The sequence below is a fragment of the Arachis hypogaea genome, chromosome 13 (genome assembly GCF_003086295.3).
Source record: "Arachis hypogaea cultivar Tifrunner chromosome 13, arahy.Tifrunner.gnm2.J5K5, whole genome shotgun sequence".
Lineage (NCBI taxonomy): Eukaryota > Viridiplantae > Streptophyta > Magnoliopsida > Fabales > Fabaceae > Arachis > Arachis hypogaea.
The window spans coordinates 135,510,045-135,580,191 of record NC_092048.1 but is presented as its reverse complement, the minus strand read 5'-3'; the positions used below and the strand labels follow the sequence as shown (position 1 = coordinate 135,580,191).

General features: G+C 35.0%; 9 protein-coding genes and 2 long non-coding RNA genes across 33 annotated transcripts; 6 read left to right on the top strand and 5 right to left on the bottom strand.

The window, feature by feature from the left end:
- Positions 1-808: 808 nt before the first annotated feature.
- On the bottom strand, positions 809-4,628 carry LOC112733914 (uncharacterized protein At4g28440). Its single transcript, XM_025783027.3, has 3 exons — positions 4,244-4,628; positions 3,534-3,758; positions 809-1,342 (listed from the first exon to the last, which is right to left on the bottom strand). The coding sequence occupies exons 2-3, from the start codon at positions 3,754-3,756 to the stop codon at positions 1,155-1,157; spliced, it is 411 nt and encodes a 136-aa protein (XP_025638812.1). The 5' UTR covers positions 3,757-3,758; positions 4,244-4,628; the 3' UTR covers positions 809-1,154.
- LOC112733912 (2-methylene-furan-3-one reductase) lies at positions 4,600-8,638 on the top strand. The gene is made up of 5 exons (XM_025783023.3): positions 4,600-5,341; positions 5,931-6,254; positions 6,586-6,745; positions 7,216-7,495; positions 8,315-8,638. Exons 1-4 carry the CDS (start codon positions 4,934-4,936, stop codon positions 7,479-7,481), a joined length of 1,158 nt encoding a protein of 385 aa, XP_025638808.1. The 5' UTR covers positions 4,600-4,933; the 3' UTR covers positions 7,482-7,495; positions 8,315-8,638.
- Positions 8,027-18,694, bottom strand: LOC112733913 (carbonic anhydrase 2). 6 transcript variants are annotated; one of them, XM_072213214.1, is made up of 10 exons: positions 18,298-18,694; positions 17,460-17,572; positions 13,731-13,795; positions 13,328-13,468; positions 11,505-11,553; positions 10,504-10,620; positions 10,302-10,355; positions 9,105-9,190; positions 8,605-8,714; positions 8,027-8,469 (listed from the first exon to the last, which is right to left on the bottom strand). In XM_072213214.1, the coding sequence occupies exons 2-10, from the start codon at positions 17,514-17,516 to the stop codon at positions 8,306-8,308; spliced, it is 843 nt and encodes a 280-aa protein (XP_072069315.1). In that variant the 5' UTR covers positions 17,517-17,572; positions 18,298-18,694; the 3' UTR covers positions 8,027-8,305. The 6 variants fall into 6 exon arrangements, with proteins under 6 accessions (XP_072069315.1, XP_025638809.1, XP_072069316.1 ...); XM_025783024.3 differs by having other exon boundaries at positions 8,027-8,473; positions 8,609-8,714; XM_072213215.1 differs by having other exon boundaries at positions 18,310-18,629.
- Positions 18,695-25,904: 7,210 nt separating this feature from the next.
- LOC140177762 (uncharacterized) lies at positions 25,905-26,420 on the top strand. The gene has a single exon (XM_072210923.1). It carries the CDS (start codon positions 25,905-25,907, stop codon positions 26,418-26,420), a length of 516 nt encoding a protein of 171 aa, XP_072067024.1.
- A 9,012-nt stretch (positions 26,421-35,432) lies between these two features.
- LOC112733910 (uncharacterized) lies at positions 35,433-38,615 on the top strand. Its single transcript, XR_003168302.3, has 5 exons — positions 35,433-36,080; positions 36,155-36,293; positions 36,373-36,486; positions 36,567-36,684; positions 38,367-38,615. It is a non-coding gene; the product is annotated as an uncharacterized lncRNA (long non-coding RNA).
- A 3,866-nt stretch (positions 38,616-42,481) lies between these two features.
- LOC112733909 (uncharacterized) lies at positions 42,482-45,670 on the top strand. 17 transcript variants are annotated; one of them, XR_011870247.1, is made up of 5 exons: positions 42,482-43,135; positions 43,210-43,348; positions 43,428-43,532; positions 43,622-43,739; positions 45,422-45,670. XR_011870247.1 is itself a non-coding variant. In XM_072213210.1 (5 exons), the coding sequence occupies exons 1-4, from the start codon at positions 43,008-43,010 to the stop codon at positions 43,625-43,627; spliced, it is 345 nt and encodes a 114-aa protein (XP_072069311.1). In that variant the 5' UTR covers positions 42,486-43,007; the 3' UTR covers positions 43,628-43,739; positions 45,422-45,670. The 17 variants fall into 17 exon arrangements, 11 of the variants coding, with proteins under 11 accessions (XP_072069311.1, XP_072069313.1, XP_072069306.1 ...); XM_072213210.1 differs by having other exon boundaries at positions 42,486-43,135; positions 43,470-43,541; XR_003168299.3 differs by having other exon boundaries at positions 42,491-43,135; positions 43,428-43,541.
- Positions 45,671-49,644: 3,974 nt separating this feature from the next.
- Positions 49,645-50,645, top strand: LOC140178028 (uncharacterized). The gene is made up of 2 exons (XR_011870034.1): positions 49,645-50,265; positions 50,366-50,645. It is a non-coding gene; the product is annotated as an uncharacterized lncRNA (long non-coding RNA).
- Positions 50,646-50,965: 320 nt separating this feature from the next.
- On the bottom strand, positions 50,966-52,144 carry LOC112736063 (uncharacterized). The gene has a single exon (XM_025785420.2). It carries the CDS (start codon positions 52,112-52,114, stop codon positions 51,341-51,343), a length of 774 nt encoding a protein of 257 aa, XP_025641205.1. The 5' UTR covers positions 52,115-52,144; the 3' UTR covers positions 50,966-51,340.
- A 2,687-nt stretch (positions 52,145-54,831) lies between these two features.
- LOC112735520 (uncharacterized) lies at positions 54,832-57,335 on the bottom strand. Its single transcript, XM_025785054.1, has 2 exons — positions 56,723-57,335; positions 54,832-56,642 (listed from the first exon to the last, which is right to left on the bottom strand). The coding sequence occupies exons 1-2, from the start codon at positions 57,333-57,335 to the stop codon at positions 54,832-54,834; spliced, it is 2,424 nt and encodes an 807-aa protein (XP_025640839.1).
- A 1,226-nt stretch (positions 57,336-58,561) lies between these two features.
- LOC112733906 (proline-rich receptor-like protein kinase PERK12) lies at positions 58,562-62,700 on the top strand. The gene is made up of 8 exons (XM_025783016.3): positions 58,562-59,813; positions 59,959-60,408; positions 60,507-60,593; positions 60,892-60,962; positions 61,070-61,146; positions 61,335-61,482; positions 61,731-61,892; positions 62,037-62,700. Exons 1-8 carry the CDS (start codon positions 59,006-59,008, stop codon positions 62,325-62,327), a joined length of 2,094 nt encoding a protein of 697 aa, XP_025638801.1. The 5' UTR covers positions 58,562-59,005; the 3' UTR covers positions 62,328-62,700.
- Positions 62,701-62,725: 25 nt separating this feature from the next.
- Positions 62,726-65,777, bottom strand: LOC112733907 (transcription factor bHLH90). Of its 2 annotated transcripts, none has more exons than XM_025783018.3 (8): positions 65,644-65,777; positions 64,998-65,207; positions 64,830-64,884; positions 64,661-64,726; positions 64,025-64,576; positions 63,711-63,932; positions 63,457-63,633; positions 62,726-63,130 (listed from the first exon to the last, which is right to left on the bottom strand). In XM_025783018.3, the coding sequence occupies exons 2-8, from the start codon at positions 65,123-65,125 to the stop codon at positions 63,068-63,070; spliced, it is 1,263 nt and encodes a 420-aa protein (XP_025638803.1). In that variant the 5' UTR covers positions 65,126-65,207; positions 65,644-65,777; the 3' UTR covers positions 62,726-63,067. The 2 variants fall into 2 exon arrangements, with proteins under 2 accessions (XP_025638803.1, XP_025638802.1); XM_025783017.3 differs by lacking the exon at positions 65,644-65,777 and adding an exon at positions 65,333-65,595.
- Positions 65,778-70,147: the final 4,370 nt, after the last annotated feature.

Below are 70,147 nucleotides of genomic sequence, written 5' to 3'. Positions count from 1 at the left end.
CGACTATGTCAATACCAGTCAACCGTTTGATCAATCACACTGTCATCCATTTCTAAAATCTCTTCTTTTTCTTGCTTTCTTTATATATATATATATATATATATATTGGTTTCTACCGTATTCTCCAGCCCAGCAAGCTAATGACTAATCCGTTGTAGTACTGAATTTCATTTAAGGGTCAGTGGATTGCTGCTTGCACAAGACGGAATTCAAACCCTAACACTTATTTTAGTGAGCTAACCATTGTCATCCATACATATTATATATTACTTGGCTTCATTTGTGAATAGTATTTTTTATTTTGAAGGATGGAAAAGAGAAGATACTTTAGCTTAATTTCACGTTTAAAAAAAAATGGTAATTGAAGAACCATTCAAGCTCGTTAACTTTTTTTCCTTCTCAAAACCCTCAACTCACAAAGATTCCCAGGTGTGAATGGCAGCTAAAGGACATAAAGCACCGACATTATTGACATTCACATCTTGTGTATACTAATATTATAGTAGCTATGGATATTAGGAGTTTAGAACAATCCCCGGTGCAAAGTTATCAGTAGCATAAATTTGTAAGTTGACATTCAACCAGAACATTCTGCTAAAATTCGTGACAGAAATCATGGGTTGGTGAAATACAACACATTTACTCTTCCAAAGTATAAATAGCCTTTTAAGGGTGTGTCATTATTCTTTGAATATTTCCAACTCTCTAGTTTTAACCGTCCAATTGCAATTGGAAACTAATTGACGATTTCAGATTCCAAGTCTTTGATTTCCCTTTGTTCTACAGATTATGGTAACTGCGTATGATATGAAGGCAAAAAGGGACCAAGTATGAAGGCTACTCTTCCACATAATATTCTAATACATAGCAGTCGAACATACAGAAAATCCAGAGATAAATAGATAAGATAGCAAAACAAAAAGCAAGACTTGGAAGCCAATCACATTATATTCTTCTTCCGCTTTGATGCCATCTTCTGTTCAGTAGTTCAGCTTGCGAAAAACCACCGAGTCAGGTGTAAGAACTAAGAAGCAACATTGGACCATTGACTTCCAAAATCTCTATTCCTAAGTAGACTGCATTCCTGGATTTGTTTTATTCTCTGACCATTATGACACAGCAGAAGTTGCTAAGTTGTACCAGTATCGAGTCGCTCACTCCACAACGTTCACCAGTTCATATTCGATGAGGGACAAGTTATTGTCTTCCTTGACAGTGAAGCTAGCCGGTTCTGTGACTTCGACACGGCCCCACTTGTCAACAGCAAGTCTCATTGATCCTTTGAACATGTCAATTTTGGCATTGCGCAGGATCACAGTAGATCCCTCCTTCATCTCATCCACTGAACAAAAAAAAGGGAGGGGAGGGGAGGGGGGGGGGGGGTGGAATCAGATAATCAATACACCCTGGCATTTTTGTTAAAATTATGGAATAATGATCTTCATTCTAGTTGTGGACAACAGGTCAAAATGAGGCAACCAAGCTTATGTAAATAGATATTCTTTCAAACATATTTTCTTCAACAGCTACAGCTGAAACTATACTACTGAAATTTTATACTAAAAACATTGGTTTCATCTAAACTTCTATGGTGTATACAACATTTCAGGCATCAATATCTAATATCTAAACACAACACTGAACATTATTCATACGTTGCTCTAGTTATGCAATACTTACTTATCTTTAGCATGGAAGTTACAATCCACATCCATTTAAAAATTACTATGATATAAACTAACAGATTCAATTAACCCTCTGTTTCTATTATCATTAACATGAAAAAATAAGTTATAGTCAGCATAAATTCAGCATCCTTCACAACAAATGTGCATTGCTTCAATCTAATAGTCTAGATAAAACACAAGCAAAACATGGTATAAACTAACAAGGACAATATTCGATCTCAAGGCCTAAAGATGAGACAGAGAGGAAGAAGGAATATGTTATCTCATTCATACCCTGTTTCTATAATGTCATTATCCAATATCCATATATTTCACTAGTGGAATCCCTATGTCCACAAAACAAAGGCAAAAAACAAAATAGGTAGATCATTGAATTCTCACAACACATGAAATGATTTAGTGATTTACAGATAACAGCATTTGGCATTATTTCAATTCATTGGAAAAACTGAAATAGAAATGCTTAATATTCTTAGAAACTAAAATGCATTGATGAAGAAAATGCAGCTGATAAACTTTAATGCTTAGAGGCATAGTCACAATCAATTTCTTAGCCAAAGTCCATAGATGTTTACAATTGTGGCCAGATGGAAATACTACCTAAGATCAAAAGGGAGTAGAAGTACTGCAGTAGTAGAGATGTAACATGCATAATAGGAACCATAAGGATCAGGTCCTACGTAAAGTGCATAATATTCAAGCATAGATATCCTTAGGTGAAATGCCCTTAAAATCAAAACTAGCATTAATATAGCGCAGGTATGCGCAGAAAAATCACATAGAACCCTATAAGACACAGTCAGAACACATATCAAACAGAGCAATAGCCACCTTGATGAAGCACCACTTGAGCAGAGTATACACCCAAACAAATAAGATGCAGGGCAGCACCTTGATGAAAACAACGTAGCACCACCTAGTTAGTAGATAAAGCAACTCATATGACTAGAGGGGAAAAACTACAAGGTCTGGAGTCATTTGATCTTTGAAGGTGCGCTAGAGAAGTCTTAGAAATAAAGTATGGTTTGACTGTCACCAAAAAGATGGCTTGACCACCATATTGGAATCCTTCCATCCCAAAAGTTGTACAGGTAAACTCAAAAATCCAATCACAAACCCACATAACCATGTTCTGAGTTGGATAGTAGATCCTAGCAAATATTGTAGGATTGTTAATGTATTCAGAACATATCTTCTTCTGGCGATTCTTTGCAATTTATGATTAGTGCTTTGAGAATATTATGTTCCCATCCAAGGAGGTGGACTCAAAATCCCAACAAGTCTCCTTATCACACCAACCTATTACTACGTTTTCCTTATCTATCCATCCATCCATCCATCAATTCTGTACAAATCCATAATCTCATAATTAGAGTACTTTGATCTATCTCCGGGAGAAGCATAAAATTCATTGTCTGTTGTCCATGATTTGTTTTATGTCAAAATTTGGATGTGAGTGAACCAAAATACTTTGGTCTTTCAGACTTCTTTATTTTCTTCTAAAGCTAAATGTCGAAATCTTGTATTAGAGAACTTATCAGACGAGTTCAGATATTATCAAATTAATAGAAGACATGTCACTAGGAGAATACTTTATTCAAAAGTCATACAAATAAGAATGAAGTTAGCAAATTCTGTTTCATATGTCAGCTTAACATAGTTAAAATTGTGAACCTACCACTAGAAACAAATGAGTATCCCTTCACAATTAAATGAATCCACCAAAAACAACCAACCATATCAAAAGATATATAAAATATAGTGACAAAATCCAACAAGACGCAATGACACATCAAAAACCTTCTAAAGTAGTAACTCTGCAGGATCAAAGAAAATCATCTATACCTTGATCATTTCTGGCTGTAAAAATGATCATTCCGGTCTCATCCCCCACCAAACACTCAGCAATTCGCATTTGCCGAGGTTGAGGTCCATCAGGACGACCCTTCTGCATCACCAACTTGGTACTAACCACCTTCACAGTCAAAGTATGCCCACTGGTCCCGGGGCGAAGCTGATCAACCTTGGTAAACACAGGCTTCCTCAATCCTGGTTTTGATTCTGCCATATCTGCATTCCAACAAAGCCAAAGGTCAAATCAAGCTCGATGATAAAGCCCATCTCGTTCTCATCTAATAAGATATTAAAAACCAAAAGCCCAAAACAAAAAGTGGTAAATTAAACGATTCAGCTCACCCAACAATAATTTCCTTGAAAATTAACATCAATCACGGATAAAAACAGGTCATAAAAACTAATAATTGATCACTTTTTGATTTTCTATATCTAAATTACGAGCCAAGGAAAAACCCTTTGGCCAATGCAAAATTAATACAATTAAGCAAAGCATAAATTAACATCAATCAATTGCAAAGACACACACACATATATAGAAATCGAGCTACCATGGGCTTAAAGGGATGAAAAGTTTGAAGCTTTATAAGCTATCCTTAGTGTTGAAATCGGAGAAACAAAAGAAAGAAACAAACATGAAATAATAGAATTTGGAATCTATGTATGTTAGCGAAAAAGTAACAGAATTTATGGAATCTGACCTGAAAGTAGGAAGTGGAATAGAGAAGAAGGCGTGTATTAGATGCGAGGGAAGTGAGAAAAGAGAGATCTGAAACCAACACGAAACGCAGCTCAGCCGTCGAGGTCGGTTTATAAGGTAGAAGATATGTGCAACTGTTCCTGCTCACTTGTTTCGGGTCAATATTGACCCGATCTGGCCCCACATGTAAAATTTTCTCGGGTCAACCCAATATTTTTATGCAAGTTTCAAATTGGGCTAGCCCAAAATAAGTTTTACCAAAATTAGCCCAATCCTGACCAAAAAGAGAAATATTTAGACAGCGTAATGGATTCTTTAGCTAGCAATTTTTCTAGAGACTTCTCCTTCTCTGGACTCATGGAGACTTGGACTGATAATTTCTGAACTTCACAAGAGTCATAATCATTACACAGCCATGCTCCACGACGTCGTTTTGCGGCACTAAATCTACACCTCAATTCCAATTGTTGTACCGTACCATAAGTCCATAATCATATCTCAATGTAACAAGACATAATTTAGAATCATATACACTATACACACGAATTTATTATAATAAATAAATAAATTTAATTCAGACATTGGCACTCACCTGACTAGAAAATTTTCTGTTACAAAAACATGTAACATTCACATGGTTAGTTATAAAGTTAGTTGAGAGCAGAGATAAGTGATAAGCCGTTAGAAAACAATGTCCGTCTCAGCTGCACTCTCCTCCACACCTTCCCACCTCACCTCTCTCCCTTCCAGTTCTCCATTTTCTCTCAGATTTTCCCTTCCTTTCCGGGAAAATAACAGGGACCGGTTATTCTTCAGTCCTCAGAGTCGGAGACACTCAGGAGTTGTGGTGGTGAGGTCTCAGGCTACAACCACACCTGCTTCTTCTGAGGCAGTTAAAGCCACGGCTGTGCCGTCTGAGATGAAGGCATGGGTGTACGGTGAGTATGGCGGAGTTGACGTGTTGAAGTTTGATTCCAGTGTTGGTGTCCCTGATGTGAAGGAGGATCAGGTTCTTGTTAAGGTTGTTGCTGCTGCTCTTAACCCTGTTGATGCCAAGAGAAGGCAGGGAAAGTTCAAGGCCACTGATTCTCCTCTTCCGGTTATTCTCTCATCTTCCCTCACTTATCTTTTACTTATTTTCTGCTTTTTTTTTCTATATACTTAGTGTATTACATATTAGTATCTAGGTATATCTCGTATTATTTAGTTTGATATTGGGCTTATTTTATCATGATTAGATTTTATTCTTAATTCATAAATAGGCATTCCTTGTACACAGCTTATTCTTGAATTATCATAATGAATTCTGGCAATTGTAATGTAGAGGTATGGAACAGCATGATTTTAATTTTTAAATGCTTAATTAAATAGCATGTTTTGTTGTATTAGAATCTCATTAGTTAATTAAAGGGTACGGTAGCTTCATTAATTGAGGTGAGGACTGAGGAATATAAAAGTTGCTATATCCGAAGATGATTTCAATTACCATAGATTGATTTTGTTGGTAATGGAATGATTTTATATTTGATTTTTGTTTCATGTTAGAATGGTTCTATCATCATATTTATCTTTGCTTGTCAGATCAACAATCTGGCCATATTTTATCTTTGCTCAGCCATAGATCTTAATGACATTTTACATATTTTGCTTTCAAGTAATGAGATGAAATTTGGGTCTTTTGTGAATAGACTGTTCCGGGGTACGATGTTGCCGGAGTGGTGGTGAAGGTTGGTAGCAAAGTAAAGGATTTCAAGGTGGGTGATGAAGTATATGGTGATGTTAATGAGAAAGCACTTGAAGGGCCTAAGCAGTTTGGGTCTTTAGCTGAGTACACTGCTGTTGAGGAGAGATTGTTAGCACCAAAACCAAAGAACTTGAACTTTGCTGAGGCTGCTTCTCTTCCTCTTGCAATTGAGACTGCTTATGAGGGTTTGGAGAGGCTTGGATTCTCCCCTGGTAAATCCATTCTTGTTCTAAATGGTTCTGGTGGTGTTGGAACCCTAGTCATTCAGGTAAGCAGTTGCTCAGTATGATGTTGCATCAAGATTATGTTTGCATTATTTCTCAAGAGTATAAAAATGTTTGAGAGTCTATTTGCAGTAGTGATTGTTGGCAAGGAGTGAGATGCTGATGCTGCATTTTCTAATTCTGTGGTTTTTAGAATATCATCACTGCTAGTTTCATTGTCTCTAAATTACTCAACTAACTAGCTTGGGAGAAAATATGTTCATGGATTCAGATTTCTAGCATGAGAGAAAGTCATTAGAACTCTATATTAATGCTATAAGAAGGTTACACACTAACATGTTACACTTCATGTGTACCTTCAATGATTAATAATAGCTAGCTAAGAAAGTTTTTGGGGCTTCAAGAGTTGCTGCCACTTCAAGCACCAGAAATTTGGAGCTGTTGAAAAGCTTGGGAGCTGATTTGGCTATTGACTACACAAAGGAGAACTTTGAAGACTTGCCAGAAAAATTTGATGTTGTTTATGATGCCATTGGTAAGAAGAAAAAACTGTGTTCTCCTTGTATCATTCATGTTCTTCCAATCTTTGCATGCCTAAATTTTTCCGTGATGTATGCACGTAATCATTACTGTGTCAATAAGTAGAAGATTATGAACTGCATTTTCAAATTTTCACCGTTAAATTTGAGGCTAAAACCTGTTTAATCAAAACATAAGAAACCCTTTATCAGTATATGTACATAAGAAAGGAATCTCATAAGCTTATATTTTAGAGTTTTTCATATTGATCTCCACATGACATTCTTGAATTTGTAAATGATGCATTAACTTCCTCTGATATTTAAATTATGACATATGATAGCCTTATATTTTATAGAATGTCACACATACCTCTATTACTCAGGGAGATGAGTATAAACAACAAATCAAAAAGCGCCGCATATAATATCCCATATTTTAACATAATTCCAGAAGAATTGATCTTACATGATTAATGATATGCAGGGCAATGTGAGAAGGCAGTGAAGGCAGTGAAAGAAGGTGGGAGTGTGGTGGCACTAACAGGAGCAGTTACACCACCTGGGTTCAGATTTGTGGTTACTTCCAATGGAGCTGTTCTCAGGAAACTGAACCCTTACTTGGAGAGTGGACAAGTAAAGCCAGTTGTGGATCCCAAAGGTCCCTTCTCCTTTGCTCAGCTTGTTGAAGCCTTCACTTACCTTGAAACAAACCGTGCTACTGGAAAGGTCGTCATAAGTCCCATCCCATAAAGACAGAGAAAGGGGTAGGAAATTTTGCTGTCTATCTATTTACTAGAGATGTTCACTCTCGGTGTGAGTAAATCAGAGTTTTGATTTATACATAAAAAGCTTCACTGCTAAATGTTCCTTCAAACTATCCATGACTATTTTCCCAAGAAAAATGTCTGTTTTAAACTTAAGGGAACATGGACATGTCCAAATGAAACAAATTAATGAGAAACAGTCTTAACTCACACCTTTTTAACTACTATTCTTTATATGTTCACCGCTTAATTTTTAAGTTTGCATCCTATTTAATAATAGTTGAGGTGTGAATCAATATAGTGTGTCACATTTCATATGGATACATACTATATTTCATTGACAAGTTGTTCATATACTACGATTGAGGTCTCATGTCTCAAAGAAAACAAAGAACAATCAATGTTAATTTCACATAATAGAAAGTTTGGGTTTGTTTGAACACTAATTCCATTCTATTATCATCATTAGATTAAAAACACACATTTTTTGTCATCCAATTTAAAGAGTGTCTGAATAAATAAAACCCAAGCTTTTTAAAGTAAATACTTTATATTGAATGCAAAAAAGCATTACTTTGATTTAGGTGGATATATCAGTATCCTTATATTCAAAAGTTTGCTGGAACATAAAAGTACATAACAAAAATTAGGAGATTATCTAGGTCACAAGGAGCATTATTTTTGCCGAGTGTTTGCGTCTCTTTTTTCTGGGAATTACAAAGACAGAAGACTTGTAGAAAGAAGTAATATACATGAGATTTTGATTGAGAACTCTCCTTGAAGGTGATGTAGTAATATTATATCTCTCTCTTAAATCAGGGACACAGGGGGAGTGACTTTGAAGTCCAAATCCCACAACTCAAAGCTGCCTTTAACAAAATCATAATGTGCACCCTTCAATGCAAGCTTTTTACTCACTACTGCTTCTCTCACAAATGGATAAGTTAATAGGTTCCCAAGTGATACATTCACAGCTTCCTGCATTAGAAAAACATATATATAAGTAGTTCAAGACACTGATCTCCTTGTAATATGTGATATGAAGACCAAAAGTTAAGAAACACTGAATTCAATGTCAGGAAAGTTAATAAAGAGCAGTGCTTTTTAACTTGCCTTTTCACAATTGGCACATTGATCTGAAAAGCTTGAGTCACCAGCTCCTCCTTTAACCTTAGATCTTGCTGGGTTACAAATTTGGACCCATTGCTCTATGAAGTCACTGTGAATGATCAAATAAAAATATAAAATTATTTTACCTTAGTTTATTTAAGTTAAAAAATAAAAATAAAAGTGAGAGTTCATGGAGTAGCACTACAAAGTTTATTTTAAGTAAAATTAAAAAAATACTAATTCTTAAACTCTCTTTGTGATTGTGCATGGCATGTGAGTGAAAAGGAGATGTGTGTAAATTACCACAAGACCTAAAAAGCTACTAAAGAAGATTAAGATTTTCAATCGTGTGTGTGTTTGCTTCTTTTCCTTTCTATTTGTACTTACTTTAGGTATTTTATCTCTTTTTGACAAATTTATTAAATCATGTTTCTACTTTTGAATCTAACCCATAATTTACGATAGGAAATAGATTAATCCGTTAATTAAAATATTATACCTTGCAGTGGTCCCATCATCGGGGATAGACATGAGTCCCTTTATACCTCCACAGCAGCTATGTCCAATTACCACAATATTCTCCACCTGTATGACATTTCGCTTTAGAATAATAATAATAATAATAATAATAATAATAATAATAATAATAATAATAATAATAATAATAAAAGTAGAAGACTATTATATGTTATTTAAAATAAGAAATGATAATTTCCATATATTGTTTGTGTATTTTTTTCTTATAGAAATATTTTTTATACCCACCTTTTTTTATATACATTTTATTTGTTAATTTTTTTATTTTTATACCTAAAAAAGTATCAGAGTAATATTAGGGATTAATATTTTTTTACTAACGTCAACTAAATTTTTTAAATTATTTTATTTATCCTAAATTTTTAATTTTTAATCTTAAATCTTTTAACACTAACTTCTAAATTATAAATCATAAATCCTTAATTTTTAAAAAAATAAGAACTTAAAAAAAACTGACTAATATTAACTAACTAAAATTTAGTTCTCTATCAATGATATACACATTATAAGTCACAACTACATATCTAATTGTACGAGTGTTTTATTTTATTTTATTTTTATCGGAAAATGCTTTAATTTCTTTATTTGTTGTTCATGTTTTATGTCGAAATAAGTTTTTTTTAAGACATTATTTTCATCCACGCTGGCAGCCACCATTGATCTTTGCAGTTTCCACCATCTCCGTCTAATTTGTATACTAATACATCTTCTTTTCTTTTGATTCATGATTTATGATTATGAATGGAAGGTAGGTAGTGGAGGTGGTAGGTATTGGGTCATAAATCATAATTGAACAACAACAATTTTGAATTTACAACCTAATACAGAAAAAGTAGATACTTGAAACTAAAATATATAGTTGCCCTACATTTTTTGTTTGAGTAGTATTCAGCTACCTTATATAATTATATTCCCTTCTTAATATTGTATTCATTTATCCATAAATTGTTTATGAAATATTATATATTCTCCTAACTTAAAGGAGCCTTAACATAAAAGAATAGAGGTGAGATGCGTGTGGATCCCAACTAATAATGAGGGAAATTCTCCACCACAAAACTTTATTACTTGTTTCTTTTCTTTTCACATGCATGACCCACCCTTATCATGTTCTTGCAAGAAGATAGGAGCATCAATGGAATTGTTATGACATTCGTACCTTTAAATGTAAGACCGCATATTCAATGGCTGCCCCTGTTCCTGCGTACTTCGTCTGCCATTCAAAAAAAAAAAAAAAAAGTCAAATTTTGGTATTGAATTTTGAAGCACCAAATATTAGATAAATTTTTATGCACTAATATTATAGAATAACAACCTTATATTATATATTGTATTTGTATGATTTATGAAATTACTTAAACCTTTTCATATGGTGGAACCATGTTGGCAATGTTTCGGACCACAAAAGCTTCACCAGGTTGGAAATCCAAAACATGAGATGGGCAAACTCTTGAATCTGAGCAAGCAAAAACCATAAACTGCAAACAATGCAACATGTGAATCAAAATCAAGAACAACTCCAATGAAATATCTTTAATATTACTTTTGATTTTTACAATAATTAAACTGATTTGAGATTGAAGCTTACATTAGATATAATATTTGAAATAATACAATAAAGAGATATCGTATCATTTTAAAAAAATATTACTACAAATATTACTATTTCAATATCTACTAAATTTGCCAATGAATTATAGCTCAAATAGCATAATCTCCTCATATTCACTTAAAAAGTTACGAGTTCGAGTCTTACGAACTTTACATTAAATTTCAATCAATTTTTATAATATACGTTCTCATAAATATTTATATGATATTTTTTGGGACCCAAAATAAAATTAAACTAAAATCATTCGAGCCCGAAGATATTAGTATCTAACAAAACTTTCCATTAATTAAGATATTCAATAGGGTGATAAAACGTTAATGCTTATTAGTGGTGAGCAATAAATAATTACAAAACCTATATATTAAATTACTTCGAATTAATTTAATATAAATATCCCTAGTCTTAACTACATACATTGAACAGCAAAATGATTCGATAGATGCCGTTACTGAAAAAGACCATATTATAGAATAAAACGATTAGCAGGACCACTTATATGCTATCTGTAGTATGAACATATTGTGCACTTGGTGATAATAGTAGTTAATGCATGTGATCATAGAATAAGGCAAACTAAATTAAAAAAATGTCACTATTAAACTTGAAATATATAGGCGTCGACTTCATTTCATTAATACTATTACTACTACTTTTGTTTTTAGTTTCCCTTTTTGTTCGGAAATTAAAGAAAGTCAACATGACCCGATGGAGAGGCTAAAGGGCAAAATTGAGGAGGAGCAAATCACTTACCTTTGGGCTCTGTCCTTTAGCGAGTTCGCCAAACAAATCCGGATTCTTTCTGATAATAAAAAAGGGAATTAGACAGCTACTTAGTTAACATGGATAATCTGATTTTCACCATTAACATTGCAAAGTAAAAGTCATTATTACACTTGAATGCTATTGTACCATTACTTCCTTTAGCCCTCGGAGAAAAGGGCAACTTAATTCCTAAATATTTAAAAAAAAATCCATTTCAAATGGATCATCATCCCATTAATAATAATAATAATAATAATAAGTTTAACTCTGAATATTATTATATAAATCTCTTGCTATGTTTAATTATTATCTTTGTTCTCATTACAAAACAAAACTTTTTTTGAAAAAATAGATCACTAAATAAAATATAAGTTAGTATGATATTTTAAAAGTAACAGAAAAACGAATAAATAAAAATGTTTAACTATTGAATTACAATAATATATAATAAAGATAATCTATATATATATCAAAGGATAATTTATTGAATTAAATAAATTGGTCCTCAAAATTACCATATTATACATTTTGAAAAGTGGATACCGCAATGCATTTTTTTCATAAACTATATAAACTGCGACAGGAATATCGCAGTTTACAAATGCATGTAATCTATTGAAGAGTGTCGCAGATTACGTTCGAAGAAATTTATCATATAATCTACAATAGGGATGTCGCGAGTTGCGTGTGTTTTGAAAATCAATAAACAAGCAATTAAAAAGTTTGTTTATTTATATATTTTAAAGATATATATTATATTAATTTTTAAGTATATTAAAAATATAGCAAACAATTTTAGATACACGTAACTTTTATTATTTAGATCCAACTATTTAAAAAAAATGATTCCACTTATAACATTTATATAAGCAAGACAAACCTATGTCACAGTGAAAAACACAGGAGACAAAGCAAGTAACCTTTTTATGTCCGAAAAAATTATGAGATAGAAAGGCACTTTAAAGAATGCCCCATTTATTTTGGGTGAGATCCTAAATCTATTGCCATGTTACTACCACTACTACTCTATGATCCTATGTGTTCCCATTGCCATCTCCTCTCCAATGAATTCATTGTAATGTTAAGATAGTCAACTTATAATGTCGCTTATCACAAGTGCCAATAATGCGTGTCTGACGTTATTTTGAGGCTATAACCTTATTGGTCCCACTCTCATCAATAGTAGTAAATTCACAATTGTTACAGACTTACAGTCGCTATTTTTCTACTTTACATAAGTGGCCACGCTCATGATCCTCATAAATAAAACTCTTGAATTCATGTTACCACTACAAGAACACCTTTACTTTAGGGGCAGTTCCGTTATTTCACCAGCCACAAAGCAGTCAAGTACTACTAATGCCACAAAAAACAATCACATATTCCATCAACACAACCCACAAGGTTCGGTTCCTCTGCTGTCAGGTGCAGATGCGATGCCACTATTCAAGAATAGTCTCTTTAGCCGATCAACAAATTTTAGTTAAATATGTAATTAATATTATTTTTAAAAAATTAAATAAAATATTTTAAAAATAAAAAATATTATTTATATATTAAAATTAACTACTAAAATTTATGTATAATTTAATTAATGTGTTGATACCAAATTAATATACTGAGTTGGTCATATTCGACACGTCTAGGACAAAATTAGCTAAATTTGCTTAATTAGGAGTTGTGATTAAGTTTTTAATGACGGCAATAAAAAATTTGTAATTACTAGTGGTGCAACAAAACAGTGATTAAGTAATAAGTAGTAAGTAGCTAGGTAGATGAATAAGAGAAAGAGAGAGGAAGGGAAGTAGTACTCGAATTTCTCCTTCTTGAAGTGGTCAAAGCCGGTTCGGATCCTGTCATCCGGGTTGAATGGAGTGGAACCGGCGGCCTCCAGGTCCGCCGTGAGCTGCTTGATCTTTGCGGCGGCCAGGCTGCCGAGTATGGCTTTGTCCCTTCAATAATAATAACAAATAAAAAAAATTGAGAGAGATAATAGAATGCGTCAAAGGCGGTGCGGGTCCCACTGTGTGCCGAACAACACACATGAAAGATGAAACCACCGCGCCAAATTCATTAATTAATTAACTGAAAAAGAAGACAAAGCGATCGGAACGCGGTTTCGTCTGTTAAACCAAGGAAAACGCCGATGATGACGATCATAAATTTTCATAAAAATAAATCAGAAAGAGAGATAGAGAGATGAAGATCGAGTACTTGAGGAGGTCGGAGAGGGCTGCAATGGCGTCATCGTATGAGTCTCCAGCTGCCATGTCTTCCTTCTGTATGTTATTGTTCCAATCGCACAATTCAGTTTTATTATTCTTTTATTACAATCATCCAAATATATGATACATATGATAACAAAATAACTATCTATCTATTAATTAATATATATGGTATATACATGTGAATCTGGGAGAAAGGATGAAGCTAATTAAGAGAGATATCAGAGATGGCATGCAGACCTTAATTTGTGAGTGAGAGAGAAGAGATTATGACGAAAATGGTGAGATTTCTGAAGAAAATTGATGTATGTGTTGCGGTTTTTATATGTGAAGAGATGAGATCAGATGTTGAGTTTGGAACACCGTTGGGAATTAAAAAAATGAGAAAGTAGGACCACTCTATCAGTACTTTTATTAAAATTTAATCAATATTTAATTAATAAAAAAATTATATTATTAAATATAATTTTATATAATTACAATATTAAAAATATTAATAATAATTAATTAATAACTATAAATTATAAAATCTATTCGTTCCATAACATTTTGTTAAAAAATTACAAGTGAACCACATACATCATCTATTCTCTGCCTTAAGCCCCACCTCTCATATCTCATTTCATTTCAAACAAAAAATTTTAATTAAATAACCCATATTTTTTGTGGTTAATTTTTTTTGTATATTAAAAAAATTTTGGTATATTACTCAATCATTGAATTTTATGATAATTTTTAAAATGGTAGAAACAGTACAATACGTCTTTTTTGAATTGACAATACATCTTTTTGTATTGTATATTTTAAATTAAAATATACAATACAACAGACGTATTATCAATCCAAATAAAACGTATTGTATTATTTTTATTATTTTAAAAAATACCATAAAATTCAATAATTGAATATTACACCAAAATTATATCAATACGTAAAAAAATAAACCACTTTTGTTTCTAGATAATTTTTTACATAATTAGTGTATGTATAAAACTTAATACATAATAATTAAATTTTAATATTAATATTAACTAATGATGCACACTCCCTCAGCACCATGCATGCTGACCCACTTATATGGGTTATGTGAGTCACTAGTATATTAATTGATATATAGAAAAAGGGAAGAAAATAATGGATACATAGTTATAAGCTTTGTAAGGTGGTGTATATTTTGTGATTTTGCACATTTTAGTTATGAATATAAAATTGATAATCCAATAGCTACGCCGTGTGGCCTATGCTGGATACAGAGTTTGAAGTTTTTAACACACATCTCATCTCATAAATCCGTATATTTGTTGAGATTTGTCTCCCACTTAATCTTTCATTCTAAGCGAATCAAATTTTAGATTTCAGTTTTTCACAGTAATATCCTCTTATTAACGCGTCAACTTAATCATTGTTTTTAGTAAGTTGAATAAACAAATGCATTAGGTGAAAATTCAGGTGCATATAAAATTGATAGTTGATAGTCGTTAGATAATAATTTAATCAAATTTGTCAAATTATTTAATAATTCTTAACTATCAAAATTTACATAAAGTTAACTGCACTTGCGTTTTTATCAATGCATTAATACTAATTTTTTTTATATAATATGGCATCAGAAAATATTTTATGATGGTTATATATAACTGCCAAAATATAGGTAAAAGTTACGTAGAAAATTCAAAAAACCAAATTGAGTTATGTGAAACTAAAAACTAAGATATTTGTATCCGTGTTATCAAAGTAAGCCATATATAATTTTGCTTTAATCAATTCATTATGTGAAACGTCATTTATTTGATCCACGTATTTATTAAAATGAAATATTTTAAAATGATGAAAAAGTAAAAAACAAACAAGTAAAATGCTTTTTTTTTTTGTTAGATGTATACATGATAGCTCGCAAGAAGATGTTAAGTACGTTAATAACCTGGAAAAAAAATACTCAAGAAGCTAATTAAGGAATTAGATCAATCCCGTTATTATGATAAATGTGAATTGATGATTCCCGTGACAAATGGGTTGCTACCTATTAATTAGGTGTAGAAATGATTTAGATTGGAACTGATATATGGTTATCTTAATTAGTGTTTGAAATAGCAAAAATATTTGGTACGTAGTAGACAATAGAAAATTATTTTATTTTATATTTTTAATTATAATCTATTTTATTTTGTATTTTTTATTATCATTAACATAATTAAATAATATTAAATATAATAAATATATAATTATAAATATTAAATTAAATAAAATATTTTTAGAATTATTTTCTCCTTAGCATATATAACTTATCTAATAACATATTAGTTGTAGAAAGATCGTTAATTACATCAAAGATTGTTTCTTAGTTGCATTAATTTAATAATATAATAAATAATAATAATAATAATAATAATTTATTTGTGCAGAACAGACTTTAGATGAGGAGGTATCGAGATACAAGTTCACAAAGGAGATTTGAAAACGCCTATTTTTACCTCTGAGTGTAGTTATTTACTTAGTTTGTATTGGTAGACCGGGTCAATACAAAGAACTTGCTAAGTAGGTTGGAAATCCTACAACAGAATGATGGTTTGTATTGGTATGCCAGGTGTGGTGTGCTTGGATCTCAGCGTTTGGACAGATGTGGGTTGTCCCTGGTACCTTGAAAGAGCATTTTGACAGTTGGAGATCCACGCCGATGAGAAAAGAGAGGCACAAGTATTGGCTACTTAGATTTTTCTTAACCGTATAGATTATTTGGCTATGCCAAAATGATGCTATTTTTCACATTAAGATAACAGAAATTGACGACTGTGTGGAGCAATCATTTTCTTATGTTAAAGAGTGGTGTTTTAAATAACTCATATTGTTGATGGCTATGTCAAAAATGACATAGAAGTTGTTATGGCTTTATTATTATTATTATCTTAGTGTTACTTTACTCCACTTAAGTGTTGAACTCTTATTTTAAAATAATAATAATAATAATAATAATAATAATAATAATAATAATAATAATAATAATTGGATACTAAAAATGAGTTAGCTAGCTTTGTGAATAATGCGGTTTTTTTCTAATCTTAAATTCCAAAAAAATATATATAATTTTTTTATTTTGTTTGTTACCTTTTTTTTCTGAAACTCATATCCCAAGTCCCCTATTGAGATGGAGGATTTTTGGGAGTGAGGGTGCCCCTACCCATCCGTTATACAAATTCCGTTTAGGTTACGGAATAAGTTACGAAACGTCATTTTGACTTGCTTTTCTACCCATGTATGTGGATCATTTATTTATATCAAAAGTAGGGTTGAGAAATCAGAAACTTGATTAAAGCAATTATAGATAACCTTTCCATGTGAATATTAATAAAATGAATCCTACTATATATTGAATAATACAAAATAATTTAAATTGCATGCACACGTAGAATGCTGGGTTTGCATACATGCCATTTTATGTCAAAGTAAATGTTGGGGGTGACTAACATAAATAATTACATACTTAGTTTAATTGAACTTTATTATATCAATAGTGGGTTTAATATATATATATATATATATATATATATAGGCAGACTAGTTGAAACCCACCCTAGTTAGTTGTATTGTACTAAGCACAAGAAGGACCATTGTTTCAATCAATTAGTATATATTATGCAGAAGCTATGATAGTCTGATTTTGGAAGCTGAAAAATATATAGAACGTGTTCAAGATTTCAAGAGTAATAATTAAGTAGCATACCGAGGAAATCTTGCCGGTACAACAAAGCATCATGCACTTTTTAAATGACCTCGCCATCTTCTATCGCTTTGCACCAATGATCCTCTGATCTCTATAGATGACTATCACCCTATCTGTTAATTAAGCACACACAAACACTAGTCATCAACAACTACTCACATGCATGCACCTCGTTTATTATTCTTTATTATAATTAGGTTTAATTACTATATTAATTTTTATAATTTTATCAAAATTTTTAATTAAATTTTTATATATATTTTTTAATTAGGTCTTTATATTATTTTTAATTTTATAATTAAATCATTTTTTTTGTCAAAAATGTTAAAATTAATAAAATATTATTTCCAAAAACATGTAATAAAAAATTTAATTAAGTTTTAATTATGAATACCTTCTATTTGCAAAAAAATATTCAATTATTAATTCTAATATTTTTTACACTATAAAAATAAAAATAATATAAAATTCAATTGAAAAAAAATATAAAGACCTAATTATAAATTTAATAAAATTACAAGAATCAACAGAATAATTAAATTTTATAATTACTACTCTAATTAAGCCTAGCTATATATCTAGTCTCACACTATTGATGAAATGTTTTAGATAATGTAAAAAAATGAGACAAGAGTGTATAATAATAAGTGATAGAGGTGATGAGAGGTAAAACACTTTTCCTTTTTAATTCATATTATAGATACTAATTTACTTCATATGGGATGCCAAAAGGAGAAGAATTGCACAAATAATGAATAAATAAGTAGCAAATAATTGAAAGCCATTTCTTATGGATATAATAATAAAATTAAATCACACCATTAATTGGAGTGGTTACCAAAAATTAAACCTTTCTGCGAGAAATTTGACTTCTTTTTTCCACGTTGCCGTGTGAGTGAGGTAGATGGCAAAAAGGGTATAGGTTATTTGACTAAGAGAAGTGAGGAGGGTAGCTCAAAAAGCCATAGCCCTTAGGCACCGAAAATGGAGGGAGAATGATGAAGAATTTGAAGGGCCACATGAAAGGAAGCATCCACTATAAGATAAAGAAAGCGAAATGTCAACTAATTCTAACTCTATGTTTTGTAATATGGACAATGCTTCCTTATCTCTCATTTCTCAAACCCAATCAAATGTAGTGGACACAGTTAATTTAAGGTTCTTAATGTTAAGCCACAAATTGAGGCACATTGATTAATATTATGGATATTGGAGCATATATGTTCCATACTTCCATTTGTTTTCTAAAAAGATAATTCATTTCATGATGATAGAGATCTTATTTGTGACTTCTCCGTTTCAAAATTTTATTAGGCAAGTTAGGTTTCTTTTTTATTTTATTTTATTTTTTTAAAGAAAGAACTGAAAATAAATAAATTATAAATGAAGTTTTTATTACTATTGTTAATTTTTTTTACCAAAAAATTCTAAAATATAAAGGCAAAATATGAAAATAAAAAACAAATAGAACTATAATGAATAATGAGAGTGGTTGTTTCTTTTTTCTTTGAAATGTGACCGAGAAAATTACTATCACAATTTTATCGACATTCATCCTAGGATGAATTATTAATATGAATATTAACAAATCTTACATGAGTATCTATCCCTTTTAATTTGAGTACTCATAGTTGGAAATTAAAAAATGTTTTGTAGTATGTTTTTGAGTCTCACTCTACTTACTTCTTTTAATCTTTTCATTCTTTCAAGTGGCCGATTGTTGAATCCTCTTTAATTTGTTTTCAACTTGCTTGATGTGGGTTTATTCTTAGAGTACTAAAACTGATCAATCATTGTGAAAACAACTTTTAACTTATTCTATCAATTTTTCACTTTTTTGTGATTCTGTCCCTTTAATTTCAATTTCTAAATTTGTATACAGTTTGTTGATTATTATATGTTAAACTATTGATGTCATATACTTTCATTTATTTTTTAATTGCATACAATGTGAATGTAAATTTGCATAAAAATGTTGTAGTAGTTAATGTGACATGCAAGAAAGAAATCGATGACATAATATGTAAGTGTAGCATCTTCTATGGTCTTAATAATGATGATCATTTTTAGGTGTATACATGTACAATTTTTAATTACTACTGTGATTCCAGTTCCCAACAACAGTTGTCATAAATTGCAGATTTGCAGTGCTAATAAAATACAAAGTCATAGATAATATTTTAACCAATTCTGATATATATTATACACTTTGTTCTGCAATGATGCCATGCAACAGCTTCACTTAGGAGGAAATCAGCTTGGTTTCCGGAATAATTTATCTTTTTTTTTTTCTATTTATAGCTCATTTACAAGTTACAACCTTTGTTTTTGTGGATTTTAAATTAGGGTTTTTTAATTCAGAATATAGACACCATAGTCAGATTCAGACGCATGGCTAATTATTCACTATTTATTTCAAACTCAATATTATTATTGGAAGGAGTAAAATATCGTTTTTGTCCCCAACGTTTGGGGTAAGTCCTATTTGTATCCCTAACGTTTAAATCGTCATATTTATATTCTTAACGTTTATAAAAGTGATTCAATATTATTCTACTATCAATTATACTAACAAATTAGATTATATTTTTCAATTATTCTCACTTAAATGTATTCATTCTCAATTAGGTCTCACTTGAATGTGTTCGATTTTAATATTATACTCACTATTTGTGTTTAGATTCAATTATGTCCCTTAAAAAGTGAATTATGTAAATGTTGTAGGAATTAGTTCCAACATTTGATGAGCTATTTTTCGGAATAGATCATCGATTCTATCCCAGACATTTGTATTCTACCTTCAAGAAAAGATTTTTAAAACTCAAATTAAAGCGCTCATGATGTGTAATTGACGGCAGGATAATATTAAATCACTTTTACAAACGTTAAGAAAACAAATAGAATGATTTAAACGTTAGGAACACAAATAGGATTTACCCTAAATGTTGGGGACAAAAACGATAGTTTACTCTTATTGAAAGACTTTCTCTACTACATTGTTTGGATTGTTGTTTTTGGATGGGAAACTTTCTTGGGCTTGCTAACGAACGAAACACAGAAAATGCTTATTGGGCTGCATTTTAAATTTTCCTTGAAGCCCATCAAGTTCTTTTGAAATATAGGGCCGGCCCATAAAATAACGTTTTTCTTTTATAAATATTGTACAAAGTTCAGTTCACGGTGTGGGACTTGGCCACTTGGGGCTGGTACCTGGCAGGGTGTTGATTTGGAAGGAATGATAAAGGTTATGGTACAAGATCAAGACATGTGAGATGTGTCTGTCTCGAGCAGAATTAGTCAATCAGGTTTCATTTTAATTGGGTATTGAGTTTGTATAGTTAGTTAAAATAGGTTTAACAAATAGTGAGTTACTCGTTTCCGTTTTATAGTATCCAACAGGTATGGTTAATCAAAATGATTTTCGTACGCCAAAATCAGTTACTAAAATCAGTTATCAATATATTTATATATAAATATTTGTGTAGTTTAATTTATTTTTAATATATATTTATATTTTAATATGTATTTTATACTGGTGACTAATTTTAGCGTACATGTAGCATAATCGATATTTAATTGATTATCCATATTCTACTTATCTTATTGTTACGGCTTGGCCCAACATCGCTCGGACCGATCCGACCCGTAGGCCACCCGACTCGAACGGTCGGGTGTGAGGCGCCCAAGTGCCGACCCGGACACGCGTCCTTGACAGTTCTGCTACAGCTGTATGGGGAAGCTTTGAGGAAGGTGGGTCTGCCCTTGTGGGACCCACTTCTGACACGGTATATATGAGGAGGGTCCTACCCCTCCCCCAAGGTACGACACACATCATCTTATCCCTTTTTCGCCTGCACACTGAACTGACTAGAGCGTCGGAGTGTCTTTGTAGGTGACACCCTCCCTTTCCACACGAAGAACTCGGGACATCGGCTACTCCTCTTCCAACCTAGCAACCCGAAATCAGGCGACACCTCATTTCACCAACCGAAGCATCATCCCGACCCGTTCGGTACACGAGCTACCGAACATTGGCGCCGTCTGTGGGGACCGCTTGAATGGACGTTGTATTGGGTCCTGGAGAACCAGGCCGCGAGGCTGAGCACCGAGGGGAGGCCTCCGTGGCTTCCTCCCGAGAGCGGACGAGGTCCCCTCCACGACGAACCAAGCCATCTTCACGGTCTCAAGAAAGACGCCCATTTGGGGGAACAGGCAGCAACAGCGCCAGAATAATGCAGGAACTGCGTCACAGGATGCAAAACTTGGAGTGCCAGCTGGCAGATCAGGAACACCGCCAGCAAACTCCCGAATCAAGCTACTCCCGTTCCCCTTCGAGAAGTCACTCCTGGCGAACGCCTAGCCCACAATCTGAACCCGAGAGCTCCCGGGAGGAAGGACGCCCAAGAAGACGCCGCGACCCCATCATATACACCCGGCAGGAAGGGAGACGCGCCACTAGGCGAAACCGGGAAGACGGTCGTCGAGAAGGCGGCGAGGGAAGACCAAGGAGAACGCGGCGACCCGTGATAATGGGCACAACCCCGTTTCATCGTTCCATCCTCAAGGTCTGGCTACCAAGGCACTTTGATAAGCCGACGTACATGAGATACGACGGTACCCAAGACCCACAGGAGCACCTTACGGCCTTCGAGGCCAGGATGAACCTGGAGGGAGTGGGAGACGAGGTAAGGTGTCGCGCTTTCCCGATCACTCTGGCGGGACCTGTAATACGGTGGTTTAACAGCCTCCCGCAGGGCTCAGTGGCCAGGTTTTCGGACATTAGCCGCGCTTTCCTAGCCCAATTCACTACCAGAATCGCAAAGGCAAAGCATCCGATCAATCTGCTCGGGGTGACTCAGAGGTCCGGCGAGCCGACCAAAAAATATCTAGACTGGTTCAACGACGAGTGCTTGGAGATCGACGGGCTAACCGATTCGGTAGCTAGTCTGTGCTTGACAAATGGACTTCTGAACGAGGACTTCAGGAAGCATCTCACCACGAAGCTGGTGTGGACGATGCAGGAGATCCAGAGCGTAGCCAGGGAATATATCAACGATGAAGAAGTCAGTCAGGTCGTGGCCGCCAACAAACAGTAGCCCTCCTACAATCAATCTAGGCAGCACGGTGGCGGAGAAAGACAAAAGGAGCATGCCAGAGACGGCGGTCCGGGCAAGACGTCCAGGCAGTTTCCCCGGGTCGGAAAGTTCACCAATTGTACCCCACTCTCCGCCCCCATCCTAGAGGTTTATCAGCAGATAGCCGAGAAGGGAATTTTGTCGAAGCCCCGACCTTTGAATGACTGAACCAGAGGGAACAAGAGCCTCTATTGTGATTACCATAAGGGCTATGGACATAAGACACAGGATTGTTTCGACCTCAAGGATGCACTTGAACAAGCGATCCGAGATGGGAAACTGGTCGAATTCTCCCATCTCATCAGGGAGCCGAGAAGACGAGATCATGACCGCGAGGGAGAGAACAAGACCCGCGCGGTGAAGCGACGTCACGAGACGGAGGACAACGAACACGGCCTTACCGTACCATAGTGAACGTGGTAACAGCAAGAGACGCGGCCCCAAGGTCGAAGTCGGCACACAAGAAAGACGCCAAAGTCCTGGCGGTCTCCTCATCTTCTGCGCGAAGCTCCAAGAGGTTTCCACCCATCTCATTCGGTCCGGAAGACCAGTGGTTCGATGAGGCCGCGAAAAGCCCTCCCATGGTCATCACTGCCAGAGTGGCAACCGGCCTCATCAAGCAGATCCTCGTAGACACCGGGGCTGACTCGAATATCATGTTCTGCAATGTGTTCGATGCCATGGGTCTACAGGATGCCGACTTAAAGACCCACCAGCACGGTGTTGTAGGCTTAGGCGACCACTTCATCAAACCAGATAGGATAATCTCCCTGTCGATATCCGTAGGACTTGGACAAGGGCGAAGATTGGTAATGGCTGAGTTCGTGGTTCTGCGAGACTCCACGGCCTACATCATCCTAGGGAGAAAGACCATCAACGATCTCGGGGCAGTGATCAGTACGAAGATGTTGGTAATGAAGTTCATTGCTGATGACGGATCCGTGGGATCCATAAAAGGGGACTTGGAAACGGCAGTCGCTTGCGATAATGCCAGTCTCTCATTAAGGAAGAAGTCCAATGAAGCATCGGGAGTATTCCTTGGCGACCTAGACGCTAGAGTCGAAGACAAACCCAGACCCGAGCCGGAAGGGAACTTAGAGAAATTTAGAGTCGGCGACACAGAGGAGAAGTTCACCTTCGTGAACAGAAACCTCCCACACGACCTGAAGGAACCCCTAATAGAAATGATCAGGGCTAACGGCGACCTGTTTGCTTGGACGCCAGCCGACATGTAGGGGATAGACCCCCAACTCATGTCACACCACTTGGCCGTCAAGGCAGAGACCAAACCGGTGGCTCAGAGGAGAAGGAAGATGTTACAAGAAATAGCAGAGGAGGTGGCCAGGCAGACGGCCAGCCTCCTCAAAGCGGGATTTATATGGGAGCTCGACTACTCGACCTGGCTATCGAATGTAGTTCTGGTGAGAAAGCACAATGAAAAATGGAGGAAGTGTGTGGATTACTCCGATCTCAACAAAGCATGCCCTAAGGATTGCTACCCCTACCCAACATTGATGCGCTCGTCGACGCGGCGGTGGGATATCGGTATCTGAGCTTTATGGATGCTTATTCTGGCTACAATCAGATACCGATGCACCGGCCAGACGAGGAGAAGACAGCATTCATAACGCCCGAGGGAACCTACTGCTACAGGGTAATGTCGTTCGGACTGAAGAATGCAGGGGCCACCTACCAAAGGTTGATAAATAAGATATTCAGCGACCTCATGGGAAAAACGGTGGAAGTATACGTCGATGACATCTTAGTAAAAACCACCCGACCTAACGACCTCGTAGGAGATCTGGAAAACGTATTCGCCTCCCTCCGACAACACGGCATGAGGCTCAACCCACTTAAATGTGCCTTCGCCATGGAAGCAGGAAAGTTCTTGGGGTTCATGATAACCCAAAGAGGGGTAGAGGCCAATCCAGAAAAATGTGAAGCGATACTCCAGATGAAGAGCCCGGGATGCATTAAAGACGTCCAAAGGCTGACTGGGAGGCTCACAACGCTATCGCGGTTCCTCGGAGCGTCGGCTGCTAGGGCGCTACCCTTTTTCAACCTTATGAAAAAGGGGATAGCATTTGAATGGACCCCGGCATGTGAGGAAGCATTCAAGCATTTTAAAGAGATCCTCGCAACACCCCTCGTTCTCGGGAAGCCCAAGGTCGGAGAGCCACTCTACCTATATCTAGCCATAACGAATGAAGCGATGGCAGCAGTTTTGGTGCGAGAAGAAGGGAAGGTTCAGCAACCAATCCACTTCGTGAGTAAGGCACTGCAAGGAGCAGAGTTGAGATACAGCAAATTAGAGAAGTTGGCACTTGCACTCCTAACCTCTTCTCGTAGATTACGACAGTACTTCCAAGGTCATCAAGTAGTCGTGAGGACGGATCAGGGAAGCCGCCAGATACTCCAGAAACCCGACCTGGCGGGAAGAATGATGACTTGGGCCATCGAGTTGTCCCAATATGACTTCCAATATGAGCCCAGGCACGCGATTAAGGCGCAGGCCATGGCCGATTTCTTGGTGGAAGTAACAGGGGACCCAGCCGAGGCAACGGGCATACGGTAGAGGCTCCACGTAGACGAGGCCTCCAACCAGACGTTCGGTGGTGCCGGGATCATCCTGGAGAGTCCTAGTGGAGTCATATATGAACAGTCAATCAAGTTCGAGTTCCCGGTATTAAACAATCAAGCGAAGTATGAGGCCCTTCTGGGCGGCTTAATCTTAGCACGGGAAATCGGCGCTAGCGGGCTAGAAGTATACAGCCACTCGCAGGTTGTCACTTCTCAAGTCAACGGGACCTACCAGGCTAGAGACTCCTTGTTACAGAAGTATCTAGAGAAGGTTAAAGATTTGAGCAAACAATTCGATGAAGTCACGATCCAACACGTTCCGAGAGAAAGGAACACACGGGCGGACCTCTTGTCCAAGCTAGCGAGCACAAAACCAGGGACTGGCAACCGGTCTCTTATTCAGGGTTTGGTAAAGGAACCAGCAGTCACCCTCCACTTGACAAAGATAAATCCTTCCTGGATGGACCCGATAACCGACTTTCTAAAAAGTGGCAAGCTCCCTGACGACGAAAAGGCGGCCAAAGCGTTGAGAAGGGAGGCGGCCAAATACTCAACCATACAAGGACAGTTGTTTAAAAAGGGACCGAGTCAACCTTTGTTGAAATGTTTACACCCTGACCAAACGGACTATGTGCTGAGAGAGGTCCATGAGGGGTGCTGTGGTCATCACATCGGGGGCAAAGCCCTAGCAAGAAAGCTCATCAGAGCTGGTTATTACTAGCCATCAATGATGAAGGATTCCAAAGAATTCGTAACGAAATGCGTCAAGTGCCAGGAAAACGTCAACTTCCATAAGGCACCGGCTTCCGAGCTGAGCCTGTTGACGTCCTCCCGACCTTTCTCACAGTGGGGAGTCGACCTCTTGGGGCTTTTCTCGGTTGGTCTGGGCCAAGTCAAGTATCTCGTTGTTGCTATCGACTACTACACCAATTGTCAAAAGTTTATGTGGAGACAGGTGATAACCCGATTCGGCATCCCAGAAGTCGTTATCTCTGATAAGAGGACGCAGTTCACCGACAAGAATTTCGTGGAGTTTCTCGCCAGTTTGGGAATAAAGCAAAAGTTCTTGACTGTAGAGCATCCCCAGACGAATGGCCAAGTTGAAGCCGTGAACAAGGTCATCTTTATAGGCCTCAAGAAGCGGCTTGACAATAAAAGGGCGCATGGGCTGACAAACTTGCCTCAGTTCTCTCGTCTTACCGAACGATTGAGTAATCGTCCAAAGGAGAAACCCCTTTCTGCCTGACATACGGGGTGGATGCTATGATACCCGTGGAGGTCGGCGAGCCGAGCCCACGATTACTTCTGCAGGGAGCGGAGGAAGCCGTAGAGAAGGACCTAGTAGATGAGGCTAGGGAGATGACCCATTTGTCAGAGGTGGCACTAAAGCAAAGAATGGCCCTGCGCTACAACGCCAAAGTACTCATGAGAGAATTTGAACAAAATGACCTCGTCCTACGGCGCAACGACATCGTGCTACCGACTCAAGGGGAAGGCAAGCTGGCGGCAAACTGGGAAGGTCCCTACAGGGTCAAAGAAGTGATTGGCAAGGGCGCATATAAATTGGAGAGGCTCGATGGCAAGGAAGTCCTAAGAACCTGGAATGCAGGTAACTTAAGAAGATTTTATTCTTAGCTCAAACAGGACGAGCAGGCGATTTGACGAGGTCAACAAGATCCAGATTCCCTCCCCTTTGCCATCAAATAATTTACTTTTATTAAGAACTTATCATTGCAATAGACTTGTTCAACTGCCGACTAATGCTCACTTATTAAATTAACTTTTCCCCTCTTATGCGCCTCGTGACAACGAAATTTTCATGGACACGGTACCTCGGGACTGATCACCCTGAGAACCAACCAAACCAACACGATAACAAACGGCTATAGCAATAGTAAAGCCACGACTTGGCTTCGTCAAAGTTACCAATGTAACGGTAAACAAACGCAAGCGACAAGCCAGTACCAACAAAACGGTAACAAAATAAAACGAGAATGCGCTACCAAGTAAGCGGAAAAAAGACGGTAACTATAAGCCGATCAAGCAGCTATCAAAGTAGTTTAAATGCAAGTTCTACAAAGTTCATCAAACTGCGCGACAAGTTCTACAACAAAACTACAAGACATATGCAAAGGTACAAGAGATCATTTCTTCGGCATGTCGACAATCTTGCCATCTTTGATTGTTTTAAAAACCCTGATCGCCGATGTGTCGAAGTCAGGAGCCACAATTTTCACTTGAGCCTTGAGGGCCTCTTCAGTCATTAGGATCGCGCTCTTCCCCTGCTTCACGGTCTCTTTATGTTTCTTCTTAAACTCTTCAGCTTCGGCTTGAGCGGTCTTAGCCGACGAGATGGCCACATCGCGTTCCTTCTCTAAAGCAACCACCCGACCTTGCACAGCATTGAGCTGGCTCTCCAAAGTCATCTCCCGCTCGGTTAGCCGAGAAACGGTGGCATCAGAGACCTTCAACTTTTCCTCAGCGGATGTGGCCTTCTCCTTGGCAGCCTTAAGCTTCTCCTCCGCTTTGGATAGCTGCTCCCAAAGTGTTTCAACTTGAGTTTTGAATTGATTGTTAGCCTGAACAGCAGATTCGAGCTTCCTATGCATCGAATGCATCCCCGACAGCTCAAACTCGGCCTTCCGAGCTATGGCGGCGCCGCGGAGGAGGGTACGATACATCCACCTCGACTGCCCCGCAAGGTCGGTGCCATGGAAATGTTCCTCCATGTCGGGAAGCAGCTGGGAGTCTATGAAGTTCCCGGCATCAAAGTTCCTCTCCATGACGGTGAGGTCCCCTTCAGGGCTGGAAGACGAACTCTACCTCTTGGGATTGTGGATAACCTTCAAGTCATCCTCCTCGACTTTTGGATTGGAGGCCGAACCCCCAGAACCGACCACCTCCTCACGAATAGGAGAGACGCGCGCCCCTTCAGCATTGCGGTCTATCATCTTGGTATCATGGGGGTGGAGACACCGCTTGGATCTTACCTTCAAGAGGGGCCTCCAGCTTCCTGCTGACCGTCTCTTCGTCGCTTTCATCGGCCAGGAAGGTGTTATACAAATTCTCAAGACCTGTGAGCTCGGCAGACATTCCCACTACAAAAGTAAAATGGGTTAGTCATGAAATCGACATAACAAATCAAAGCAACAGTAACGCAAGAAATACAAGTTAAAGCTACTCACAAATATAATTTCTAGCGACCTCCCGGTCACCCATAAGAAGGTGGGGGTTCACGTGGTTTCTCCCAAAGACGGCCAACAACATGTCGGCAATCTTTTTGTCCACAACGGACATTCCCTTATAGGTCACCTTAATAAAGGTGTTGGACCCCGCCCCGAAACTCCAATACGTCGGGATGAGGCATTGCCCTTCTAACGACAACCAGAAGGGGTGGCGACCTTTGACTGGGCGCACCTTGAAGTACTTGTCCTTGAACCCATGGTAAGAGTCCTCGAACAAGCCAAAAATCCTCCGACCCTGGGCAGATCGGAAGGACATGAATCCTTTCCTTGCTTTCTCTTCTTTGGAAGGATTCGTAAGGTTGAAGAGAAAAAGAAAAACGTCGACAGACACCGGCAGCTCTAAATATTCACACACCATCTCGAAACAACGGATGGAAGCCCAACTGTTCGAATGCAGCTGCGACGGTGCCACGAAGATCCGGTTAAGGAGCGCCATTTGAAAGGAAGAGAAAGGAATGCGAACTCCCAATTGGATGAACATTGCCTTGTAGAACCAAATCTAGTTGGCAACTCGGGGGGAGTGGAGGTTGATTTCGTATAACCGTTCGTTGGGGCGGGAACGAAAACATCGTAATTGGCCTCCTCGTCAGTCCCGCCGCACAAGTACTCGGCCTGACGGAACTCTGTAAGCTCTTCCTCACCCATCTGGTTCGGGGAGTCCTTCACGTCGGAGGTCACCCAAGCGTACCGGTCGTAACCCGCGCTTGAGGTGGAAGCTCATGAGACGATACGAGGCATACCTACAGTGGGGGCACCACTCGGTTAGTCTACGAGGTCGGGAGCTCGAAAAAGGCCCAGAAACTACCTTTAGCCTATCCAACAACTGAAATCAAGCATGGTTGAGGCAAATCTTAAGTAAAAGCCTAAAGCTAAATCCCTAGAATGGTAACCCCCTAATGTACCTATCTAACACTAATGTCACCTAACATACGAGCGAAATCAGAAATACAGCATGCATACAAAACACAGACAGTAAAGATAAAACAAATATGGAACAAAAAGTGGAAAATGAGTGCTTACCAGGATAATTGCAGAGATTCGAAAGGAAGCAAGAGGGGGCGAACGCACAAGGACGCATGAATGGCAGTAGAAAATTCAGAGAGAAGAAGACAGAAATGGGAAGAACAAGGGAGTGAAATGGAAGCAAAATGTAAAACTGAGAGGAGGATTAAGAAACTAACTCAAGAAGTGCGAAAGGCAAAGGGCAAAATAGTCTTTGCACGTAGGGTTTTGAAATAACCCATTATGAACATTAAATGCCTGACGCGAAGAACGAGGCAACAAAAGGTTATCCCCAGCAATGAACGGACACGCGCACAAGAGGCACGTTCTCTCTACGAGCGGCCGACCTGGCGACAACACACGAAAGAAGACATAACGCGCCACCAACGGCGCTCACGACCATTGCTGACGCGTTGGGGGCACTGTTACGGCCTGGCCCAACATTGCTCGGGCCGACCCGACCCGTAGGCCACCCGACCCGAATGGTCGGGTGCGAGGCGCCCAACCGCCGACCTGGACACGCGTCCTTGACAGCTCTGCTACAGCTGTATGGGGAAGCTTCGAGGAAGGTGGGTCTGCCCTTGTGGGACCCACTTCTGACACGGTATGTATGGAGAGGGTCCTACCCCTCCACAAGGTACGACACACATCATCTTATCCCTTTTTCGCCTGCACACTGAACTGACTAGAGCGTTAGAGTGTTTTTGCAGGTGACACCCCCCTCTCCACACGAAAAACTCGGGACGTCGGCTACTCTTCCTCCAACCTAGCAACCCGAAATCAGGCGACATCTCATTTCACCAACCGAAGCATCATCCCGACCCGTCCGATACACGAGCTACCGAATACTTATTATTCTACATTGTACTATAATATTTATTGTATTTTCTACCTTTGACCTTTATTATTAAATGAAATCAAGAATTTTTGAAAAAAAAATTAATAGAAAGAAGCAAATAGTATATAAAAAAGGGATGATCTCAACTGAAATTTGAAATAATATATAAATGAGTCAATGATAGTTCATACCAACTCTACAGCTATAAGCCTATAACTTACATAAATTTATGTTTTATTTTTTTTTTGGTTTGTATAGCATTTTCCATAGAAACAAGGGTCACATTTTCGACAAAATGCTAGAAGAAGAGATGATATCAAAATTTATTTTTGTATTAAAAAATTATTTTTAAATAAATTGATAGAATAATATATTTTATTTAATTTTTAATATATTATTTTAAATAATTATTTATTAAAATATAAAAAATAATTATTTTTGCTAAGCAGAAGAGAGGACATGACTACATTTGTGTGTGTAAACTATTTTTGGAAAAAAACATGAAGCCAATACTTTGGCACAACCGCACAAGTCACTCTATTTAGTGTTTCTCTGCTATCTCATGTGAATACTATACTCCAAACTCCAAAGTCCGAACATGTGATTGTGGAGTCTATGCATTCTGCTTAAATTCTGACTAATGAGTTTTTTTTTTTTTTTTTTTTTTTTTTTTTTTTTTTTTCAGATAGATTAGACATTTTCAATCTTAAAGTATTACATCATAAACTTATAAAAAAAACTTTTAAGTGGACACTAATATTTTAATAATTTTTAATCGTTAATTTTAATTATAAAAATATATTATAATATATATAATTAAGATCAACGGTTAAAAATTATTGAAATATTGGTATATTGGTATATTTAAAAATTTTTTAAACTTATTTATACCACACATTTACATATCTAATTTTTTTAAGAATTTATATTCACTAGCTACTTAACCTTATCAAATTCTAACTTGGATATAGTCAATGGCAAAACCAAAATTCAGATATTAAGGGGACAAATTTTTATAATTAATTTTAATTTTTAAAAATTTATAATATTTTTTATTTTAATTTTTTACTACAATTAACTTATTAATATATTTATAAAATTATTGTTTGAAAATAGATAAATTTATAATAAAATTACATACTTATCTTCAATAATCAAGAAAAAACATAAAAATAAATAACAACTATATATATTATATAAATTGAATTTATATCACTCATATAATTGTGATAAATTACAATTAAATTGGTTATATATAAAAAGACATTTAAAAATAAAATAAAATATTTTAATATTATCAAAATATCAATTTTCAAAAGAGTAAATTTGATACGGAACGTAATTAAGAGTAAGATAGAAAATCAAAGAAAGTGACTTCTCTACCTCAATTTGATTTTTTGATGCAATAATTAAAGGAATCACTCTACTTCTCTTGTTCACACCCAAATTTTTCAAAAAAAAATTCATTCATAAAAAAGTAAGGAAGAAAAATGGCTACTAGGTTTTAGAGGATTTTTATACCTCTTAAATTTAAAATCCTAACTTATAAGTTCACTAAAATAAAAATGGGCCAAATCATAACTAAACCTAAAACAAACAAATACTACAAGAAAATGGAACATTTATAACAAAAAATTTGTATCAAATTTAAAATTGTTACAAAAAATAGTATTTTGTAACAATAATTAGTGATTGTTACAAAAGGATAATGTTTTGTAACAAAGGAAACAAGTTGTTACAAAACATGATAATATTTTGTAACAACCTGTTTTATTTTGTTACAAATAATGTTAGTTTTTGTAACGAGATGGTGTTTTGTTACAAAATATAGTAATATTTTGTAACAAAAAAAATAAGTTACAAAAATTCAGAATATTTTGTAACAAAACAACTTTCTGTTTCAAAAACTCTAATTGTTTTGTAACAAAAATTAATTTGTCACAAAATTTAATATTGTTTGTAATAAGTTAATTATTTGTCACAAAATATAAATATATTTTACAACAAATTTTTTTAAAATGTTAAACACTTTAAGAATAAAAAAAATTGTGTATATATTTTTTTCAAAATAATTTCATTTTGTTTCAAAAAATAAAATTTTAAAAATTATAAATATTATTTTAGATTCTTCTAAAAAATTAATATACAATTTTTATTAATAATCAAATTTTAAAATTAATTAAAATTTAATTCATGGAACTTAAAGAAATTTTAAGTTAAATTATAAATATAAAAGAAAAAAAAACTACAATACTAAATGCTGAAAGTAAAAAGAAGCTTAGTAGTGCAGTACTCAGATTTTGAAAAATTAATAATAAATTATTTATGATTTATTTTATTTATTTGAGAACATATTTTTAAATCTATTATATATCTCTAATTTTAAGGCTAAAATGTGCCACATGTCACTCTCTCATTGTAATTGAAATCAAATCTTTCCCTCCAAAATTAAAGAACTCTCCTCTCTTCTCTCTTACTTTCTTTATCTCTCTCGTTTCTTCACTCACTCTATCTCTCTTATATATCATTATCAATGACTAATTACGAATTTGACAATCAAAATATACAACATAACACTCTCTAATTGTATTTAAATTAAATTAAAATTAAAATTGAAATACTAAAATTAAAATATAGCTATATTATATATTATATTTATATATCTATTATCTATTATATATTACTAATTTTAAGACCAAAATGTGCCACATGTCACTCCTTCATTGTAATTGAAATCAAATCTTTCCCTTCAAAATTAAAAAACTCTCCCCTTCTTCTCTCTCTCATTCCTTCACTCACTCTATCTCTCTTATATATCATTATCATTATTAATGACTAATTATAAATTTGACAATCAAAATATACAATATAACATTCTCTAATTGTATTTAAATTAAATTAAAATACTAAAATTGAAATATAGCTATATTTTATATTATATTTATATATTACTAACTAATTTAATAACTAAAATGTGTCATACGACACTCTCTTATTAAAATTTAGAGAAAATATTTTTCTCTAAAATTAGTAAACATCCTTCTTATATTTTCTTATCTACCTCTCTTTTTTTCTATTTCTCTCTATATACTTTCAAATTTTCTAAAATGCTTTCTAGGTGGTTCGAACCCTTACCCCAAGGGATACAGAAAAGATAATTATACCACTAGACTAAAATACTTCTTAGTAATATATATACAAATTATAATATATATATATATATATATATATATATATATATTTAATTTATTTTAATTTTAAAGTCATCCATTTTAAAATTAATTATATTTTATTTAACTATAAATTTTATTAAATATATACAAATTAAAAAGATAAACAAAAAAATTTATTAATCATAATTTATTTTTTTCTTTTATAATTATATGATATCTATTAATATTATTTTTTTAATAAATACTTGTAGTATATAATAATAGGTAAAGACTCACATGCAATTGTATTCATATGAAATTAATAGTTGAAAAATTTTAGATGATATGTAGTCAAATTTGTCAAATCATCTAACGGTTCTTAAATATCAACTTCACATGAAAACAACTGTACGTGAGTTTTCACCTATAATAATATAATAATACAATAAATATAAACTAATTAATAAGGTATTAAAATTTGAAAATGATAATTATTTTTATAAAATAAAATAAAAGTACTTATAATAAAAAAATAATTAAATTTTATATAATTGTTTCGGTTCGACCAATGACTCACTGATTGAACCAATGACCCAATAACCTTACACCGATTCAGTTCTGACGTCCATTAAGTTGATGTGGATTTCTTTTGATTTTCGAAAAAAAAATTGGTTTTCTAAAAATTTTAAGTTTAGTCCTTTTCATGTTCTTGAGTTCTTTGAGTCTTTAAATTTTATTCTTTGTGTTCTTGTAATGCAAGGTAGACTTGTAATTACGTTGCTCAAAAGATATTTTTTTATGTTTGGACCTTACAAGTAAGTGGACAAACTTTAATAAATTATTATAGTTTCTATTTTTTTTCCTAATACTAGTCCAATATAAATGATTATAAATTTGTGAAACAAAACTTCTTCTCCATTTACTAAAATTAGCTATCTTTTGTGGAAAAAATAATCTATTTAAAAAAAATTTATAATTTAATTCTAATAAATAAAAAATCATTTTTAAATTAGAACTCTTCCACGAAACACAATATAATATTAGAAGGGTTCTTGGATGATCATCCTTCTCGATACAAAGTTAGTCATTCTCTTTTTTTTGTGTGTTAAAATACACAATCAATCAGAAGATTATATAGTGGAGAATTATGTTTTAGAAGATGCACTTTCAAAAGCATAAAAATTTTATTGAAATAAAAAATTCGAATTCTAATTTATAAAAAGAAAAATTAGAATTATATTATTTTAAACAATTATATTAAGTATATACTAAAATCATTTATTAATATAAAATATATATTAAAAATAAATTAAATAATATTATGTTTATATATAAATAGTAATGTGCAAAAATTTTTATTTTATTTTTATAAAAATAATTATCATTTTCAAATTTTAATATTTTATTAATTAGTTTATATTTATTATATTATTATATTATTATAGGTGAAAACTCACGTACAGTTGTTTTTGTAAGACCCAAGACTTTTGAAAAGTCCTATTTTGAACTAATCTCAAATTATATATATTTATTTATAGTTTTAATTTCAGAAATTATTTTTATTAAAAACTAATTAAAGGCAATTAATTGGATTTGAAATAAATTAAGGTTTTTATTTAAACTATATTCCTAAGTATTATTTTCCTATTTATGATTTAAAGTTCTAGAAATTTAAAAATAATGGGATTTTGGCTATTTAAATTAGAATTTTGTCTAATTTTATAATTATTGATATAAAATTAGTGGTTATGAAATAATAAGAATTTTATATGATTAGATTTTAGATAATTTAATTTATATTATTTAATACTTTAAGTTAAAGATAAAGAAAATTAATTATATTACCATGAATTTTCAATTAGAATAATTTATTGAGAAAATCAATTAGTATTTTTATACCACAAATAATATTTTAAAATAATTTTAGAGATTTAATTAAATTTCAAAATTTATACTCCATGCCTCAATTTTATTGAAATTACTTTACTATAATTAAATTCAAAATCTTAATTTTATACATACCCTAATCCTAATTAAATTACAATTTTTCCCTTACTCCTAATGAAACCCTAGCCGCCATTAGCCTTCACCAACAGCAGCTGAAACCCCCCTTTTTGTCTAACCAAAACCCATCAGGAAAAAAAAGAGAGAAAGGGGAAGAAGGAAGGGGACCGAGGAAGGAAGGAGAGGGGGAAGAAGAGTGAGGCGGCGCGGTGGGTGTCACTGCCACCGTCGCCGCCGCTGCTGACAGAAGAGAGAAGAGATCTGAGAGAGAAGGAGAGTACCGCGAGGAAGCCGCCGCGCAGCTCAGGACCGCCGTCGCGTCGCGTCGCGTCGCTGTTGGCGCCAGCGTCGAGGAGACCACGCGGGGAGGAGAGACGCGCGAGGGAGAGAGAGCAGAATCTCAAGCCGAGCTGAGGTCCAACCACCGTGTTAGAACCCTTTTCGCGTCGCCAGCGTTGCCCACACCGTGAAGCCGTCGCCGCCGCTACTGTACCCGCGTCGTCGCCGTCCTCGTCTTGGAGTCGGTTGCCGCCACTTATGGAGGAGCCAGAGAGAGCGAGAGAGAGCGAGCTCGGGAGCAGAGGAGAGAAAAGAGAGACCCGCGTCAGCCACCGCCGCTTCTGCCGCTCGAAATCCTGCTGCCGCCGCCGGAGAACGCACTGTCGGTAAGGGTTTTAAAGTTTGGTTTCTGTTCTTTTGGATTCTGGGAACCTTTATCGTCACCGCATGTCTATTTCAGCTCTCCGCCACCGCTGCTTGTTGTTCTGAACTGCTGCACCGTCGTTGCCGCCGTTCGGGTCACTGGGAACATGGCAGTGATCACCGGAACCACCATCGGAGTTACCGTTATTTAAATTCAGCGGTTCGTCCTTGTTTGGGTAAACAATGCATTCCGAAACCTATGAATTAGTATTTCTGTTCTAAGTTATTTAAGGATCCAAGGTTTTGGTGTCATAGGATCGAGTTCCGGGTCTTGATTGCTGAGTTCTATGGCTGTAGCATACAACATCAAGGTGCTGTGTCGTCACCGAAGCTGCTGTTGCTCCATTTTCTCAATTAGTTGTAAGCCCAGTAAGTCGTTCCTTATTCCAAACTCTTTTAGTAGCTATTCTGTTATAGATTATTGAGTTTACGCGACATTAATGTTTTAGGATTGAGCTAAGGCTATGTTTAGAGGTTGTGGCTGCTGCGGGGACAGTCGGTATTGATGTTGCTGCTGTGGAATAAGAATAAAAATGTAGTTTGTCGCGTAGTTGGATCACGAATGAGGTAGGGGCGTCTTTCTCAAACTTGTTTTTCTTTCCAGAGTTGTTGTAAATCGATATTAATGCGTAAAATACATCTTTGGTGATTGCCTGAGTCTTATGAATTGAATAGAGTTGTTTTGGATGAATAAGATTATTAGTTTGATTGATAGATGGATCGATTGAGAAAGCTGGATATTCTGATTAGTTGACTGATGTTGTTAAAGTGGTTTTTCTTGAATTAATGGGAGAGATTTAATAATGGCATTTAGTTTAATTTTGGAAACAATTCGATTTTAGGAAAGGTTTAGTATTGAAATTTGATGTGATATTGAACCCGATTTGATATTGGAATTTGATTTTAAAACCAATTTGGAAAGGACTTGATATTTGGAAATGGTTTGTTTATTGAGAATAATTTACTATTTTGGTAATGGTTCTAACATGGTTTGAGGAACGGTTTGGTTTGAAACTGTTTGAGAAAACTGAAAGTTCTTAATTATTGATTAATGCTGTTGAATGAGGTTGATTTAAACTGCGATTTATAGGATTGGTTGATTGGATTCTGGATTTTGCAATTTCTCTGTGTTGAGTGTGGTTGTTGTGAAAATTATTATTAGAAGTGATTTGAATGTTTAACAGGTGTTTGGTTTGGTTTGGTTGGGACCCGAAAAGGGTGGCAAAGTCCGAGTTTTAGAGGAGATGCTGCCGAAATTTTATAAAATTGGAAGTTTTGTTTGAAGCAATTGTTTAAAAAGATTTAGTTCTTAAACGTTATTTGTTTCAGATTGATTTATTTAGAAAAGAAAGAATTATGTTTTGAATTGAGATTGTTGATTAACGGAAAGAAGGATGATGAGGATTAATTTGAAATATGATTTTTGAATGAATTTGAAAATGGGATATGGATTGACGAATGATGATGATATTGAGAATGGTTTAGATATTGATGAATGATGAATGAATTATTTATATGGCTTATGAATTTGAAATATCTGAGATACGAGGTTCCCTGGATTAAGTGCCGTGGCTTGCCACCACGTGTACCAGGTTGAAAACTCGATACTCTGTTGACCCTACGACGTAAGTGTGACCGGGCACTATATAAATTCCCGGGAATGATACCCCCATTGAGCAATATTGATTATTTGAGAAAAAACTATGCATAGACTCTTGGGGATGCACGTCAGGGGACAGTCTAAGGACAATTCAGACTTGTCGGGTTGGCTGGATAACCGACAGATGAGCCTCATCAGCCATAGGACAGGCATGCATCATATGCATTTGTATGCTTTGCTTGGGTTTGAACTTGTTTTGGTTTGCCTAATTGCTAAACTGTTCTTAATTGCTACTTGAACTATTTGCTGTAACTGCTACCTACTTGTGCTTTCCTTGTCTGTCTTGCCTGTGTTTGTTCTGGCGTGCTACATTTGAGAATGAACTTGGATGCTGAATTAATGATTGTGTTGTTTGATTGCGTGGTTGATTTCTGATTGAGATTTTCTTATAAGGAAAGATTTCGGATTTCTGAAAGATTAAACATTGTTTCTCTGAAAAGGGATTTGAACGATTTCCTATTGGTTTTAAAAGATTCATAAGGCAATGATAATTACTGAGCTTGAAAACAGTTTCTTATTAAATATCTTCTTATGACAACTTTGAAACTCCGTGGTGAGACCGTGTGGTTAGGTTCTCACCCCCCTACAGCTTTACCTTTTCAGGAACCAGATGAAGAAGTATCAAGAAGAGTTATACTGCATTTGGTTTATATGCTGTTGTATTAATTAGATTATTTTCTTCCCTCGTCTATGTTATTACAAGTTTGTAAGAGGGATAGGAATTGTATGTTTTATATGTACAATATATTGAATTATTATGTAAGGAGTCTTGTATATGAATCTATGCCTGTTTGTATTTCCTTAAGATAAAGTATTTATTTCTGGTTTTTCAAAGAAATCAGCGATACAGTGTCAAGTCATAGGCTCCTATTTTAATATTTAGTATGTAAAGTAGTCGTAATACTTCTTGCTATCAGAGTAGCGCAGCCGGAAGCGTGACTTCTGGTAGTGAGGGTGTTACATTATGGTATCAGAGCGGTCTTTCCTGTAGAGCCTGAGGAATTGACCGATTATGCTTCAATTGCATACTCTGAGAGTCAGTCATGTAGTAGGTCTTATTTGGATAACGAGAATAGAGCTTTAAGTACATGACGGTCTATTGATAAATACCATTAATCTTGCATTGCATAATTCCTGGTATTAAGTTTGGCCAGCTTAACCCTGGTGAATTATGTATATGTAAGCACTAATGGGTTATCATAGACAATATACGAGTTATAGGTAATGCGAATCGCGGGTTTTGAGAACGTTAGGAGTTCATTCTTGAGGTTACTCGGTTAGGTGTCTTGAACTCTGCGAATATCACGTATCTTATTCTTGCTTGGTATGCTCTAAGGTTCTTGTCTGCGATACTTTTCTTCGAAAGTGAACAGGTTATCTTTCAATCCTACTCTCTTGTTCACATACGCTTTTGTTTGATCCTAACTGCATATGCCCGTTTAAAACTCTTGGTGTATTTACCTTCTTTATTTAGGCACTTCTTTTTTTAATCATGTATTTTTTTTTATATACATTTGAATCTGTTTTGATGCAGGACACCTTTTTAAGTTCATATTTCAAGTCTTTTGTAAATAAATTGTAATTTAGTTTTCCTCTTATTTGATAATAATTACAGTCATTCTTTAAATCTTAACAAAACCGTTTTTGATTTGAAATATACAACCGCTTTTAATTTGATATGTACTTCTTTATATAAACGTTGAAAGTTTCTTATACAGTTTAAAACTAGTCGTTTTCAATACCTCGCCTGTTTCTTCATTGATTTATGGAAATGTATATATACTTTAAATACAATTTGATTTTCTAACAATTTTATTACCGTTTTTACGAATATCCTGATTTGACTATATATTTAGATATTTTTTAAAGAAAGGTTTTTGTCTCTTTCCAGTTGGTTTTGTTTGGTAAGCTTCACCTAATTTATTTTTATTTGAATTTGGTTTAGCATACTATATCATTTATGCAAATTGTTCTTACACAAAAAAAAAAAATGTTGGATTCATGTCTTTATTCTCATGAATAGACCAATTTCTTCCTTAAACTTTTTATTTCTGTAGATGTCATATTTAATTCTATTTTAAACTACTCTTTTATTATTTTTTTACCATTAATTTTAGTTTTTCATTTCTTGTGAATCTCATTCTCATCCGAGTCAATTTTAATTCGTTTCCACCTAATGCACCATTTGTCCTTTTATTTGTCTTTCTTTAGTCAAAGGTTCCTTCTTGAGAAATTTCTATTGATTGAGTTGTCTTCGTGGCGCATTTTGTATTCCTTTAGACCAATTGGAAACTCATTTAATAATCCATACCCAATGAGTTCTTGTTTGAATTCCCTTAATTTAAAGGTCCTTTCTTCCATGGGTTGATTTCATTTTAAGCACATCGTAATCTTCTTAAATGATACTTGCGAGGTAGTTATTTCAAATATACTTTCAGAATTTTGTTTTGAACCATTTTTGAAAAGGTTTTCAATTCTTTTGAAGAAATTTAAGTTTTGAATAAACTTTTTTTTAAGTTGTTAAATTTCTTCTTAAGCTTTTTGTTTCTACGAGTGACATGCTTTATGAATCCTAATTGAAATCCTTTAATTTAAGTCTTTTTTATAAAATGAGTTAGTTTCCTTTTTAGCACATAATAATATTATTGAACATCCTTATAAAGTTGTGACTTCAAGTATATTATTGAAGTTTTGTTTTAATTTAAACCTTTTTAAACAAGTTTTGATTTATTTTTATGCAAAGTTGTCCCTGACTAGAATTGTTTTACTTGAACAATGCCTCTCTTTGGTGTGATTTGAACTTGTTTTGGGCGATACATCTATTGAAGTTTTAATAAAATTGCTTTCAATTTAGCTTACACTCCTTTACCCTATACTCTGAAAATTTCTATGTGATTTAAGCCTGTTTGATTGTAATGCATCATCTTTTCTTTTATGAGTAAAACTTTATCTCAGATTTTCTTCTAACAACATTATAGTTTTCATACATGCTTAAAAAAAAAAAGAATAGAAAATACAATTTTGCTCTTAGCCAAATTAATCTTTCCATTTACAAAGTTTGTGTAATCTATTTCCACTTGAATTTATATTGAAATAGTGCTACATTTACGCTTTTATTAATCTTTTGAAGGATGTTTGTTATCCATTTTCTCTTTTAGAACATGAAATGATTTCCCCTTAAGTTTTCCATTCTTTACGAACAATGCATTCAAAAATATTTTTAAACTAATACTCTTGAGTTCTATAAACTTTGTTTTTGGTTTGGATATTCTTTTTCTGTAAACCTCATATTTCTTGATTTAGCTTGAATTCGTTTCAAGATACTGCATTGTTTTTCAACTTATTGGTCTTATTAAATTCCTTCGATTCAAGAGTTACCCTTAAAGATATTAGTTGATTCTCTTTCTAGCACTCTTTATTACTTGTTCATCCTTGTCTACTTGTGATTTCAGCAATTCTTTTAAATTCTTGGGAACACGGTCCTTGTCGTTTTTCTTCCTTTTCTATGGTCTACTATTCTTCTGAGTATACTTGAGATTAGTTTTAGCATTTTGTGCGACCATTAGACTTAGTAAACGACACATTAGTCCTTTAGGACACGTTTGGTGAATGCAAAAGGTAAAACTCATAAGTGTACGACATCACAGGGAGTTGTGAAACCTTGTTTTACGTGAAAGAGTTTTGTTGATGTGGGACTTATAACCAGTAGTAAGGATTGCAAAGTGTTTAACAAAGTTGAGAACTTTCGGATGAGTTGCTCAATGAAGTACGGTTAAGAATGGTGGAGATAAATTATGTTGAAGTTTGAATAATTTAATCCCTAAAGTTGATATAAGATCAGTATGTGGACGTTAAGCACATCATTTTAACCCCAGCTTGTGTGATAACCTTTTGCCGTATTGCTTTACCATCACATGTTTGAAACATATCATCTTGTACATCAAGCCTGTCTTGTAACTCCTGTTTCACATCATATTTATATCCTGTATATTTTTATGCCATATGAAAATCCTGGTATTTGAAACTATTTGTGTGTATATATATATATTGAGGACTTGTTGCCATTTCTTTAAATAAGTTCAAGAGTGAAGTAATATGAAAATCTCTTTCATTTTGTATCAATTTTCGAGGACGAAAATTTTTATAAGGTTGGTAGGATGTAAGACCCAAGACTTTTGAAAAGTCCTATTTTGAACTAATCTCAAATTATATATATTTATTTATAGTTTTAATTTCAGAAATTATTTTTATTAAAAAATAATTAAAGGCAATTAATTGGATTTGAAATAAATTAAGGTTTTTATTTAAACTATATTCCTAAGTATTATTTTCCTATTTATGATTTAAAGTTCTAGAAATTTAAAAATAATGGGATTTTGGCTATTTAAATTAGAATTTTGTCTAATTTTATAATTATTGATATAAAATTAGTGGTTATGAAATAATAAGAATTTTATATGATTAGATTTTAGATAATTTAATTTATATTATTTAATACTTTAAGTTAAAGATAAAGAAAATTAATTATATTACCATGAATTTTCAATTAGAATAATTTATTGAGAAAATCAATTAGTATTTTTATACCACAAATAATATTTTAAAATAATTTTAGAGATTTAATTAGATTTCAAAATTTATACTCCATGCCTCAATTTTATTGAAATTACTTTACTATAATTAAATTCAAAATCTTAATTTTATACATACCCTAATCCTAATTAAATTACAATTTTTCCCTTACTCCTAATGAAACCCTAGCCGCCATTAGCCTTCACCAACAGCAGCTGAAACCCCCCTTTTTGTCTAACCAAAACCCATCAGGAAAAAAAAAGAGAGAAAGGGGAAGAAGGAAGGGGACCGAGGAAGGAAGGAGAGGGGGAAGAAGAGTGAGGCGGCGCGGTGGGTGTCACTGCCACCGTCGCCGCCGCTGCTGACAGAAGAGAGAAGAGATCTGAGAGAGAAGGAGAGTACCGCGAGGAAGCCGCCGCGCAGCTCAGGACCGCCGTCGCGTCGCGTCGCGTCGCTGTTGGCGCCAGCGTCGAGGAGACCACGCGGGGAGGAGAGACGCGCGAGGGAGAGAGAGCAGAATCTCAAGCCGAGCTGAGGTCCAACCACCGTGTTAGAACCCTTTTCGCGTCGCCAGCGTTGCCCACACCGTGAAGCCGTCGCCGCCGCTACTGTACCCGCGTCGTCGCCGTCCTCGTCTTGGAGTCGGTTGCCGCCACTTATGGAGGAGCCAGAGAGAGCGAGAGAGAGCGAGCTCGGGAGCAGAGGAGAGAAAAGAGAGACCCGCGTCAGCCACCGCCGCTTCTGCCGCTCGAAATCCTGCTGCCGCCGCCGGAGAACGCACTGTCGGTAAGGGTTTTAAAGTTTGGTTTCTGTTCTTTTGGATTCTGGGAACCTTTATCGTCACCGCATGTCTATTTCAGCTCTCCGCCGCCGCTGCTTGTTGTTCTGAACTGCTGCACCGTCGTTGCCGCCGTTCGGGTCACTGGGAACATGGCAGTGATCACCGGAACCACCATCGGAGTTACCGTTATTTCAATTCAGCGGTTCGTCCTTGTTTGGGTAAACAATGCATTCCGAAACCTATGAATTAGTATTTCTGTTCTAAGTTATTTAAGGATCCAAGGTTTTGGTGTCATAGGATCGAGTTCCGGGTCTTGATTGCTGAGTTCTATGGCTGTAGCATACAACATCAAGGTGCTGTGTCGTCACCGAAGCTGCTGTTGCTCCATTTTCTCAATTAGTTGTAAGCCCAGTAAGTCGTTCCTTATTCCAAACTCTTTTAGTAGCTATTCTGTTATAGATTATTGAGTTTACGCGACATTAATGTTTTAGGATTGAGCTAAGGCTATGTTTAGAGGTTGTGGCTGCTGCGGGGACAGTCGGTATTGATGTTGCTGCTGTGGAATAAGAATAAAAATGTAGTTTGTCGCGTAGTTGGATCGCGAATGAGGTAGGGGCGTCTTTCTCAAACTTGTTTTTCTTTCCAGAGTTGTTGTAAATCGATATTAATGCGTAAAATACATCTTTGGTGATTGCCTGAGTCTTATGAATTGAATAGAGTTGTTTTGGATGAATAAGATTATTAGTTTGATTGATAGATGGATCGATTGAGAAAGCTGGATATTCTGATTAGTTGACTGATGTTGTTAAAGTGGTTTTTCTTGAATTAATGGGAGAGATTTAATAATGGCATTTAGTTTAATTTTGGAAACAATTCGATTTTAGGAAAGGTTTAGTATTGAAATTTGATGTGATATTGAACCCGATTTGATATTGGAATTTGATTTTAAAACCAATTTGGAAAGGACTTGATATTTGGAAATGGTTTGTTTATTGAGAATAATTTACTATTTTGGTAATGGTTCTAACATGGTTTGAGGAACGGTTTGGTTTGAAACTGTTTGAGAAAACTGAAAGTTCTTAATTATTGATTAATGCTGTTGAATGAGGTTGATTTAAACTGCGATTTATAGGATTGGTTGATTGGATTCTGGATTTTGCAATTTCTCTGTGTTGAGTGTGGTTGTTGTGAAAATTATTATTAGAAGTGATTTGAATGTTTAACAGGTGTTTGGTTTGGTTTGGTTGGGACCCGAAAAGGGTGGCAAAGTCCGAGTTTTAGAGGAGATGCTGCCGAAATTTTATAAAATTGGAAGTTTTGTTTGAAGCAATTGTTTAAAAAGATTTAGTTCTTAAACGTTATTTGTTTCAGATTGATTTATTTAGAAAAGAAAGAATTATGTTTTGAATTGAGATTGTTGATTAACGGAAAGAAGGATGATGAGGATTAATTTGAAATATGATTTTTGAATGAATTTGAAAATGGGATATGGATTGACGAATGATGATGATATTGAGAATGGTTTAGATATTGATGAATGATGAATGAATTATTTATATGGCTTATGAATTTGAAATATCTGAGATACGAGGTTCCCTGGATTAAGTGCCGTGGCTTGCCACCACGTGTACCAGGTTGAAAACTCGATACTCTGTTGACCCTACGACGTAAGTGTGACCGGGCACTATATAAATTCCCGGGAATGATACCCCCATTGAGCAATATTGATTATTTGAGAAAAAACTATGCATAGACTCTTGGGGATGCACGTCAGGGGACAGTCTAAGGACAATTCAGACTTGTCGGGTTGGCTGGATAACCGACAGATGAGCCTCATCAGCCATAGGACAGGCATGCATCATATGCATTTGTATGCTTTGCTTGGGTTTGAACTTGTTTTGGTTTGCCTAATTGCTAAACTGTTCTTAATTGCTACTTGAACTATTTGCTGTAACTGCTACCTACTTGTGCTTTCCTTGTCTGTCTTGCCTGTGTTTGTTCTGGCGTGCTACATTTGAGAATGAACTTGGATGCTGAATTAATGATTGTGTTGTTTGATTGCGTGGTTGATTTCTGATTGAGATTTTCTTATAAGGAAAGATTTCGGATTTCTGAAAGATTAAACATTGTTTCTCTGAAAAGGGATTTGAACGATTTCCTATTGGTTTTAAAAGATTCATAAGGCAATGATAATTACTGAGCTTGAAAACAGTTTCTTATTAAATATCTTCTTATGACAACTTTGAAACTCCGTGGTGAGACCGTGTGGTTAGGTTCTCACCCCCCTACAGCTTTACCTTTTCAGGAACCAGATGAAGAAGTATCAAGAAGAGTTATACTGCATTTGGTTTATATGCTGTTGTATTAATTAGATTATTTTCTTCCCTCGTCTATGTTATTACAAGTTTGTAAGAGGGATAGGAATTGTATGTTTTATATGTACAATATATTGAATTATTATGTAAGGAGTCTTGTATATGAATCTATGCCTGTTTGTATTTCCTTAAGATAAAGTATTTATTTCTGGTTTTTCAAAGAAATCAGCGATACAGTGTCAAGTCATAGGCTCCTATTTTAATATTTAGTATGTAAAGTAGTCGTAATACTTCTTGCTATCAGAGTAGCGCAGCCGGAAGCGTGACTTCTGGTAGTGAGGGTGTTACAGTTTTCATGTGAAGTTGATATTTAAGAACCGTTAGATGATTTGACAAATTTGGCTACATATCATCTAAAATTTTTCAACTATTAATTTCATATGAAGACAATTGCATGTGAGTCTTTACCTATTATTATATACTACAAGTATTTATTAAAAAAATAATATTAATAGATATCATATAATTATAAAATAAAAAAATAAATTATGATTAATAAAACTTTTGTTTATCTTTTTAATTTGTATATATTTAATAAAATTTATAGTTAAATAAAATATAATTAATTTTAAAATGGGTGACTTTAAAATTAAAATAAATTTAATATATATATTAATAAGAAGCATCTTAGTCTAGTGGTATAATTATCTTTCTTGTATCCCTTGGGGTAAGGGTTCGAACCACATAGAAAGCATTTTGAAAAATTTGAAAGCATATGGAGCATGATAGACTTGCAGAAAGCTAGACTGTTATAGATTCACCTTCAATCCATTGTATCATCACTTGTCCTCTTTTGATAGGCTAGCCACCATAGAACTTCCCAATTTATAATTCATATTTTATATTAGTAATTTGACAAATCAAAATTTGTCACTAGATATTTTTATTATAATTAAAATAAAAATTGTTCTTAACTTCCAAAATTAACAAACTCCCTCTCTCATTCTTCTTCTTTATCTTTCTCTCTCTTTTCTCTCATTCTCTATTTTTTTTCTACCTTTATGTTCTAAAAAAATAAAATTAATAACATAATATAATTTAAATAAAAAATATTATTATATACATATATTTTATTTAAATTTAAATTTTTACTGCTTATCTTTTTAATATATGTTTTTACTTTTTTTTCTTTTAAATATTTATTACATATAATTTTAAAAAAATACTAATATTGCGATTAAAAGTTAGAATCAAGATTCAATTGTTTTTAAAAAAATGAGTTAATTTTATAACTATAAATATAAATTTTTTTATATTAATATCTAATTATATTTTTATATATATAGAAAAAAATATTATTTTTAAATAGCAAGTATAAAAATTAATTATTTCTATTTGTGCAACAAACTTAATACCTAATCAAATATAAAAATATACACATTATATTCTTTTAAATTTTAGATAACGAATGTAAAATTAAGTAAAAAAATTAAACTCTTTCATTTGAAAATAATAACTAAAAAATTTATTATTTAATTTTGTTTAAGATTCTGGTCTTCTTAGTCGACGGGGACTTTTGTCCCTTAATACCATTTTATAAAAGTAGTTTAATATTATAAATTTTGTGTCATAATCTATAATACCAAAATTTACGTAATTTTAAAAGACTTATATTTCCGTAATAGTATTACGGGTAAAAATACTAGTAAATACTAAATACGTGATGCCTATTTAATTTATTTTGACTAACGAGAGTCTTCAATGGATCTTGTAACTAGTAAGACATTTGACTTTTGATAATCGTTAATTATTGTCTTACCCAATTCTTAATGCATCTCCTGAATAAATGATTTAGCCATGCATGTTTGCAAAATCTTCTTTAATTCTCTTAGTTGTTGCTTTTGTAATTGGACTAATTAACATATGACATTTCTCAGTTTATCCGACAGGACTCGTATCAAAATTTATATCCAATTATAAATGATTTCTTTAAGTTATTTTAAAAAAATATTAATTTAGGAGAAGGTATTTTTAAGTAAAAAAAACTTTGAAAAAAACCTATATAACCATATATCTTAAAATATCACAATTGAATTATAATTTAACATAATTATATAACTTATTAAAATTCTAATTATTAAAACTTCTATTTACCACGATAAAAAAGGGTTGACAACTTGATATGACAATGATTTAGGCCTTAATTTGTTTTACATATGAATGCTGCTGTATATGTATATATGTATATGTATATATATATATAAATGATTTGATGAAAGTATACTAACAAGCAGCGGCGGATCCACGGGGGACCTAAGGTGGCCATGGTCCCCAAAATTTGTTTAAAAAAATAGTAAATAGACAAATAGTAATAATTAATAATATTAAATTTTTTATATATAATATTAAAAAAAATATAAGTTACAAAATTTTATAAATTAAAATAACTAAAAATTGCATTATGTATTGGATATTTGAATTATTGTTGCTCTTGTTAACAAATAGCCCATTCTAATAATTAATAAAAATGGTTCTATTATACTAGCCTAAGCTCATACTATTAATTAAAGTAACCCTAGTACATTTTTCAAATATTTGTTTCAAACTATCAGAGGCATCAACGCCACTTTTCTCTCTCTTTTAGTGGTTTCCAAACTTTTGGTCTTCTACTCTTCTCATTCTAATTTTCCTTCCATACTAAAACAAGACATATGAAGAAAAACCATTGAAGAGAAGTGAACAGTAAAATATTAACCATTGAATGCACAACAAAGATTCAAAGAGGTATATTTCAATTTTTTTTTAAATTAATAACAATGTCAAGTATTATTTATATTATTTATTTAAAATAATTAATTTATTTTTTTTATAATAGACAGTGTTCAAAGATTGAAGTGAGGACAAAACTCAATAGAATTATTTTTTGGTGAGACTTGAAACAAAAAAATAATCAGATAAATCAATAACTTTATTTTTGGTTATTATATATTTGTGTTTCTAAAATTATTTGTTATTGCTCAATAGGTTTAATATTTTTTTTAAGAAAATAATATATATGCAATTATTTTTATTTTTTTTTTGTTAGATAGTTCAAGTTAAGTTAAAAATGTCAAAGATGAAAACAATTCACTCATTTTTCAAGAGAAAAGAGAGAATATATGATGAACAAAATTCAGCTTCAGATTCTTTGAGTAATGTTCAAAATATTATTGAACAACCTGTGACACAACTTGTTGAGCAAGATATTCAACCCCCTGCTTCCAAAATAACAAGGACTGAAATAGATCAAGTTAATATTGATACATTGATGCGTGGTCCCGGAAAGCGTCCGCAAATTTGGTTTCAAGTTATTTAGTGTTTGCAACATATGCAATCTTGTAAAGAATTTCTATTCTTTAGATTTTTTTGAGCAAGAAAAGATTCAATTGGATTATGAGTTACAACATTATGAACTTGATGTGGTTAAAGCTCCAGATTTTCAGAATTTGTCTACTCTTGCTGAATTGTGTCAAAAATTGACAGAGACAGAAAAATCAAATATATATCCTTTAATTGATAGATTAATTCGTCTTATTTTGACTCTTCCTGTGACAACAGCAACAACTGAACGGGCCTTTTCAGCTATGAAGATTATTAAAACAAGGCTTCGAAACAAGATGGAAGATAAATTTTTAGCAGATTATATGATTGTATATATTGAAAAGGAAATTGCTTCAAAATTCACTTCAGAGATGATAATTGATGATTTTAGTTCCATGAAGCATCGTCGAGCAAGTTTAAAAATATCAAAATCTTAAAGTATGTAGTTGAACATTGACTTTTATATAATATAATTACTTTTTTTATATATATGCTACAAATCATATTTTGTTAATTTTTTGTTATATTTATATTTAATTGGCCCCTCTCTTATGAAATTTTTGGTTCCGCCACTGCTAACAAGTTTATACATGAATAAATTATCATTTGTACTAATAAATTTTATGAACGCTGATAAAAATATTTATCAAATAAGAAAATTAATGTTGTATCTATAAAAGATAATTTTGTGTGACAACAATACTTAAATTTTAATTTTTTGTTAATTTTTTAATAAAATTTTTAAACAATACTTAAATTTTAATTTTTTGTTAATTTTTTAATAAAATTTTTAAATTATCTCAATCCTTTACTTTCTTTCACAAATTCTAAACTTTTGCAACTCTCTCTGCCACTAACATTTTCTCTGATTATCACTGTCTTTCCTTTCTCTCACCACTGTCACCACTCATCTCACGAATACTATTATCATTATCCTCACTTTCTCTCTCAATTGGTAGTACACAACACTCAAGAACCCTCTTCTTTGCCACCATTTCCCCTGATTTCAAAGTATTTGAGGATAAAGTAATTATACAGGGGCTCGTAGAGATTCAAGAGCTCACTCTTCTTCGTCGGGTCTACATTGACCTTGAAGATGTTTGAATTGGGTGCTGACCAAGTTGCTGTGGTGTGAAATGGAGGCAGAGATTGGCTCACCAGAAGAAGGTGCGATCTTGATGTCGCCCCTGCTCCATAGCCACCTGCGAGCGGCAAGTTTGTTTCGTCGAAGAAAAGTCAGTTTCGCACCCACCAAATGGCATAGAGATATTCCAACAGCATCCTCTTTCCCAACTGATCGACGATGCTAAGCAGAGTTTGGAGTCACCGTTGGAGAGAGTCTGTGCAACCGAATTTTGTAAGTTGATGGTGATGGTAGTGTGGGTGATAACAGTGGTGGTGATAAAGAATTTTAAAAATTTAGGGATAAAAAAAAAGAGAGATAGAGGTTGGGGATAAAGGTTAGTCACCATTGGAATGCTTTATGACGTTCACAAAAAATACTCTAAATTATGTCTTCCTCTTTCTCATCTTTTTCCTCCTCTTCCTTCATTGAATCAGTTTTTCAGAAATCGTGAGTTGCTTGCGAAAGAGGATGGCGACATGGCTCGAGCCTCCTAGTGAGGGGAGGAGAAGAGGATGTGTGCAAACTTTAAGGAGAGAGTGTCAGGATCGGTGGGAGCATAGCTCGTTGGGGATGGTGGCTGGCGACGGCAAAAGAAGAAGAAGAGTGAGGATTGTAAAAGTTTAGAATTTGGAGAAAAAGATAAAAAGAATAATTTGATAATTTTATTAAAAATTCAATAAAAAATTAGGGTTTAAATATTGTTGTCACATAAAATTCATTTTTTATGAGTACAATATTAATTTTTTTGTTTAATAAGTATTTTTATTAAGATAAATAGTAATTTATTTTCTATATATAATATAATTGAAGTTGAAGAGAGCGAAGAGGGGACTATAGTCCACATAGACCCTCCATAATTTCGTCAATAGATATAGCATTTTAAGAGGCATATTAATGTGCCAAGTGTTTGACAACATTGTTGCTCACTCACCTTGAGCCATTAACTTACCAAAATATTTGCTCTGCCTCATTTCATAGAGTTATGCTTACATTTGAACATAACAATTAAGGGTAAAAAGTTGAATGCTCTCTTATACTGTGTAGTTGGTTGGCTGCATTAAACCATATAGCCTTGGTTTATTTCAAAATTCAAATGTACCCTTTCATCATGAAATACCTTCTCCCATCACACAATGATGCTGAGTAAGTATTAAGATATTTTAAAAAATTGCAAGAATAATCATAATCGTACAAATTTTCCCAAATTGGGAAAACAAATTAGCCAACACCTACATTTTATTAGAATTGAAAAAAAAAAATCTAATTCAATTCTAATTTATAGTAACCAATATTATTATTTTAGAATTGAATAGATCTAAGTGAAGAGAAGGAGTATCTAATGCTTGATTTGCTGGACTTGTAATACGCCTCAAACTCAAAAAGACATGCAATATTGGAATCATACAATTTCAGAAAGGATGAAGGTTCATGTTGGAGAAGAGTCCAAAAATCTGTTTCTTGTAAGGCAAAAACGACCGCCGTTTATTATTCTCCGACCTCTTCCTATTCATCAAGTAAAGCTTCTCGTGTGCCCAAGACGACGGTGCCGTTTTGCGCTTCCCACACTTTACCACGTCGTTTTTCACCTCCTTCTGCTTCTCAACCTTTTCCGGCGCCGGCAGAGGGTTCAGGAAAACAAACGCGCCTCTTCCTTCGCTATTCCTCCTATGTTTAACGTCCCGCCGGTACCGATAGAGCTTCGAGAATCCCGTGGAATTGCACTTCGTCTGCCATCTCTCCAACGTCGTCGTTTCACGATACAAATCGCCGTGCCAGGGAAGATCGTCGCACTTCTGTGGCACGAAGATCTTCGTCGGCGGTGGAAGGAGCGGCAACTCTTGGCCACCGTGGCCGTCGGCGGCGGAGAAGAGCTTGGATTGGTAGGAAACAGGGGAAATTGTTCGGATCATTCCGTTATGGAAGATTTCGTCGGCGGCAAGGAGCGATCCTTGAGGAGGATGAGCACACGGAAAAGTAAATTCCTGTTGCTGTTGGTGTTTGTCTTCCTCTTGCGGTTTTTGTTGATGGAGTTTTTCATCGCTGTCATCGATTTTGAGTCTGAAGCTGAGATCGCGACAGAAGTTGGTGAGAGTGAAATTGGGATCCAAGTTTCCGGAGACAGAAGAGAGTTCGGTGAATTCAGGGAAGGTGTGAGGCAGAGGGAGAAGTGGAAGGGCTTGCATGGTTTTCTTTTGTGGAACAAGAGGGAATCAATACTTATTTGGTCAATATATATATATATATATATATATATATATTATACACGTGTAATTTTATACCTTTTTTTTATATTTATATTTCACATTCTAAAATATATTTTTATATACATAATTCATTTATAATATAAACTCAGTTGCATATGTTTGTTGTTATTTAAAAATTATTAGATAATTTGATAAATTTGGTTAAATCATCATCTTATTGATTGTATACATTAATAATTAAATCTTAAAATATTAAATTTAAAAATTTGTTCACTTATTGTAGTTCAATTCAGGAGCTGATTCACTCGTGCTCATAGACTGAAACACATCATGCATGAAAAAAAAAAAAACTATTCACGTTAAAGATGCTTTTATATAAAAATAATAATTAAAAATTATTATATGATTTAATATATTTAATTAAATTATTTAATTTAAATATCTTAATTTACATACTCTCTTATCTAAATTTCAAATCGGTTGCTTTGGTAATTTTTTTTATCAATTATAACAAAATAACATTAATTAAATTTTTAGAATATATATAATATCCAAGGAAAAATTTTGAAAACTAACCAAATAAAGTTGGAAGAGTAGTATACCAGTATTATAATGCATTTATTTTAGGTAAACATATAGCACATAAAAAAAACAAAAAAGTTCAAATTGCATTGCATATTTTAAAAAAATTTGAAAAACTACTAACATGCACATTAATAAATAAAAGTTCAGTAATTATGTATGGTCCAAATAACCCTGTAAACTTATAAATCTGTCATTGAATTGAAGAAACATGCGTTTGTAATAAAAGATGGTATCTCCCTGCAGAACACGGCAGTAAAAGGTGGCTGGAATTCAAGAGTGGAGGCAGGACTGTCGGGATTGCCAATTCAACATACTTAAATAATTTAAGAGTAATGTTACACATTTAAGCCTTTTTACACAAATTAAATCTAACTAAGTTAAATAATAAGATTTGAAATAATATTAATTATAATTGATTTTTATTATGTTAGATCAATTTAGTTTTTTTTTTATACTAAAGATAAGAGACTCGAACCCACAACCTCTTAATTGAGTATGAGAAGACTATACCATTTGAATTATAACTCATTAGCGTTAGACCAATTTAGTTAGATTTAGTTAATAAAAAGATTTAAATGTATAATATTATTTATAATTTAAATATAATTCAACTTTTCCGGAAATTATTTTCTGTATGGATGCAGGGTTGGTGAATTGGCCGGATATTGGCCAAGGAGGGGAATTACCGGAGGGTGGAGCTCACCAACAACACGCCGGGGGCGTGGTGGCTGAGCGGAAGAGCCATTTGGCAGCACGCCGGGGGCGTGGTGGCTGAGCAGGAGAGCCAGTTGGCAGCACGCCGGGGGCGTGGTGGGTGAACGAGAGAGGCAGGTGGCAGCACGCGTAGGGCGTGGTGGCTGATGTGGCAGAACGCCGGGGGCGTGGTGAGTCACCACGCAGGGGGCGTGGTACGTCGAAGTCCGTGATGGTGCGCGGAGTCCCAAGGCACCTGCTACACCACGCGGGGGGCGTGTTGCAGTCCTGCCTGCATGCAGGAGACAGCCCCCCCACCCCGGGAACCAGCGCCAGTGCTGCTCCATGTATATATATGCATGCCTTGGTTCTTCTTCACCTCCCATTGATGGTTTTGAGTTATGCTGAAGCACAAAACAGAAGGAGAGTGCGAGAGAAGGAAGAAGCTGTGAGTGAGTAGTATTAGTTTATAGGATTGAAAAAAAATGGTGCGTGATTATGTGTTGCCTGAAGAACATATTATCAACTACTTGGACCATCCTATTTATGTAAGTAAGCAAATATTTTTTTGTTTGACGTATTTAAATTATTTTATTTTTTATGTATTTTTTTATGCATGTATATTATTTGTATTGAGAATATTATTTTATGTAGTTTATAAATATTTTAAGATTATAAGAATAATTTTTATAAAATTAAAATTAATAATAATAATAATAATAATAATAATAGGGTTATAATAATAATAATAATAATAATAATAATGATAATAATAATTATTTTGTTATAAATTTTGTTATTAAGAGTATGTTGAAGAATAAAAAACATATTCTGATGTTGTAATAGTAATAATATACGTTGCATAGTGAGGATTATTATAATAAACTAAATATGTAAACCGTTTAAAAAATATATAATAGTATATTATTATTATAATATGTTATACTATATCGTTATTAAAAAATTAAAAAAAATAAATAAATTGATAAATTTAGTAAATAATACGTTATAGCTTAATATTATTAAATATTGTTATCTTATAAATATGTGAATGTTTATTATACTATTTGTAAGGATTATTCTTTAATTAATGTAACATATATCTTTGTTGATGCAGCCTAACAGAAATTTGTTGGTGCGTAAATTGGATCCACCACAGACGTGGAATTCGATGGTGGAGAACTACTTACGCGCCACGGGATTCTACCACGTCTCCATAATTGGAGTCATAAGAGGATTTCACCCCATGTTAGCTGCTCTGGTTGTATATTAACTTAAGGAAATCAGTTAATGACCTTTTTAAGCAGACATTAAGATATCAATGGATAGACTTCATTTGAAAAATACAAACACGTCTGATTTCAAAAGCATCAACTGACGAAATGCAAATTAAAAAGTACAAACATGACCACCCTAAACTATGAACCAGCACCACTCGGTCCAGCACGCTGCGGACACCTACTCCGACTATGACCCTGAGCACCACAGAGACGGCATATCCGAGGACCACGCATGTCACGTGAGTCCATTTCATTCAGGTATCGGGTCAGTTTGGGCCTGCCTTTAGACGTTCGCCTCTGTGCGGGATTAGCGACCAATGTGGGTCCCTCATAAGGAGGCCATGTCTCGGGATCTCCTAATGGTGTGAACTCAAACCTATATACCTTACGAACTTCCGTCATCTTGTAAACATCATGCACATACAACTGCCAATCGAGCCGCTGGTTAGCACAGCAAGCAATAACATGGCGACATGGTATTCGTTCGACCTGAAAGTGCCCACAGTCACACGTCCGTCGCGCTAGATCAACAACTAACACCTTTCCAGTAGTCATTTCGCGCACCTCAAACACCTCATTTCGTCTATCAAAGCGGTGCACAACTATATTCCCAGCCTGCTGCATACTTGCTTCTATCCGCTGTTGCGCAAATGCGGAGTACGTAAATCCAGCACGCTTCCGTTCGTGAGTCTCGGCACTCTTCCGCGTAAAGAGTTCATTTAACCTGTAATATGTTGCTCGGACCAGCGCCAACACAGGTAGATTACGGGCACCCTTCAACACGGAGTTAATACACTCGACAAGGTTCGTTGTCATGTGGCCCCATCGATGTCCCTCGTCGAATGCCAATACCCAATGTCTGAGTCCGATGGCATCGCACCACCTGGCATATGCCTCGCCTCGCTCTTCCAACCTCTTATAGTTGATATTATACTCCTCCACCGTTCTTGAATACCCTATATTGACAACAAGCTTCTGCAAGTGAGGGACTTTGAATGCCCTTAAGAAGTTACTGCCGATGTGTCTTATACAAAACATCCACCATGCTCTTGGAGGTTGCCAGTCACCACCGGAACGATTAACTGCTGCCCGTATTGACTCATGCCGGTCTGAGATCATACCCACACCGTCTTTTCTAACAACATACTGTCGCAGATTCCTGAGGAAGAAGTGCCACGCATCAGCTGTCTCACCTTCCACCAAGGCAAAGGCGATAGGCACAATGTTCTGGTTCCCATCTTGTGCAACAGCGACTAGAAGTGTACCTTTGTATTTTCCGTATAGGTGTGTGCCGTCAACCTGAACCAGGGGCTTGCAATGCCTGAATGCCCTAATGCATGGATTGAAACTCCAAAATACACGATGAAGTATTTTTACACCTTGTGCCTCCTCATTCCCGTTGTAGAGTGGACGTGTTTCTATTTGGACAACTGAACCAGGAATCTTCTGCACCATGACCGAGAGCCACCACGGCAATGCTTGGTAAGATTCCTCCCAATCACCAAAAACGTTGGCAACGGACTTCTGCTTTGCCAACCAAGCCTTTCGATAACTGATGGTATAGTTGAACCTTGACTGGACTTCCGCAATTATAGATTTCACCTTGATGGACGGGTCCGTCTCGACCAACGGCCTTATAGCCTCAGCAACTGTATCTGAGTCCAACTTGGAATGATCTTGTGAAATCGTTCCGATGGTGCACGTGTGCCTACCGTTGTATCTGCGTATCTCCCAACAACCTTTTCTTCGTATCAAGCTGGCTCGGATAAGCCAGTCACATCCACGCCCGTACATCTTGCATTTTGCATAGAACGTCTGTGGCTCAGACTCATACACATCATAGTCAACTCCTCTAGATATAGTGAAACTTCTAATTGCTGCAACGACCGACTTTCTAGAGCTGTATTCCATTCCAATTCGGAACTCTCCGTCCTCAGGATCAGCAATACCTACAGAAAGCCGAAATCATCGTTTATTGCACAGTCCAAGGTATAAAGTTACAAAAACTTCTTATTTAGTAAACACGTACCTCTGTTTGCATATTCCGGAAACTCGGGGGCATGCATGGCGTCGAGATCCAACTCACACATAAAAGGTGGAACGCCCATCGGTTGACTGCTCGAGGGATGAACCACTACATTCTCCACTGCTGCCTCAGCTCCCACATCACCATCCTCATCTTCATCGCTGGCTTCATAAGTGGCTTCGAAGTCCTCTTCGCTGTCACTATTCATTCCTTCGAACACCGCAGCTATATCATCATTTACATCTATATCATTTTGGACCGCTGCTGCCTCTACAGCTTCAAACTCAACGTACAACTCAATCTGCGGGTGTCTCGTATAAGTCTGCCGGTGAATTTGAAACATATTCTGCATACTCGCTTCATCCGTGATCGGAATGGTATCAAACTGTATTAGACCACCAAAAACAACAACCGGATTCCGGTACAGAATTCTGCTCACTCTCATTAACATACCATTCTCCATGCTTTGACATAGGCCGTTCTGCAGCTCCATTAACGTCATCGTGCATGGAACCACAAACGAAAACGGATTTTGTGACACAAACCTCACTCCCTCATGAGTATTACGAATTATTTCTCCATTACGATACACCACCAAATTTGCGGTGTCCTCCATTACACCAACAACAGCATCAAAGAATCCTCACAACACACTCAAATCTCACTCACTCGGTATGGAAAACACTCTCGAGCTCTACCTTATATAGAGCTGTGCACTTAACACGCCCCCCACGTGGTGCACACTTGGACCAATCACCTTTCGCCACGTCAGCACGCCCCCAGCGTGCTGATGCAGCACGCCCCCCACGTGGTGTACACTTGGCCCAATCACCTCTCGCCACGTCAGCACGCCCCCAGCGTGCTGACGCAGCACGCCCCCCACGTGGTTCAGCTGCTGTCCAACCAAGCTCGGCCAAGTCAGCACGCCCCCTGCGTGCTGACTAAGCACGCCCCCCGCGTGCTGCCTAGGTGGCCCAACCACAGCATGCCACCTAGCTTCCACGCCTACCACGTGTTGTATGCACCACGCCCCCTGCGTGTTGTGCATTTCATCTGACACGTCCATCCCTGTGTAATACACCCAGTTCCTCCATTTTCTCCTAATTCACCAAAATATTCTCCATATTTAAATTAATGAGCCCAACTTTTCAGTGTTGTTTCGTACAGACAAGTTCTGCAAAGCAGCCTCACAATACCTATTAGATTGGTTGTACAGGGGACAAAAAAATTAGTACTATTGAATATATGTGGTAATTGATTGCTAATTTGCTAGATATACTCCAACTTATAAAGTTAATGTGTGATTTAAATAAATTAATTACGTTGTGATTATTGGTTCGGCGGTTCAGGCACACACTAATTATAAGAAAAAGTCAGGGCAGCAATTTTTGTGTTTTGTGACCAAGACTAAATCATAAAAAAAAAGTGGGTGATCTCCTATCATTAAAAAGATTATTGATGACTAATTAATAATTACAAAATACAAAAATTGTTGGTCTCTTAGTATTCTTCCTAACTATAATTCAAGCAAAAGAATTGAAAGGAACCACCGCAACAGTAGATTATTTTTTTTGTCATGAAATATTTTTCAAAATGAACTTTTAAGAACATGGATTTATAACTCTTCTCATCAATCTCATTCTTTAATTAGTGCAATAACATTATCAAATCAATTCCAATTATTAGGGAGTTGAAGCACACTCGTAGGTAAATGAGATTTGAATTTATAACACATGATAAGTAACATACTAATATATTATGGTAAATCACTTTTCCACTATACCATGTCTAGTATTTTAGAACATACCTAAATTAGTGTAGCACATGAATAGTTGTTGTAACATGTTGAGGTTATTTGAATTTTGGTTTTTGAGTTACGTAGAGTAACGGGTAAGGAGGGAGCTTGAAAGTGAGTGTATGGTATGAAAGGAGAGAGAAGCGTAGCGGTGGTTGTTATAGTTAAGTTGGAAGGCGCGTTGTTTGCATGGTAAGGCGATATTGAAGGTAACAACCTTATTGGAAATGGAATAATGGGAAACTACATCTGGCTTCTTCTCTTACCCAAGAATCTATGAAAAGTATCCACCTCATCTCTTTTGGCACCCAGCTGGCAATTCCGTTTGTAGAACTTGCGCACTTCAAACATAAACAACTAACTCTATCTTTTATTTTTTATTCTTTTATTTTTTTTTGGCCTAAACCTCTCTTGAATTTCCATTCCCCGACTGGGGAAAAGGAGATGTTTAGGCCATTATTCTGAGAATCATCTTCATCATCATAATATTCATGGCTCAGAAAAAGAAGAGAGACACCGATTCTTCTTCTTCTGATTCTGATTCTTCTGATTCTTCTTCTCCGTCTTCTACTCGTCGTCAAGACAATGATGATAATAAGGACACTTCCTCTTCTTCTTCTTCATCTTCATCCGATTCTAACGGCAGCAACCGCCAAAACAAGAATCAGCGTAAAGTTAAACCGCCGCCGCCACCAATTTCTGATGCTTCCGATTCCTCACCGACTTCTCCGGCGAAGGAGGGTACTCGCTCGTCGCCATCGTCCCGGAATCCTCCACCGCCGTATGAAGATTTGACTCCACCGGAGCGCTCACCACCACCGCCAGAGGCATTGCCGCCGCCGTCACCGCCACCACCAGAAGTGTCGCCTCCACCACCACCACCACCAGAAGTGTCGCCTCCACCGCCGTCGTTTCCACCACCACTGGCACAGATACAAAGCGAAGTGGCTTCTACTCCTCCTCCTCCTCCTCCACCATATACAGCACCACCTTCTCCTCCTCCTCCTTATTCTCCTTCTCCACCTCCTCCTCCGTCTACTCCCAATGAGTCATCGCCAAGCCCCGTCCGACCCGCCTCCGCTAACTCGCAACCGAAGGCAGACCTTGCCACGGATTCACCACGGAGCTTTGGTAAAGCCACAGGCAATACTGATATGGGAAAATTTGCCGGCTATACCCTTGCTGCGGTTTTCTTCTTGGCCTTGGTGGCTGTAACTTTCTTCATGTTCAGGAAGAAGAAATCAAGAGGAGATGTCTATGGTATACCTCGCCATAATCTTCACTTTCACGTTAGACCAGGTATTCTATTTTAACTTGCTCATTTTGAAGAAAAAAAACAAGTTCATGCATGCCCATTTTAATTTTTTCTTTGATATTAGTGGTTACTTAATTAATTATTGCCTTGGGCATCTGATTTCCCATGTCTAATGGTGTTGGGAATCAGGTGTTGATAGAATTTACTATGGACAGAAGGCTGGCGTTGGAAATGGACCAATATTGTCTCCCAATAGAAGCAACCATGGAAGTGCAAGAAATCCTGGAAGCAGACTTTTAGCACCTTCAGACATAGGGCAACAGGTGAATGCTCCAGTAGCCTTTAGCTATGAAGACATCTTGCAGGTAACCAATTCGTTCTCTGATGAAAACGTCATAGGTGAAGGAGGGTTTGGGCATGTTTACAAAGGGACACTGCCGGACGGAAAGGTGGTTGCGGTTAAGAAGCTAAAGGTTGGCAGCGGCCAGGGGGAAAGGGAATTCAGGGCAGAAGTGGAGATCATCAGCCGTGTCCATCACAGGCATTTGGTATCTTTAGTTGGTTATTGCATATGTGAGGATCAAAGATTGCTCGTCTATGAGTATGTTCCTAATGGGACACTCCATCATCACTTGCATGGTAACGTGAGTTTCACTTGATTTTTTCTTGGACATAGTTAATGAGCTCATTGATTTCTCCTCTTGTGTGATTTGCTTGTCATATGTGAAATGTTGCAGGAAGTGGAATGCCAGTGTTGACATGGGACAAGAGGTGCAAGATCGCTATTGGTGCTGCAAAGGGTTTGGCATATCTGCATGAGGAATGTATGTATATCTTTGTATTTTGTTTTTTAATTATAGATTCTTATAGTTAAGACTGACGCTATTAGTTTGCATCATGTGTAGAAAATCTGAGCAGCAGGTTTTAGTTTTTTTTTGGTTGGATCATAGAGGTTTAATTTGGTTTAGTTCAAACTCATTCCATCATGTGTATGTGTTATTAGGTGCAAGAATGGCAGTTTGATTTGCCTTTTACCTTCATAAATTTCTGTTTCTCTGACTTATCCCTAGAAGTTTGATGAAATTTACTAATACTACTGGCCCTAACCCACTATATCTCTAGGCAGCCAAAAGATTATTCACAGAGATATTAAATCAGCAAACATACTTTTGGATGATACTTTCGAGGCTCAGGTCTGCAGTTTTGTTTTTATTTATTTTTCATTTTTTAATAAAACTATAACCTATAATCTATCTAGAAGCAAAGTCTAAATTCTAATTCACAGTTGATTTTAACACAGGTTGCAGATTTTGGACTTGCAAGGCTAACTGACACTACCAAAAGTCATGTATCAACTAGGGTTATGGGAACCTTTGGGTAGGTTGCCCATGAACAAAAAGATTTCAATGTATATAAACAATGGAGATTGCAACTTTCGTAATGCACCTTGGCCTAAGTTTTGAAAACACTCTTCAATTAATGATAGATACATTGGCCAAAAAACTAACTTCCGCTAATGCTTTAAATAAACTCCAAGCCTAATACGCTGTAGCTTCAATTTGCAGGTACATGGCTCCAGAGTATGCAACAAGTGGGAAATTAACTGATAGATCAGATGTTTTCTCATTTGGGGTTGTCCTCCTTGAGCTTCTAACAGGAAGGAAACCAGTTGATGACTCTCAGCCTTTAGGAGATGAGAGTTTGGTTGAATGGGTATGAATTGTCAACTTGAATTTTCTTCTTTTTTTCTTTAACTACCATCTTGATAACTAGGGACAACAGTATAAGATAAACATCAAGTTTCTGCATAAAGTTACTCAGTTTTAAAAGTTTGTTCCAAATTATTGTAATCATGCCCATCATATGACATGTCAAACACGTTCAATTGATGACTCAGGTCATTCTTTCTGCATGATACTAGTCAACATTCACTACTAATGTTGTTCTTGCTCTCTCCATAGGCTCGTCCGCATCTCCTCCATGCAATGGAGACACATGACTATAGTGTGCTAGTAGATCCAAGACTTCAAAATCAATTTGCGGAGGCTGAAATGCTCAGGATGATTGAGGCGGCTGCGGCTTGTGTTCGCCACTCTGCTCCTAAACGGCCTCGAATGGTTCAGGTGACGTTTAAATAGAACAGATTTCAAGTGGTTCATTAAATATCCATGCTTGTTTTCTTTAGTAATGAAAATGGTCATTTCAAACATTGCAATCTTATTCATTTAAAACCATTTACTAATCATCTTACACTTGGTTTATAACAGGTTGTAAGAGCCTTAGATAGTGGAGCTGAAATATCTGATCTATCTAATGGGGTGAAATATGGTCACAGTACCAACTATGATTCTAACCAGTATGATAAAGACATTAGGATGTTCAGGAGAATGGCCAACGGCAGCTATGGTGGTGACTCTGATTCCGATAAGTACAGTAAAGAAAGCAGTCTCTCAAGAGAAATGTCAACTTGTGGATCCCAAAATGGATCCGGGACAAGTAGTTCTAGCAGCGACTTAGAATCCATAGCACTCACCAAGCATAGTAGAAGTTCTTCGTAGGGGTTGAGGGAACATGCATATAGCACCGCAGAAGTGATTAATGAGCATATCAGCATAGGCACAACCGAGCTTACTAAAGGCCAACTAATTTAACCAAAATTCCATCATGTGTTGAGATTGCATCATCTTAAAGAGGAGTTATAAACGTCTGGTTTCATAAGGACTTAAAACTATAACCTCTACCTAATCACGTATAAAACCATCACTTAATTCTTCTTTCTTTCACTAAATTTTGTTTTTTTTTTTTTGTTTTTTTCTTCTTCTCCTCTTCCTCTTCTTTTTCCCCTCCATTGGGGGTGTTGAAAGCTTGTAAAAGGATCAGATTGTTAAGGTTACTTTTTAACATTATAATCTAGAAATATTTTTTTCTTGATCCAGGTTGTTAAACAATGATACGATGATCGAAAATAAAAATTAGTTTCGATAGTAAGATGATTGTCTACATTTGTTCTTTGTTTATTTACATGTAGCGATCATGTTTTAAGTACGGATGTAGTTTAGGATATGAATTATGACATCCTTTGATCTTTGTAGACCACTTGGGAGAAAACCTAGCCATAACCAAGTTGTTAGCTAATTTGTGACCCTTCAATTTGGGATGACACCTTTACTGAAACCATGTAATTCTAGTTCTGTATTTCTAACTTGTAACTGGAATTTCCTAGCGTTAAGCTATTACTTTCTGGATTTCACAAGATCACCGCTACTTTCCTAAACCTTTTGGCTACTGTTTTCTGCCATCAACCTGTTTGCTCTGTCAAAAAATCCTTCAGCTTAGTTGGGTGAATTCCCTCCTTGGCTGCCTGTGGAACAAATCTTGTTTGTATCAAAATGAGTAATAATATCAACTAAACTAAAAGTAGGTGGGCTGAATAGAAGAATGAATACTTTCATACAGGTTACAATTATTTTCCATTAATGAAATATTTTCAAGATTTTTTCCCTCTTTTATTGGAAAAGGGTAAGTGGATACCATGGATAATTCACATAGCCAAAGTGGAATGTGATGAAGTGTTTGGTGTTGGCATACTAAGCTAATAACAGCAAATCAGTTCATGATTTCTTTAGAGTGCATCAAATATTTAGCAAAGTAATGCAGTATGCTATTGTAATAATATTACATATTTACCTCAACTGTTAGAATGATCTGAGCCTTTCCGTCAATTGTGGTCATATTGGCAGTTTCCACCTGAAATCCAAATGAATTTATAGCTTCCATCAACCTTGAAAACCCACCTGGCTTCTGCTCCCAGCATACCTTAAGCAAGTACTCTGTCCTGCTTATATGATTCACTTCTGTTTGCATCTGGTGAACATGTTAAAAACGTCATAATAGGTCTATGATGAATAAACAAGTACCAAAGAAATACCAACTCTTTGTACCTTCATCTCTATCTGTTTAGTGGAATTAGAACTTCTTTGATTGAGCTCAGTAAGGAGAGTTCTGTTTTCTCCTTGTTCTTTACTTGGCATAATTGATTGCAGTGTGTTCTTCTCACAGTCTTCTACTTCCAAATTCCTGACCTCATCTTTTAGATCTTCTACTTGTCCATGCAGTTCCTTAATGTAGTCAATTGCATCTGCTAGAATTGATGCTCTATCCATCTGCCGAAAAAGGTTCAGCAGATCAGATACTAAGAAAAATCAAGAATGAAAACTATGATATGCATGTATTAGAGCTAAATTGTTAGATCGACCTTGGTTATCTTTGGGACTAGAGACCTTAAAGTGAAAAGGCCATTTTTAATCTTGTTTCTTCTTCTCCTCTCTGTGGCAAGATTTTTAGCATGGTAACCTTCCTTCGGAGGCACCCTGACCGATTTTGTTTTATTTCTTTTGCCATTGCCACAATAGGAACTCAAAGTTCCTTGCTGCTTCCCTGAAGTTTCATTGTACTTAGGCCTTTCGGTTTTGCAGGTAGGTGATAATTTAACCGACTCACCCAGATATTCATGGTGAGTCAAGCAGACAAATTTCGAATCAAATGATGTGTATTCGCTTGAAGGATTAGATCCACTGGAAGGTTCTTCAATGTAAGGATCCGATTTGCACCAATTTGCTGCAAGAAGATGGACACCATCAGTTAAAGTTGACGCAAGTTGTGGCGAGCTCTGTGTGTATTGTTCTTCTGATGACAGATTTTCACTGAAGTTCACATCGGTGTGGTGCTGTGCACATATAGCTTCTTGCTTCAATGAAACATAGCAATGTGCTCTTATGAACTCTAAGATGTTATTGTCTTTTGGAACCTGAAAAAAGATGACTACTTTCTAAGTAACAGAAATTTTCAATCGAAGGCGATGTCAACGATATTAAAGAGTTCTATTTCTTACAAGCTTTGTCGTGAAGAGCTCAACAAGACCACCAACAACAGGGATCAAAACTTGTGTTCCAATTTCCTATCAAATTATAAAAAATTTCACTTGGATAACAAACCTATAAATTATAATATATTGGCTTGTTTCAAATTAGTTTCAGACCAGTAGGGTGTCATAACATTACCTCTCCATGAGTAAGCCATTTTGGTTGCTGCGATATTGCAACCTCTCCATGGACACTATTATGAGTTGTCACATAATTTTACTTTCATTAGTGTTTCTTTTCCATTGAAAATTGAGAAAGCAAAAGAGTGCAACAATGAGAGAATGAGAGAGAGAGAGAGATAGGTACCCAGAATAGAGAGACATTGCAAAAGGAAGCTGAGAAAGAGCCTTACAAGCCTTGGTTCTAATTGGATGCTGAAAATGTGCATCCTTGCAAATGGAAGAAGAATCCATGTCGTTCTGTTTTTCATCCATTTCTTCATCTTTGAGCTTCTTTGCATTCTCAATGCTTTCACCACAGCTCCCACTACAGCAACAACCCAGCCACTCAATGAAGCTGCACAACACAACCCAGAGGGAAAAAAAAAAAAAGCATAATCAGAATATTATAAATACCTCAAAAAACTAAACTCGATTGCACAAAATGAATGACAAATATACAAACAATAGCAGAACCACAACCTAGTAGGGTCATCCCCATATTTCCAAACAACCACAAAGTCCCAAGCTTTGGCCTCAACAAAGGGCCTAAGCCACTCTAAAACTGTAGAATCACTCATTGTTTCTTTCTTCCTATGAATATAATGCAGTCTTTGTGCCACTTATTATTATATATATAGTAAGCAGATACAAGTTTTAACGGTTTCACAAATTCACAAGCACATGGTGTGCACGACAATTTTCCAGACCAAATAATTGGGTGGGACAAGTGTATCATTCTATTCAGTACAAATATATCTCTGATATGTATATATATAGTGTGAATCATGCACCTGCAAGAAAATCGGAGCACAGAAAAAGAAAGAAGTTGTTTTTGACTGACATGTCATGGCAAGTGGGTACAAAGTTTCCAGAAGTTGCAGTGAGAGCAACCCACAACTGCACAATTGAAACCCTCAAATCTCACAAAATTTCAGAAAAGTGGTCCCTCAAAACTTAAGAATTACAAAATTCATATTTTATTAGACAATTCTTTTTTATAAGAAACACAAAAATAAAGAACATGTTTATTATTATGTTTGTATTTTGGAGACAAAATTACTTGTTTGTTTATTTCATCTATTTTTGTGGGGTTGGATATTTGTCCTTAGCCCTTAAGCAGTGCAATGTTGTAACTAACTTTCTGTGGGGTCATATGTTGTATCATTTTGCTTTTTTGTCCTAATGATAAATTTTACTCAATAATCCTACTTGTGTTATTTTCATTCACATTGAATATTAACATCAACTAACCGCCACAAACAAATCACAAAACAGAGACCATGCATATCTTGGTTTGATTCTTGTTATTATTTTCTGATCATTTTTCCTGTTGAATATGACCTGGGTCAAGGGTAAATCCGTACATATATTCTCCTGTCCTAAATAATTGCACTGATAGCATGTCCTTGCCAATAATGAAATGTGTACTATATAAAGTTATATACATGATTTTGTAACTCTAACGAACTCTGTCACTATTGCACTGTTTTAGAAACACAGAATAAAAGTTTCAAATGCTAATAAAGAAGCCTGAATGTTCATGTGCATGCATGGTTAGCATAACACAGATAGATGCCTAGCCTAACCTAGCAAGGGAATCAAAGTATATATCAATGAAATTATAAATAAATTAAACCTTCTGAGACATGTCTCAATTAACTTGATGAGTGTTTTCGAACATATTTTAAGATATTAGGGATCTCAGTTATATGAAAGTATTAATAAGCCAAGTGATGAACTTGATTACACACTTTATTGATCCATGTTTAAATACCATGATATCAAACCCTGGCCTTTTCTGTGAATCAAACTAATTAACCTTGTTTCTTTTTTAGAAAAAAATAAAACAAATTTAAAAGTAAGCTACTATTTCTGAACTAGTAAAGGAAAATTAAATGACATACATCTTATGTATATAACCAATATTTACATCATTACATGTGAGATTATGCAAGAAAAGTCTGAATACAATATAATATTACACTTTAGTAAATGTAAATATAAGGAGTGAAAGATGTGAAAATATTACATTTTCATTAAGCAGTTGAAAATTTCAACCAGAGGCTGAAAAATCAAAGTAAATAAAATTAAAGAAAAGAGCAGGACAAGGGATATGTAATATATAGTATAAGAATTAATGGTCATCAGCACAAGATATATGGCTATAAATAGTGTGAACTATGAACACAATTAATATAATCTTATTAGAAGAGAAACCATATTATATCATGCAACTTCTCTAAGATCTCCTTCATGATGGGCATGTTTAATTTCAAAGCCTTTCATGATGTTACCACCATTAGGAGGTGGTTGATGATGATGGGGTCCTGTGCCTCCAACATGATGATGTCCATTATTACCATTAGGCCTTGCAAGTGTTGGTGGCATCCTTTTCTCAACACCATATTCAATGTCTTCTTCTTCTTCTTCTTCTACTTCTCTTGGATGGATGTTATGGATCTGCTGCCGATTCGGCTTCACATGATGACTACTATGTCTTGGATTGTGGCTGTGTCGATTGTTGTAGCGTTTGTTGCATAGCCTTCCAAGAACACAAGCCACCACAGAAATTACAAGTATTATTGCAAGCACAATGAAAACCGTCCCAAAAGACCCATTTGATTGGTGTGATGAAGGTTGGTTATTTGTGACACTATTTGCTGGGTAAACCTGTGCAGGTTGTTGTGGTTGAGCTTGAAGAGACATGTTTAGTAGTAGGATTAGAGAAAAGAAAGAAGAAAGAGCTACGATGAATTGGGTTTGAAAGGTTTGGAGATATTAATCGTTTTGCAAGGTTTTATTGTTCTTTGAGTGCATCACAAGGTTTATTTTGGATTTGGATGAACTCTTCAAGCAATCATGCAATTGTAGAAAACCTACTACAATAGGTTATGTATAAGGTTTATATGTTAAATGGAAGGACTTAGTATAAAATAATGTATATATATATATATATTTTCTATTATTATAAAAAGCTCTTTAATAAATGATATATAAGTATTTTTACAAGTGCTTACTGAATTTGAAAACAAATTTTAATATATTAAAGTTATTTAGTTGGTTTAGAAAATGATATTGGAGGAGGGGAAGATGGGAACTTTATTTAATAAATTAAAGAGACAACTAAAGATATTCTCCTTGTGTTCTTTACGCATTGGCTTCCTTTTCATTGCTTTATACGGTAGAGAAAGGAATTGAGGTCATTGTTTATTACATGGATTTGTTTTCCAATCTAATCATTGGTGCAGATTGTATTCTATGTAGGAGTGTATATGGTTTGATTAATCTAAAAATTAAACTTATTTTTTAGTTAACTAAAAATTTAATTTTAGTTAATTAACTAAATAAATTTTATATAATAAATTAGTTATTAACTGGTTATAAAATTTAAAAATCAGTTTTTAATTGATTATAAAAATAATTCAAAAAATAAAACTAGTTTTTGACTAAAAACCAGTTTTAGACTAAAAATTGGCTTTTAAACCAAAAAATCGGTTTTCTAAAAAACTATTTTTTTTTAAATTTGATTTTGATTTTAGTTAATCAATTAAAAATTAATTTTTTTGAATTTAATTTGGTTAATCAATTTTAAAAAATATAAATATAATTTTAAAATTATTTTATTAAATTAATTAATCAACATGTAATTATGATTTTTTAACCGATTAACTATATTTTGATTTTTAAATGTACACTCCTAATCTCATGCATCTCATGCAGGGAATAAATATGAAGATAGTACTGGGATTTGGGTCAATAAACAATGAACAACGCCTAGTGAAAATAAATTAAAGCGAGGAACACTGGAACAGCATACCTATATGTTATATGAGAAAAAATGATATAAAAAGAGGGAATATGGTTGACATGATATTTGAGTTGGATCGTTCTTAATGATAAAATTAGACCATTTTTTAAATAGTAATATTAGAATTGAATTTCTTACATTGCAATTCTCTATTTAAAGATGATTCACCATAAGTCAAATCTATTTAGTCATAATCCACTTAGCTTCTACTGGGATAAATATACACAGGCTTATGGACCAAAAAAGATAGAAAATGTATATTTACTTATATATTATAATTAGATACACATTTAATACTTTTCATTATGATCTCTTTTTGAATGATGTGTTTGTTGCTCCTTTTGTTTTAGAATAGCCTCAGTTGCATTATTCTGAAATTAAATAAGAGACTCTTCTACCAGTGTCTTTTTTACAACTTTTGATCCTAAGAGGACAACTCAATTGTTATAGATACCCAATCAATTTTTAATTTTTTTTTAAAAGGTGTAATTATTTCATTTTTCAACAAAAAAGCTAACCCTTTGTTTTCTGCTTCTTCTTCATAAAAATTAACCCTTTTTAATGTATAACAAAACAAGTTCCATAAAATCTAAATAATTTTAAATGATTGTTGCAGGATTGATAAACAGATGAAAATTTTAATAAGTGCGTTCAACATTATCTAATATTTAATTTTCCTTTTGCATGGATTATTACACTAGTAGAAGTAAAATCTAAGTAAAACTGTAAAAGACTTATGGTATATCTGGTTTACTTAGCTTGGAAGAGATCAAATTATTTTAACTAAAAAACAATTATATTAAGCATATGAAATACAGTAAGCTAAGAGATAATTGGGCTGGGCTTGATTGTTAGGCGCCTTTTTGTAAGGCCGTAAACACATATTGATTTGTTAGGCTGCTGTGCTTGTAAGTTTATGATGGGAATTTCAAATTTTCAAACCAGGAAAATTGACCAAAAACATAATTGCAAAGAACTGAATAGGTCATTCGGTCAATACTCAATACACGGTTTGTTCAGACCAAAAAGAAAATATACAGTTTTTTAGTAACTCATCGGTTAAATTATTGGCTCAATCATTTAGTATCTCGATTAGATTGATTGTCAGTCCAAGTCCAATAACTATGGGTGTATTTGGGGTTCACATTTGAGAATAAAAAAGTCCGTTTGAGCGTCTTGAATATCTCATTGTCATGTTTAGCAATATTTTAGAACCCCTAAAAATTCAAGCTTCTGCGTTCACGTTGGGAAAGTTAATTACCGTTGTAAAAATTAGATAAAAAATTTATTTCATATCTACCAATTGTACTCTTCATTTCTTCTATAAAAAGGATGCATATAACCACATAATTTCACACTCTCTATATGTTCTTCTCTGTATGTTATTGATTACAAATTTTTTTTCTAGATTTATTTTTATCACTGCCAAAGTAAAGATTTTATTTTTCTTAATTATTTTTAGTTCTTTCTTTCGTATTTTGAGTTTT

Coding starts and splice junctions, on each gene's coding strand:
- LOC112733912 (XM_025783023.3), top strand. CDS start 4,934: ATGTCCGTCTCAGCTGCACTCTCCTCCACACCTTCCCACCTCACCTCT. Junction 6,255..6,585: donor TTGGAACCCTAGTCATTCAG/GTAAGCAGTTGC, acceptor GATTAATAATAG/CTAGCTAAGAAAGTTTTTGG. Junction 6,746..7,215: donor TGTTGTTTATGATGCCATTG/GTAAGAAGAAAA, acceptor AATGATATGCAG/GGCAATGTGAGAAGGCAGTG.
- LOC112733914 (XM_025783027.3), bottom strand. CDS start 3,756: ATGGCAGAATCAAAACCAGGATTGAGGAAGCCTGTGTTTACCAAGGTT. Junction 1,343..3,533: donor TACAGCCAGAAATGATCAAG/GTATAGATGATT, acceptor TTTTTTGTTCAG/TGGATGAGATGAAGGAGGGA.
- LOC112733906 (XM_025783016.3), top strand. CDS start 59,006: ATGGCTCAGAAAAAGAAGAGAGACACCGATTCTTCTTCTTCTGATTCT. Junction 60,409..60,506: donor ACTCCATCATCACTTGCATG/GTAACGTGAGTT, acceptor GAAATGTTGCAG/GAAGTGGAATGCCAGTGTTG. Junction 60,594..60,891: donor GGCATATCTGCATGAGGAAT/GTATGTATATCT, acceptor CTATATCTCTAG/GCAGCCAAAAGATTATTCAC.
- LOC112735520 (XM_025785054.1), bottom strand. CDS start 57,335: ATGGAGGACACCGCAAATTTGGTGGTGTATCGTAATGGAGAAATAATT. Junction 56,643..56,722: donor TCCGGAATATGCAAACAGAG/GTACGTGTTTAC, acceptor GGCTTTCTGTAG/GTATTGCTGATCCTGAGGAC.
- LOC112736063 (XM_025785420.2), bottom strand. CDS start 52,114: ATGCAAGCCCTTCCACTTCTCCCTCTGCCTCACACCTTCCCTGAATTC.
- LOC140177762 (XM_072210923.1), top strand. CDS start 25,905: ATGAAGGATTCCAAAGAATTCGTAACGAAATGCGTCAAGTGCCAGGAA.
- LOC112733907 (XM_025783017.3), bottom strand. CDS start 65,430: ATGAGTGATTCTACAGTTTTAGAGTGGCTTAGGCCCTTTGTTGAGGCC. Junction 64,727..64,829: donor AATGGCTTACTCATGGAGAG/GTAATGTTATGA, acceptor ATAATTTGATAG/GAAATTGGAACACAAGTTTT. Junction 63,933..64,024: donor TAGTCCCAAAGATAACCAAG/GTCGATCTAACA, acceptor CTTTTTCGGCAG/ATGGATAGAGCATCAATTCT.
- LOC112733913 (XM_072213214.1), bottom strand. CDS start 17,516: ATGGCGAGGTCATTTAAAAAGTGCATGATGCTTTGTTGTACCGGCAAG. Junction 11,554..13,327: donor TTCAAGAAGGAGAAATTCGA/GTACTACTTCCC, acceptor TTTTATTATCAG/AAAGAATCCGGATTTGTTTG. Junction 10,356..10,503: donor TGGTTCCACCATATGAAAAG/GTTTAAGTAATT, acceptor TTTGAATGGCAG/ACGAAGTACGCAGGAACAGG.
- LOC112733909 (XM_072213205.1), top strand. CDS start 43,008: ATGGAGGAGCCAGAGAGAGCGAGAGAGAGCGAGCTCGGGAGCAGAGGA. Junction 43,136..43,209: donor CGCCGGAGAACGCACTGTCG/GTAAGGGTTTTA, acceptor TGTCTATTTCAG/CTCTCCGCCGCCGCTGCTTG. Junction 43,333..43,427: donor ACCGTTATTTCAATTCAGCG/GTTCGTCCTTGT, acceptor TTGGTGTCATAG/GATCGAGTTCCGGGTCTTGA.